The sequence below is a fragment of the Vigna umbellata genome, chromosome 4, assembly GCF_029865625.1.
Source record: "Vigna umbellata cultivar VRB3 chromosome 4, Vumbellata_1.0, whole genome shotgun sequence".
Taxonomy (NCBI): domain Eukaryota; kingdom Viridiplantae; phylum Streptophyta; class Magnoliopsida; order Fabales; family Fabaceae; genus Vigna; species Vigna umbellata.
The window spans coordinates 31,306,673-31,367,620 of record NC_142168.1 but is presented as its reverse complement, the minus strand read 5'-3'; the positions used below and the strand labels follow the sequence as shown (position 1 = coordinate 31,367,620).

The 60,948-nt window shown below is 31.6% G+C and overlaps 8 protein-coding genes across 12 annotated transcripts in view; 4 read left to right on the top strand and 4 right to left on the bottom strand.

The window, feature by feature from the left end:
- The first annotated feature begins 10,396 nt into the window (after positions 1-10,396).
- On the top strand, positions 10,397-16,892 carry LOC124829633 (uncharacterized). Its single transcript, XM_088114390.1, has 11 exons — positions 10,397-10,554; positions 10,644-10,712; positions 10,890-11,044; positions 11,850-12,137; positions 12,537-12,666; positions 13,363-13,470; positions 13,582-13,684; positions 13,770-13,895; positions 15,645-15,832; positions 15,950-16,077; positions 16,626-16,892. Exons 2-10 carry the CDS (start codon positions 10,660-10,662, stop codon positions 16,044-16,046), a joined length of 1,248 nt encoding a protein of 415 aa, XP_087970516.1. The 5' UTR covers positions 10,397-10,554; positions 10,644-10,659; the 3' UTR covers positions 16,047-16,077; positions 16,626-16,892.
- A 784-nt stretch (positions 16,893-17,676) lies between these two features.
- SYP81 (syntaxin of plants 81) lies at positions 17,677-20,776 on the bottom strand. Its single transcript, XM_047303175.2, has 7 exons — positions 20,421-20,776; positions 20,159-20,242; positions 19,935-20,039; positions 19,074-19,217; positions 18,650-18,892; positions 18,406-18,537; positions 17,677-17,843 (listed from the first exon to the last, which is right to left on the bottom strand). The coding sequence occupies exons 1-7, from the start codon at positions 20,496-20,498 to the stop codon at positions 17,700-17,702; spliced, it is 930 nt and encodes a 309-aa protein (XP_047159131.2). The 5' UTR covers positions 20,499-20,776; the 3' UTR covers positions 17,677-17,699.
- A 4,466-nt stretch (positions 20,777-25,242) lies between these two features.
- LOC124829632 (uncharacterized) lies at positions 25,243-27,349 on the top strand. Its single transcript, XM_047303179.2, has 2 exons — positions 25,243-25,609; positions 25,721-27,349. Exon 2 carries the CDS (start codon positions 26,010-26,012, stop codon positions 26,940-26,942), a length of 933 nt encoding a protein of 310 aa, XP_047159135.1. The 5' UTR covers positions 25,243-25,609; positions 25,721-26,009; the 3' UTR covers positions 26,943-27,349.
- A 592-nt stretch (positions 27,350-27,941) lies between these two features.
- Positions 27,942-34,541, bottom strand: LOC124829626 (DNAse I-like superfamily protein). 5 transcript variants are annotated; one of them, XR_015786132.1, is made up of 15 exons: positions 34,326-34,540; positions 32,937-33,100; positions 31,844-31,909; positions 31,696-31,748; positions 31,388-31,469; positions 31,127-31,173; positions 30,688-30,775; positions 30,410-30,502; positions 30,276-30,308; positions 29,683-29,777; positions 29,027-29,159; positions 28,751-28,836; positions 28,578-28,662; positions 28,336-28,419; positions 27,942-28,262 (listed from the first exon to the last, which is right to left on the bottom strand). XR_015786132.1 is itself a non-coding variant. In XM_088113855.1 (15 exons), exons 1-15 carry the CDS (start codon positions 34,474-34,476, stop codon positions 28,386-28,388), a joined length of 1,416 nt encoding a protein of 471 aa, XP_087969981.1. In that variant the 5' UTR covers positions 34,477-34,541; the 3' UTR covers positions 27,942-28,385. The 5 variants fall into 5 exon arrangements, 3 of the variants coding, with proteins under 3 accessions (XP_087969981.1, XP_087969980.1, XP_047159128.1); XR_015786131.1 differs by having other exon boundaries at positions 28,336-28,466; positions 34,326-34,538; XM_088113855.1 differs by adding an exon at positions 33,654-33,812 and having other exon boundaries at positions 27,942-28,466; positions 34,326-34,541.
- A 4,607-nt stretch (positions 34,542-39,148) lies between these two features.
- BBX16 (B-box type zinc finger protein with CCT domain-containing protein) lies at positions 39,149-42,048 on the top strand. Its single transcript, XM_047303174.2, has 2 exons — positions 39,149-40,390; positions 41,494-42,048. The coding sequence occupies exons 1-2, from the start codon at positions 39,383-39,385 to the stop codon at positions 41,716-41,718; spliced, it is 1,233 nt and encodes a 410-aa protein (XP_047159130.1). The 5' UTR covers positions 39,149-39,382; the 3' UTR covers positions 41,719-42,048.
- A 2,299-nt stretch (positions 42,049-44,347) lies between these two features.
- Positions 44,348-46,498, bottom strand: LOC124829625 (NADH dehydrogenase ubiquinone 1 beta subcomplex subunit 10-B-like protein (Complex I subunit NDUFS6)). The gene is made up of 3 exons (XM_047303171.2): positions 46,145-46,498; positions 45,869-45,922; positions 44,348-44,646 (listed from the first exon to the last, which is right to left on the bottom strand). Exons 1-2 carry the CDS (start codon positions 46,431-46,433, stop codon positions 45,891-45,893), a joined length of 321 nt encoding a protein of 106 aa, XP_047159127.1. The 5' UTR covers positions 46,434-46,498; the 3' UTR covers positions 44,348-44,646; positions 45,869-45,890.
- A 476-nt stretch (positions 46,499-46,974) lies between these two features.
- LOC124829624 (LOB domain-containing protein 41-like) lies at positions 46,975-48,352 on the bottom strand. The gene is made up of 2 exons (XM_047303170.2): positions 47,943-48,352; positions 46,975-47,737 (listed from the first exon to the last, which is right to left on the bottom strand). Exons 1-2 carry the CDS (start codon positions 48,130-48,132, stop codon positions 47,181-47,183), a joined length of 747 nt encoding a protein of 248 aa, XP_047159126.1. The 5' UTR covers positions 48,133-48,352; the 3' UTR covers positions 46,975-47,180.
- Positions 48,353-57,146: 8,794 nt separating this feature from the next.
- The window catches only part of LOC124829631 (P-loop containing nucleoside triphosphate hydrolases superfamily protein), a 5,850-nt gene continuing 2,048 nt past the window's right edge, over positions 57,147-60,948 (top strand). The window contains exons 1-10 of the mRNA XM_088112794.1: positions 57,147-57,294; positions 57,457-57,587; positions 57,670-57,768; positions 58,061-58,138; positions 58,231-58,323; positions 58,597-59,048; positions 59,196-60,390; positions 60,475-60,556; positions 60,639-60,734; positions 60,816-60,948. The exon at positions 60,816-60,948 is cut by the window's right edge and continues 44 nt beyond it. Of these exons, the coding sequence (XP_087968920.1) occupies positions 57,147-57,294; positions 57,457-57,587; positions 57,670-57,768; positions 58,061-58,138; positions 58,231-58,323; positions 58,597-59,048; positions 59,196-60,390; positions 60,475-60,556; positions 60,639-60,734; positions 60,816-60,948 (2,507 nt within the window). The remainder of the gene's footprint in view (positions 57,295-57,456; positions 57,588-57,669; positions 57,769-58,060; positions 58,139-58,230; positions 58,324-58,596; positions 59,049-59,195; positions 60,391-60,474; positions 60,557-60,638; positions 60,735-60,815) is intronic.

Genomic DNA, 60,948 nt, shown 5'->3' with positions numbered 1-60,948 from the left:
TTCTAATGCAAAACAATTCGTTTAGTTAATTTATGGTAAAAAATAAAATTAAAAATGTGGTGAGTTATCTTAGAAGTATTAAAAAATTAATTAAATTTAAATTAAAAATAAATTCTCTTACACTTTTCTAATAAATAAGTTGAATTACTTTAAACTATCACCCTATTGTGATAGTTCAATTATTACAGCATCAGTTGTTACAGATAGAGTAATAATTCTCTCAAAATAAGTTAACTTCCCGTCAATATCAGCCTGCTGCATCAATTATTGCATCACCAATTTATTGCATTTGCCAGACTTTGACTAAGAATACGAATGCATATATTTTTTTCTTATTATATAATAAGTTCTGAAAGGTAAATAGAGAGTAAATTTTTTTGTTAAATGTAAGATTGAGACTAAAAAGCAACACAATTTTACCATCTTTAGAAAGTACATCGCTTTATAACACGTGTTACCGTTTTGTTAGAATTTCTTTAGTAGATCATTTATAAAAATATGGTATGTACAAAATTTTTGAATGTTATCATTGAAAATAATAATATTGTTCAGGAGTTGGTTTACTTTTATTTATTCCATGATTAAATGATTAATGAAATTTCAAAAGTCTCGATAATTTAGATTTTTTTAATTAAATTTTTATTATTTTTTAAAAATAATATTTGTATTTTTAATATTTAATTTTTGTAATTATATAACATGTATTATTTTGGTTTATTGTTTTTTTTAACCGCTTTTATATATATATATATATATATATATATATATATATATATATATATATATATATATATATATATATATATATATATTAAGAAATATATATTAAGAAATATATATTAAGAAATTTAAGATTATTTTGACTAATATAAATTGTATTTATAACATCCCAAAAATACTGTATAAAACTATATAATAGAATAATCACATGTTAATAATACTACATATCAATCTTACAAAATATAGGACGTACGCTTATGGCCGAACAGTCTTACAGAATAACGAGAAAGTTAAAACTGTACGAATAAGCAATCTAGACCGAACGGTTTACAAAAGGCCTATACCGAACGGTCATACAAAAGAAAAAGTTAAAAGATGATCGAACGGTCATCGTACAATTAAACTGACTACTGACCGAACGGTTCTACTATTCAGTCTTAACTTCTACCTCGACCAAACTTTCTTCTTCTAGCGCTTCTTCCAGCAGCTATTCTGCTTCTGCTCACATCCACACGGATGATCATTGCGACAGGACAATAACCGAACGTACAAAACGGACAAGACATGAAAATAGGGTAAGCTTATGTAATTTAATTCATGTATCAGCATATATTTCACACAATCAACTAAACAAGATAAATCATTAACTCCTTCATGCAAAGCCTAATACTAGACTCTTACTGTCCGGACTGTATCAATTCTGTGTAGCTACGACTTTCGTGCACCCGGGTGATGTAGTAACTGGGATACCCTCAACAGTTATCACCCGAGGTTAGTCCTATCTGTCCAAATTAACCATAAGGACTAGGACCTCCTGTCATTCCCACACATGACTTACCCTTCTCTATGTGAGAACAAGTAATCATGGAATATCAGGATGATCCGCTAGCTTAGAGTGCCCACATTCATACTTTACCAATTCCAATATACATTCATGAGATATTCCTCCCCGGAATACTCTTTCATAATCAAAGTCATTTCATCCATATCATATTCCATCGTCTTTCATCATTAAAACTTCAACTTAACCAATTTGAATAAAGATCCTGTAGGATACCAAATACCGAACATTAGTTTTTAATCCAGAACAAGACCGAACACTTGGAGTGAGGCCGAGATGTCTCCAACTCAAACATAATCAAATTGAGAGAGTTACTCACTAGTTGTGAAAAGGACCGAATATAATAATACTTCTCGGAGACTAATATAATCGAATGTTGTTTACCAAGTGAGCCAATTTAATGAACTGAATCTTGAGAGTTCAAACCGAACACCGTAAAGCCTAGGCCGAGTACTAAGACTCTAGGCCGAAACCAATTAAGACAGATATTGTAGGACATCAAATAATAGCACTTGACGGAATCATATGAAGAAACCGAACGCCAATAAATACTTAGCTTCTTAATGAGTTAAACATCAAGGAAACCGAATGCCAGTCGAAAACCGGGCACTGTAAAGAGCGAACACTATTGAATTTGGACGAACGCTCTTATTATAAAGATAGATTACGGAAATGAGAACTAGCGTCTGGTGTAAGACCGAGCACTTACTCAGTACGAGCGCTTGGTGTAATACCGAGCACTACTCAGTACGAGCGCTTGGTGTAAGACCGAGCACTACTTAGTACGAGCGCTTGGTGTAAGACCGATCACTACTAAACTTATAGAAGAAAGGCTTGATAAATATAATAGATACCATTTAAATAGTGTTTACGAACGAACGAAATATACAAATACATATAGATATACTTAAGTTTATCATTAAACACCAAGGAACGAATATCCTTGGTTGAACCCTTATATACAGATATTACTGAATGAAGACGCTCGGTCCTCAACTGGAATTCTTTCCAAATGAAAGAATCTAGTTCTAATCGAGTCTACAGGAAAACCCAACGGTTAAAGATCTTCAGTGACGAACATCAATTTTCACATAAAACTCTAGACTTAGAATTCATAATCTTATGAATACATTTCTCAACATCTATCTTCATACATTCATACATCCAAATCATAGTAAATATTCACACTTCATACAATCAAAAACATATCAACAATCATACTTCATATTCGTTCAGAAATCAACGAACGTACATTCATTCAAAACAAGAATCTTAATCAAATTATATAAGCTTCCCTTACCTCTAAGCGTGATCGAACGTTCACCGAGGCAGAATACAGGTTCACCACTATGGTTTCTTCTACCCTTAAAGCTCACCGATTTCAAAACTATACCAGAGTAAAGGACCAACACACTATCAGAATTAAATATGGAAAGGTGATCAATTCAAGCAACCAAAACTAGGCTTGCATGCACATAAAAACCACTTGACTGAGAGAGATGAACTTACTAGTCCATAATCCGAAACTGATCGATTCAAACGGACGCCTTCGATGTCGGGAAAGTAGAAATGGTGCCTGAGTGGTGATCAGAGGAAAGAAAAATGAGAATTTCTTAGAGAGAAGTAAGATCTTTTTAGAGAGAATGAGGAAAAAATGGTTTCAGAAATTTGGAAAAGAAGGTAAGCATGAAGAAGTGGCGTGAACTTTTGAAAACCCATAATTTTACTCCTACCGCCATTAGCGAACGCCCACTCCACTGCTCACACCTGTCTTCCACTTTCTGTTTTCCAGTTCTCCTTCCTCGACACTTGTCTTCCACTCACCTGAGTTTAAGGTAGATTTTTAATGGGTCTGACAGTATTAGAGTTAATATATAATAATTTTTATTATTTTAATTAACAAAATGTTAAAAATATTTTTATTAAAAATCAAAGTTTAAGATAGTTTAAATATTATTTTTTGTTTTTACTTTTTGAGACATATTTTAAAAACAAAATAATAACAAAATTTTATACTTCAAAACCAATAATATATATATATATATATATATATATATATATATATATATATATATATATATATATATATATATATATATATATATATATATATATTTAGTGATTAATTCTCACAATATCACTAAATAACTCAAATCTTAAGATAATTTAAATATTTTTTATTCTTTTCATTATCTGAGTCATCTTTTAAATAAAACCATAACAAAATTTCATGTTCCAAAATAAATAATACCTTTGATATATGCTTATTAATTTTAATAATACCTCTCGATATACTATTTCACGAACTTGAAATAAAACAATATAACATGTTTTATTTTTTTCTAATTGTTTATATATATTAATAAATTTGAGATTATTTTTACTCATCATATATATATTATTAGAGTTAATTTATAACAGTTTTTATCATTATAATTAAAAGTATATAAGATGTTAACCTTTTATAAAAACGTTGTCTTATTTTTATTAATTTTTTAATCCATTAAGAAATTATCACAAATAACAATCACAACCGACACCTCTTTTTATATAACATATTTTTAATGAAAATAACAAAATTATTTATATTAATCATAATTTCATTTGATAAAAAATATAAAATTTTATATCTTTTAATACATAAAAATAATTAATAAAAATGTTTAAACAATGTAACAATTACTTTATACGAAAAAGTAAATAAAATAATTTGATTAAAAATAATTTTTTTAAAAATACTCAATAAATAAAAGAAAGTAATAAAACACTTCTAAAAATATTGAAATTCATAAAATAAAAAACTTATATAACTTAATTTAAAATCTAAAACGGGTGGTGGCGCGTGAATATGGTGGTTGAAGAGAAAGTTGAAAACTGTTGCGTTGGATGCTTATTCAATGATTCCAAAGTGGACCCATTAACATAATTTTCAACACATTAATAGTATAAGGAATTCTCTGATCCAAAAAATCTGATTTTTTTTAACATTAAAAGAAAAACTTGTGAACTGTATTTAATGTAATTAGTTGAATGATGCGTCTGTATATACATATTTTTACCACAGAGATCTAACAATACAAAAATCTCAAAATTTGAAATAAGACAAAAATAAAAATCACATTATAATTTAAAAATAAAAATTATAAATAATCCTTAATTAAATCACATCCACGTTCTATAAATACTGTTTTATGACATTAAAAAATTATTTTAACCTTTTTAAAATTTTATAATTTTTCAAATTTTGAAAAAGAATTTGAAAAGGTGAAATAATATGAAAGATTATGCCGTTAGGTGTGGAAAGTATTGTTTACAGATATAGAGAAGAAGAAGAAGAATAAGAAGAAAGATAGTGAGAAGAAGGTGGAAAAAAATCTAGTTGATGTGGTTGGCTGAAAATTTCCACAGAGAAACAGAACAGGAAGAAACACATGAGCCACGAAAGTGGACTTAAATACATGGCCATCCTCGACGTTGATTTGACCAAAAGATGTCGCAAACATTTTTCCACGTTGGGACAATTCCAACACATCACTGAAAAGAAAAACATATATTCAAACACCAACACCAAATAAAGTAATTAAGTTTTCATTACTACACCACTTTAAACTTTTTTTTAAAGCAATTAAGTTTGTTTTTATATGCATGTCAGTTTTTAATTTACTTCGAACTAATCAATTTTGGAAAGGAAAACCTAATCAACAAAAAAATACGACATAGTCTTGACCATATTGCAAGAATTGCAATAATAACAAATAGAGAAAACAAGAATGAGATGTTGATTTTTTGTATCATATATATATATATTATTTAAATGTATTAAGATAATTATTTATTAATTAAAATTATAAATTGATATGTTAATATTAAATTTACAATTAAGGAGATAATTGTTATGAAAGATAATTATTCCATTAGCTAAAATTACAAAGTAATATAATATTAAGTTTACGATTAAAAACATAATTATTATGTAAAGATGTGTGAATACCATAACATAATATTCTAATTTGAGGAAAAGTTGAATTAAAATTATTAAAATTTAAAATATGATTGAAAATAGTTATAAAATGGATCATGGTCTTTATTTATAAATAAGATAACATTAAGATTTTGGTTTGTCTTCATATATCAAAATTGATGTTTAAGATCTTCTATAATTGAAATATTACATACATGCGGTTAATTTTATTAATCCACGTTATTTTTAATGAAAAACTCGTATATTGTATAGTATAATCATCTAGTTATCCTTATATTGGACGGTTAAAACAGTCAACCACTCCATAAATATGACTACGATGACTATTTTGAGACCGAACGGTTGTAACCTCCTGATCAAATGGTCACCCTTCAAAATAATTAAACTTGATATTGATTAACTTATAACGAAACATGATTAGTACCAATTGGACCATTGAAGTTCATTCCAAAAACCTATAAATACAAGTTTGAGGTAAAGAGAAATGTGAAGATAATTAATAGACATTTATTATTAGAACTCTTGAACTTTTACTGACTTTGACATCAAACTACTTTCTATAGTTGATCAAACAAGATTTTAGAACAAACGATGACAAAAACAAATATTTGAATCTTTAAGACACACGTGACTTGGTAACCAATTAATTTTGATTACATAACCAAAACATATATAATTCTGTATATTTTTTCCATTGTGAATTAAATTATAAGTTCATTAAAAAATAAGATACGGTTCTCCTATGCATTTTGTATTTATATGGATAAAAAAAGTGTGTTTAGATACAGATATTATTAGCCAAAAAAATATCATGAGAAAGAATATATTTTTGTTATTATTAAAAAACATTTTTATTTATTTAAATTCACAACAATAACGTATTATTGGTAATGTTTTTCTAGTCAAATTTTTATTTTTGTTACTTGTTTCTTAAAAGTGATATATAAATTCATTCACTACTAGTATTTTTAATTTTGATGTGATAAATTTTATTTAGAAAATATAAACACTGAATTAATTCAAAATAGTAAAAATTTGTTGATTTAATTTTTATGGATTGCACCAACCTCGGAAAATTCTTTATATTTTTACATCTAATTCAACTTATCCACTTTTTTAACACATTATACATAGAATTTTTTGAATGATAATTTCATCCAAATAAATTCATTTATGAAATGATTGAAAAATTTATAAACATTTATTTAAATCTATATTTCACTTAAAATTTTAAAAACATAATTAACATTTATAAGTCTTTAATATAATTAAAGCACTAATAAAAAGAAATGGAGAAGCAGATAAAGAAAATTACATGGAAGAGTGTATTATATTGTTAAGTTGTTCGTTAATGTTTAAGTTAGGTGGCTTATTAAGACAATTGCTTTTTTCACTCCATAGTTTCTTTCTGCACCACTGTGGAGGTGTTAAAAATGTTTAAAATGTCAATACTTTGATTTTCTAGATTGCAAAATTTATAAACATGTCTGTAATTGCATTATCTAAAATATATTTTAAATTCAGATATGTATTACAAATTATACAATTTATAAATGTTTTTAAATTGTTTAAATATATTTTAGGTTGTACCATTTAAAACAGATTTATTTATAATAATTTAAAATGTGTTTCTAAATACCACATCCCAAATTATAGTTTTAATACTATATAAAAGAAAGTATCATGCCTTTAATAATCAAAAACATTTAACTAGTACATATAAAATATGATTACAGTTCAAAACTATAATTATAATTCAAACTTTATATACAAAATATTATATATTATTAATAATATTTTCAAATTAACTAGAAGTTAAAAAAAAACATCAACAATAAACTTAAATACTCTATATAAACATCAAATCCTTCCTCACCAAGTAGATGCTCCACTGAAATATCTTCCTATATTCACGTCAATCAGAGTATCATTGTCAAAGAGAAAAAAATCAACAAACAAACACAAGCAACATAACAAACAAACACAAGCAACATAGTAAGCTAATTTTAAAAGAATCAAACACACAATTCATTCAAATTATAAACATAATAATTTCAATATCAAGTCCATAAAAAACCAAGTACAAATTTATATACATACATATGTGTGTGTGTGTGTGTGTGTGTGTGTGTGTGTGTGTATATATATATATATATATATATATATATATATATATATATATATATATATATATATAGAGAGAGAGAGAGAGAGAGAGAGAGAGAGAGAGAGAGAGAGAGAGAGAGAGAGAGAGAGAGAGAGAGAGAGAGAGAGAGAGAGAGAGAGAGAGAGAGAGAGAGACTTGACTAGTCGGATACATGTATCAGTGTCAAACTATTAGGGACCTGCGCATGTGTACCTGCGCATGTGTAGTGAAACAACATATCACCTAAACTACAACACAAGATTAGTTCGTCAAACACCTATGGTCAAACTGACTCGAGACTAAGGACCTTATGTTACTCTTCACTAAATAACCTTCCCTCTTTACTTGAGGTTGGATAGTTATTGAAGTAAAAAAATTCCCTTCATTTCAAATCTTCTACAACCATACATAACACAAGCACAACACAAGGATATTCCCCATGGAACCCCCTTCCCCACATATTTAAATTGAATACACTTTCATCATTTTCATTCACAAGAACTTCATAACTCTATCACAAAAATCTATATAGTTTTTTTAACATACATACATTAAAAGTGTATCTAAACCCTTTACAACAAGCTTAAGTTTCAAACAATAGCGACACACCCTTGCAAGTGAGCGCCATTCTTCGCGCAAAATTGGCGCTTGGACGCCCCCTTGGTTAGCTGAGCGCCAAAGCTCTTGGCTTTTTGGCAATTTGGCGCTTGAGCACCGTTGAATGCCACACGAGAAGTTTAGAAACTTCAAAATTTGGTCTAGATGCATCCAAGACCCATTCAAACTATCCAACTTGTATCTTTGACACTAAAATTGATTTGAAAACATGTTTATCCTTCAAATTCGATACCAATCAGTTCTTTTGGGTGGTGACTTGGTTCATTATATCCAAAAACATATACTTCAGATGTGACATGATACCAACTAGATTGTAGTGAACTAATTAGCTAAACAGGTCTTAAATGTCCTAACAACAGACCCTAAGCATTAGGTTTACCCATCAAATCATTTCTTTAAAGTTTACCTATCCAATAATGTCCCAACTAGATTGTTAGGTTTATTAAGGGAGGAGTTCATTGGAAAAACAAATGAGATCTAAGTCCAACTATATAAAGGATTGTACTGATATAGAAATGACTCACCATTGAGAGAAAGATTGTTGAGAATTCAAGTATGAGTCTGAGTCCCATAGTAGATAAAAATGAAAAAAATGAAATACTATATAAGGGATAAGACCCTTTAACCTATTGTCTTGAGGTTTTTAATTGAGTGTGATATGAATTCCTTATATGATTAGTGTTGTGACCCTCATTAATAATCACACACATATATATATATATATATATATATATATATATATATATATTAACACATTTCAAAATTTTAGTTTCTTATTGTTTTTTATTCAATAACTTATTACTAATGAATTATTAAATTTTTGAAACAACTTTTATCATGTAAAATTAATATTATATGTAAAAAAATTATAACAAAAAAATTGAAAACCATTACACATAATATCGTACTCATATATTTAAGTACTAATTACTAATGCAGTTTACAAAAAAATTAACATAACAAATTCTAATTAAATTTTAATGATAATTAAAATGTTAATTCTCAAGTAAGCCGTCAAAAATTAATTTAATTTATTTTTTTTAAATTATTCATTTTTCAAATTAAATTTCTTTGATTTCCTCGTTAACATGGCATTTTCTCAAAACTTCCTCTTTTCTTTAGATTTTTTTTTTCATAATGTCACTTCAATATTACCAAATTAACTCAATAAATATAATTTTTTTGATTTAAATTATTTTACGTTATTGCAAAATATTTAATACCACTCACAAATTTATTGTTTTAAAACACGTTCTAAAATTTACTTTATTAATTTTTTCTTTATTTTATGCTTTTAATAAAAAATTATTAAATTAATTTTTATCATTTAAAATTAATATGATACTTAAATAATTATTAAAAAAATAAGAAACATCAACACATAATTTATTAATAAAACACACTGTGTTAACTACATTTCAAATCTCACTTTCATGTTCTAAATAATTTCATCCATAATTTCAAATAATTACTCTCTCTCTACTTAATGTGGGTTCCTAAAACATCACCCACTACACAACTTTCTTTTTCTTTTTACACACTGTATGACCAAAACAAAAGTAATAGCGTGTTTCTAATATTGTAAATAGATAGAGTATTATCATATAGAAGGTAGAAAAAAGAAGAAGAATGCAAGTGAAAGAAGATTTAATACAAGATGGAAAACAAATTAAATTAAAGAAAAATGATAGAAGTGAAACTTATTGAAAAGATAAAACTGATAGTTTTAAAATGGTACACTTAACTTCAATTTCTACATGGTGCTATTTGAGTTTTTGAAATGGAAGATGAATTTGAAAGTAAATCGTAATGATGGGTATTAAACGTAATTAAAACATAATTAAAACATAATTAAAACATAATTAAAACCATTACATTTTTATAATTAAACCATTACATTTTTATGATGGGTATTTGGATCCGGACCTGGACTATTGGATTCAACTAATGAAATGAAAAAGCCCAAGAGAAACTGGGTTCACTACATCTTATTCTGAACTACACCCTTGACTGAAGATCAACGGTTATGATTTCGGATGCATATTAGAAGTGTGATTTATGTTATACACTTGTGATCCGTGGATTTTTATCCAACTGTTACAATTAACTTACTTGTGAATTCGACTGCAGAGAATCTGGGTTCGGCGGACACTGCTCGGAATCAAATTCAATACTCTTTTTCTTTCAGTCTCTAATATTTTGTCGCAAAAATCCCTGTTCCAATTTCAATTCAAAACCCTTGACATTGTAATTGTACTTTAGGTTACCCTTTTATCTGTATTTCATAAAGTAAAACCCTTTCATCCTTTTCTTATTATCAGTATTGTTATTTTCAGGTCGAGTTTGCCCAAAATGCCGGACGTTCAGACCCTTGTCAATGATTTTGTGAACAAGCTCAAGAAACGGTAATCGCTTACTCCTCTCATACTTTTTGAGTTCAATGAATGGTGCATTAGGAGCCATCATGTGACTTTTGATGATTATGAGCTGTTTTTGTGATTTTCTGTATGCGAGTTTGATTTATTATTTATATATTGTTTATTTGTGATTTCTTATTTATTTATTTTGCTGAGTGATGCTAGTAAAATTGAAGGTTCACAGGCCACAGCAAAGCTCACAGCAGAGTTGCTCCGGTCTGTGATATCACAGCAGCGGGTGCCACACACAAACCAGGCCACAGCTCTGATTCATGCAGTAAGGGCTATTGGGGAGCAGCTTATTGCTGCCAATCCTGTTGGTATGTTAAGATTATTGTTTTTTATAATGTTTTTATAACTATAAATATGCATGTTAGAGATGTAATATATATAAGTGAGAACAACCTTGTTCCATAAACCAGCCTTTTAGTTGAATTAGTCTCAAATCCGAATACTAAGGTTGGATTGAAACCTATCCTAAATGGTTGTAGTTTGACCGACCGATATTAGGCCGCTCGCAGATGTCCAATTCTGCAAAATTGACATTTGATATGTCTAGTCATTGGTGTGAGAGGAGTATTTGGAGATCCTACATTCACCAGTCATACCGATAAGTAGTGTAAGTGCGAGGTAACACTCATTCCATAAACTAGCTTTTGAGATTGAGTCGGATCCTAACCCAAATTCTATGGATGCACTTTGTATTGATGGTGCATACTCATTAGGTGCATGACTAGGCCGAATAGAAGATCAAGGAAGCAAAACCACCTGAAGGATTTGGATTGACGGTGCATGACTCATTAGGTGTCAGTAGAGAAGTTTGTTACAGCTGTCAATTACCTTTTATTCCATTTTGCATGTTGCAGATACCTTTTCCTGTTGTTACCATGGTGGAGAGCCAATGACTGGCCATTGTAATTAGTTTAAATGCCACCATCATGAATGGAAGAAGGTGGCCAAAAATCAAATTTGTTTTTTATTTAGTCAGAGGAGGTCCTTGTTCTCAAAGTCAAGGAAATATATTTGTGCCCCTATCAGTCACTTGCAGAAGTCTATTGTGATTTGGCAAATATTAAGATTGATCTATTGTTTGCCTTTCATGACATGTACTGTATGTGATTGCAGAGCTAGCCGTGGGAAATATTGTGAGGCGTGTTCTGCACATTATAAGGGAAGAGGATCTTTCCCTTGCAACAGCTGCTATGGCTGGTTTGGGGGTATCAGCTGCAAGTGACGAAGAAGATGATGAGGAGCGAGACGAAAACCCTGTATTATCTGCTGCTGCTGTAGCAGCTGCTGCTAGAAGTACATTACGTCCGCCGTCATTACAAACTCTTCTAGAGGATACGTCTGATTCAGTTGCCGCTCCCCACACATCTTCCTCTGGGGGTGAATCTGACGGGAGAAGTAGATGTGAGGATGACACTTGACTATTGAGATTTTTATAACTTCTGTAATATTTTCAAGATATTTTTCTTTTGCTTCTTAATAAAAAAAGGGTTTTGGTTAGTCATGGTTAAATGCAATAAAGTAGTCAATTTTGTTTTTATTTCTTCCTTTTGAATGCAAAAGTCCATGCTAGACTAATGATTTTGTTATTTTTTATGCTTTTGGCTGATGCGTAAAATATTCTCATTTTCTCAAATTTTTTAAGATATTAGAATACTTGATTGATTTTTTACTGTTTGTTTATTTGTTAATCGCTGTGAATAATTTATAATACCGTTTCCTTCTTGTGTGACATTTGATGATGAAATATTTGTTTTTGTTTTGGTGTTTAATTGCATGTCTTTTTGTTTTCCTTTTCTGCAGCTATTGAGAAAGGTTCAAGAGTTAGGAAGTTGAAACATGATGTCATTGAAGCAGTTAATGAACTAATTCAAGACATATCTACTTGCTATGAACAAATAGCTGAGCAGGCAGTGGAGCACATTCACCACAAGTTTGTTTCCCATGAAAATAATCTAAATATATATTATTTATGTTTAGATACTTTAAATTACTTGTCTGAAAACATATTATACATGCTTTACAAAATCCGAATTGTTCTGTGACTCCGAATAACTTGCATCGAAACTTTTATATATTTACAGACCATATTTTGAGTGGACAATGCTCCAGTAGTCTTGCTATTTTATTCGGGAGCAATCCCAAGACTTGTTCTGGTGTAAATGGGTATTTGTATAAAGGGTTCCGATATCCAAGAGTTATTCTCTTAATGGAGCATTGAAAGATTTTATTTCCTTAGTCGACTATTCTTAATTAAAGCCTTAACAGCAAAAAGTACATTATAACTATTTCTAGATGTTCTGATGAATAATTACAAACTAAGGCGTTAGTTGTTATTTATAACCATTGTATTACAGGCAATGCATACATTACTGGTTAAAATAACCAGTAATCTACACTACTGGTTAAAATAACCCCTTCTTAATCTACACTACTGGTCCATACATTTTCCTTATATATTTTTATTTTTTTCTGATATTCTTGGTATCTTAAAATAACCAAGGCAATGGTTCTTCTTTTGATTTTAGCTATCATGTCTTGATATTAGGATTTTTTTTCTTGTTTAGACAGAGTCAAGTCTTGTATTGTTTTTTCTTATCTCTTCCACTGATATTTGCATGTTTTTCAGTGAGGTAATTTTAACGTTAGGCAGCTCAAAAACAGTTTTGGAATTTCTTTATGCTGCGAAGGAAAAGCAAAGATCATTTAAGGTCTTTGTTGCTGAAGGTGCCCCAAGGTTTGTAGTACTGGCTATCCAACATTTGCATTGAATGATCGTGATTTACTATTAATAAAGTTGTTTAAATATTCCATTAGACCATTTAATGTCGACTGTGTGTGCAATCAGATACCAAGGACATATCCTTGCAAAAGAATTGGCTGCCAGAGGCTTACAGACCACAGTAATTTCTGATTCTGCCGTTTTTGCATTGATTTCCCGAGTGAACATGGTATCTAAAAATCCTGGCATACATTTTGGAATCAATTAAGACTCCTGTACTGACGTTAAGTTGATTTGAACGTGCCATTTTATAGGTCATAGTTGGAGCTCATGCTGTCATGGCTAATGGTGGAGTTATTGCCCCAGTTGGGTTAAATATGGTTGCACTTGCAGCTCAAAGGCATGCTGTTCCATTTGTTGTACTTGCTGGGAGTCACAAGGTCAGTTCTTAACATGTAATAACTTTGTGCCCTCACATCTGGCATGTTCTTAGGAAACAGGAATGCTTTTGACTTCTGATGTTTCTATAATTTACTTCCTTTCCTGTTCTGTTTAACTTGGAAAGAGGATGACAGGTTATTGTGAAATTCTTGGGTGAGGCAGAGAATACGAATTATTTTTTGCACATATGGACTCGAGAATTAGTTGTTGATAGCAATCAGTACAAAGTAGAAGAGATAAAAGAAATTCGTGTATTTTTGCTCACTCTGTCCAAACATTATAGAGGGGAAGAACCACTCACTAATCGTGATACAATGACCAAAGTCCCAAATTCCACCTTTTGTCCTCCCTCCAACACGTGCTCACCTCCCCTCTATATTCTCCCCTTCTCTCTCTTCAAAACAAAAAAATATTCGTCACCTGATCCCACCTCCAGCTCACCTGCCACTCAGCAATTCTGCTAAGATCCCAATCATTGGGTGTGTGCTGGTGGACCCCACAAGATAGGTTTCCACTTCTTCCGTTCACACACCTTACTGAACTCCCACTTTGCCCTTTTTCCTTTAAACTTATACTTGTATCAGTTGTTAATGGATTGGATAATACATACAGCCTATACATTTATAAATTGGAATATCATAATAAAAAGAATACATAGTCAATGTAGTATTTTGAATGGAAAATGTTTTTTTAATAACTTTTTTTGACAACTTTTTTACAACCGCTTATGTGGTAGTTCGTGATTGGTTTGTTTCAAATATACAGACCAATAAAATAGTGACACATAGTCTATTGTCAAAAAGTTGTTATAGTATCATGGTCCATTTTGAATTTGTTTCACCGAAGTTTCAAAATGAATAGCCAAACAATTCTTGTGAACCAAATATCAGGCAAAAGAAGTATAATGAGTTTAAGTAAAAAATTATATGGATCCATGACACTAGTTTTAACTTCTGCATCTTTTTGTTCTTTAACCCAAAATGGATGATAGAAATAGTTTACAAGCTATGAACGGTCAATCCATAATGTTCAAATACATGTTAGTCCCTGTTTTGGCTATTTAGACAACTTATTCATCAGAAGGGTATTGAGGAAGAGATGAATACAAAATCTTTGGATGACTTGGGATTTGGTAATGTATTTGTATAAATACAAAACCTTTGAAATATACATCTAAACTAAATAGCTTGTAATTTTTTTAGCCATTAGTTTAAAATGATGTTACTGAATTTTTTATTCTGATGTGGTCTAATTTCTAATGTATAATATGGACCGTAATTATTCCATATCTACTAGTTTTGGAGAAGTTCTCTCTTAAAAAAATTTGCATTATCTGAAAATGAAGGTACTGAGCGTCAATCAATTTTTAGAAGATCTTTAATTATACTTCTGTTGACTGCACAGTGTATTTATCCCTAATGAGAGAATTTGTAATTCTGAAAATTTGAAAATAATTTGTTTGATGATAATGAAATAGTTTTCTCCATTAATATTAGTAATAATGTACTATACCCCGATGCTTTCCATTAATTGCTTTTATTAAGGAAACTTTGATAATATTACTGATATTAAGTTCAAAGTCCAAGTTGTGATAATATTACTAATAATGTACTATACCCCCATGCTTTCCATTAATTGCTTTTAAGGAAACTTTGATGCCATTTAAAAAATAGTTTATGATCTCCCTCACCATCTCAGTTTCCAACACTTTTTGGCATTTGCTGAAAATTGCTATATTTTGTTGACAGTTGTGTCCTTTGTATCCACACAATCCTGAAGTCCTTCTTAATGAACTGAGATCCCCGTCTGAGCTACTTGACTTTGGGGAATTCTCAGATTGCATGGACTCTGCAAGCGGTGCTGGTTCTCTTCATGTTGTCAATCCAACCTTTGATTATGTGCCGCCAAAATTTGTTAGTCTATTTATTACTGACACGTAAGTTAGACTCAAATTGATCGGAAAAACTTCCTTTTTTTTGTCATTGACCACAGAAAATTAGTGTCCTAATCGGTTTCCTTTTCTGCACTCACCTGACTGGAAATTACTTCTCAGGGGAGGGCACAACCCGTCATATATGTACCGGCTCATAGCTGATTACTATTCAGCTGATGATTTGGTGGTGAAACGAAGACCTATTACAGGGAGTTGAGTTCAGTTACCCCAAATTTTGTCCTATAAGTGTAAGTAAGCAATTAAATATTTATGTATGTACTTCTGTTTATTATTATTTGTGTCTCTGTCACTGTTGTATTTGGTTGAGATTTCTTGTGAAACAACTGTGTAATTTCTGAATTTTTTTATTTATTTATTATGTATAGAAGTTGAATTTAGATTTTCTACTGAGTTTATAGTATTATTCTTTTGCTGTGTTTTCAAAATATACTTATTTGATATTTTAAAATATATTAAAAATATTTTTAATAAATATTAAAATCAATGTATTTTAAAGACACAATAGAAGAACATTGCAAACAACCCAGTTAAGGATTTAGACTCGTAGAGGTTGGTATTTGTGCAACAGTCAATATTATGATAGACTAATATACTATCAGGCTTATAGAGATGGTAGACATTAATTGTTATCTTTCGTTTATTTTTATTAAATTTAAAAATACCCGTATAATGAACATTATGAAACCATAAAAGATTTTTGAAGCAACATTTGTAATAGTTTTTTCTGTTTTAAAGGAAACTTCTATTCAATGACATTTGGGTGGTTCATTTTCAGGTTGTAGGTGCTCTGTGTGATGAACCATGAGTTAGAGACCATGCTCACATTTGTGCAGTTGAAAATGAACCTAGCTTAATTCTGAGAATTGAGTTGGAAAAATTGTACGCCATGGAAATGATATGGAAAATACCGAGTGAAATTAAGTTTTTGTGGTTGTTGACTTCGTCAATAAAAAAAAAAAAACTTGATTTAAGTTTCCAGTACAACAATATCTTGTACATTTTGTTTCCTCCTAAAGAAATGATAATTGTATTTTTGGCCTCATATTCAACATATACTTTGTTATTTGAAAATATGGTTATGATGGTGACATCTAGTTTTCATATCGAAAAAAAAGTTTTTTTTATGTTCATTGTTGTGAAGTGGAATAATCTCTCAACTATTTAACATAATACTGGTGATTTTTTTCATGGTCAATTTATTTTACATATTGAGCTTTTTTAATATCAAATTAAATTATCATTTGTTTTTCTTTTTGTTAATTGGTCCTAGAAGAAATTGTAGATTCTTCAATTAATAGTAACACTTTTAATTAACATTATCTTTAAGGAAACAGTTATAAATTAACAATCCTTCCATTTTATTAGGAAGTATATGGAGAATAACAAATGATAGTCACTATATTTACGTAGTTTCTACAGTAGTATGGACATTAATTCAATTCATATCTTTTCATGTGTCAAGCAACGATACCTTCAGTTTTAAACATTTTGAACAGTTATATAACAGGTTCAGTTAAGAATTCTTTAAGATGTCCGGCAGATTGATTGATTTAAACGAAAAGAAACAATAATTTTTTATCCCTCACTTTCCTTTTATCTCTCCAAATTTACAAACCAAATAAAATATTCATCATTCTCTCTCTTCCTACAAAACAGTAGGGAGGTCTCCTTTTGTAATTCCCTTCATAAATTGATCACTAAAATTATTTCTCCAATAACCAAATACATCGCATCTAGAAAAAGATGCCTTCCTTGGGGTAAAAACAGATATTGACAGCAATAGGGAAAAGCGAGAGAGGGCAGAGTTTCTATAAGAAGATTCACTGTGCTAGCAGAAAACCAAATGCATTTAACTATACCAATCAAGAAAGAGGATTGAAAAAGTAAGCACAAATAGAAACAGTAAAAGAAATGTCCTGCTGCTGCTATTCCGCTGAATGGCCTGTGAGAGTTCTTTGTTACCGAGCTCAACATTCTTAGTGGCTTCAATAGCCTGTAAAAGCCAGCAGAAGCACGATTATATTTCTTAGAAATTGGAAATGCAACTATTTTTAAGCAGAATAAAACAAATTACAAGCACTGTGGTGCACTACCTGTGAAAAATATTATACCTTAACGATTTTAATTAAAACACAAAATGTGGATATCAGCATTATTAGGTGTATAAAATATTGACTATTCATTGTAATTACGGAAATTTTAGTTTTCTTGGAGTTCTTGCCTATTGGGGGTTATTTTTGATAAATTTGTTTCAAGATTTTAGTCACTTATTATTATAGGGACAACAAGTTTTGCATACTATTAAGATAGCTGATTACTAAGATTTGCAGATTTAGCCTTGAATTTGAGATGAATCAATATACCAAATCCTATTTTTATATACGTGACCTATTTCCATTCCTGTTCTACACTAATTCCAGTTTCACATTACTTGGCTATACTTGGAAGGTGGGTTAATGACGGGGGGTGGGCAGTATAGACATGATAGATGGCAGCCTTCATGTGTTCCCAAAAAACAAGAAAACAGGGGGGAAAAATATGATATGTTATCTAACCTGCTCATAAAGATGCTCAATTTGCTGAGCTTGCTGCAAAACATGAGTAGACATGAGGTGATTTAGTGCAGACATTTCCACCATCTTAGTTTCGGTTTCTTGAACTGTATCGAGAAGATTAGTCAATTCCACCTACAGGAAAAGAAACAATGGCAAAGGGTTAGTCACAAGAATCTAAAATCTTCAATTAAACAAACGACAGAATAAGACCTACAGAAATTCATAAAGAATTTGATTTTTACACCTGCAGGGCACGTGTTTCATCGTCCAAGAGTTGTTGCTGAACTCGTAGAGGCTCAGCACGTAACTCTTCAGGTTCTCTGAGGTCCATGCCATCTGGTTTTGAGGTTTCTGCAGAATCTTTTCTGGTTACACGGTTAAGTTTTCTCCGTGGTATTGCTTTATTAATAGCATCCTGGAAGCGTACAGCTCTTAGCTGATCAAACTGTGCAGTGACTGTATGGAGTCTCTCACTTAAAATTAGAACCTAAAATTGGCCCCAAGTAAACGTTAGCATACAAAAAAGTAAATAGCCATCTCAATTCATGAACTTGTTAGTATTCAGATAACATTATCAAGCATACATTCTGGCATAAGGGATCATACAACTGCTCAACCCACATACGTAACTAATAACTGAAAAATCAACAAGCACAAGATGTCCTCACCACCCCATGTTTGTGGGCAATCACGTCGGCATTAGATTTTGTAGTCGCAATGCCAAGCCAACCTTTGGAAGTTTCCTCTTCTTGATTTATACTATTCTTAAGAATATCAATTTGTTCCTGGCATGTTTTAATAAAAGTACTAACCTGCACCAAATTAATTACAATATTATAGTAAGTGATAAGCAAAACTGATGCTATACGATTGAGATATCATTCTTTGACTCAAAAACACAGAAAAGGCTAATAAAAATTATATACGCAGGTAAAGACCAAATTGCTTGGCAGGCTTAAAATAAGTTCTATCTATATATTGTTTTGAGCTGTGAACTTTGAAAGAATGGTGTGAACAGCAAATACAAAAAAAAAAAAACAGCCTTTGAAAATTCAACTATGCACTGATGTGTGAGAACCCCTACGGAAGGAAATAAAAATGAGAGAACCAATGTGATTAAATAATGATAGTGCTAGCAATGAAAAATAAAATTAATACCAGCCTAAGAGGGAACCATAAACGAATAACACGTTAGTCCCAAACATATATATCCTAATCTATTCTATCACTCGCTTCTTCATCAGTTTCTTGCTATTGGTAATTTCTCTTTCTATTGGATGTTTCTTCCCTTAGACAACATGTATAAAGGAACAGACTTCACCGACCAAATCGCAAGGCTGCTCAAGTAAACTAACTCATGTCTTATCATGTACAGCACAGTGGTGAGAAAGCTCTAAATCATCAATGCCAGCCAACAACAAGTATGAAATCAAGCCTAAGGAGAAACACCACACTATTGCCAATAAGTACTATTTTCCAATCATCAAACATGACACCAGAATACTCTTAAAACCAGAATCCCAGCTTACTTCATGCTCGATGCTATCTCTTTCCTTTTCTGTGGTGCGATGCAGATCCGTGTAGTCCTTTCTGTGCTTCAACAAAAACTGATCGAGCTCTCCAATACTCTCCAGCTAAAAACAAAGACCAAGAAAAAAAGTTAACATCACATAAAATTAGCACAGCACATAACTACAACCATGAATAAATTAATCTAGCTCACTGAAAAGAACAATTTGAAAGCCGAGTTTACCGTCTTCAATGCGGCTTTGGAAAACGGAGACCTTTGCGGCGGTTTATGGATGATGAAAGATGCCATAATAGACGCTACTTTAGCCTGCCAAGCGAATTCCATCACAGTGAGATTAGAAACCATTCAATGCTCAAATCAATAACCAATTACAATCAACACGTGTTCATAAACCCTATTTACCCAAACCCAAATGTAGCATTTTCACACACTAGAAAAATTAACGATTTGAATAATAAAGATCGCAAAATTGTGAATGGCGAACCTCGTCATAGCCCAAAGAGTGAGCGGTGCGGCGCACGGTATCTTTGAAATCCTCGGTTCTGTCCCTCGCTTTTACCATCTCTCAATTACGATCGATCAATGGGAATTCAGAAAGAAGCAAAGGAACCGAGATATCGTGCGACGCGATATGATGATAGGATACAATACGATACGATACGATTCAACGAGTTCCAATTTCAAACTTGAAAGGACTGTATGGTGTAGTTGTGCTTGAAAGAGTGAAATACAGGTAAATGGGTCGGAGAAGGACGCTGAAGGAAGCTCTGCGAAACCTAAACAAAAGGAAGAAGAAGAAGAAAAGAAGACGAAGACGATGCTTTTGTGAGATCTAAACGACTCGTTTCACTCCATGGAAAATGTTTTTCCTCTTATTTTCAATATTTTTATTCAATATTTTTTTTTGCAGATATAGTCAATTTAACTAGCTTGTTTAAACTTAAAATAAATATTTTTAAAACTGATAGTTTTTTCAAAAATAATTTATTTGAAAAATAAATATAATTTTTAATTAAATAAGAAGATTATTTGTCTTTAGCAAATATAAATTTTTATTTGTCTTTAATACAAATTCATTAAATATTTGAGTGTTCATATTTTTTTAGGGACATGACCTTATTTATTCTTACGATATTTTAGTGACATCAATTATAAAATAAAGAAATTAATGACACTATTTAGTTATCTGAGTAACTTTTATTATCTCTTATTGTTTAAAAATCAGATCAATGCAATGAATTTGAGCTAATAATAAAAAGTTTATCAGACTATACATTTTCTAACTATTTCTTAAATTTTAGACATTTAATATGAACATTACCTTATAATAGTAGTAGTTAAACCGAATTAAAGTAGGAAGAATTCCCAAATTCGTTGATGTTGTTATCTTGAACCAAAAATTAATTATTACTTTTAAATAGTTTTCAGTAAACTAATTAATATTTTATTATTGTTATTTTTAGTTTATGTAAAAAAATTACTTTCTAGGAAATCTATGATGATAAACTATAATAATTATAAAAATGATGTAGTAGAAATTAAGTTTCATATTACCTTCCCTGAGTAAAATTAATTTTTTTTTCTTATTTAGTAAATTTAAGATTAACTAAACTGAAACGAACCCTTCTCCCTATACCTCCTAATTCGCTCTCATAATTACATGAATACTCTTCCGCTTGCACCGTTTTTGCGAGAATTAATAATAGTTAATGATGCATTAATCATTGTTTCCTTTTTCACCTATCAATATAATAAATTCATTATACATTCCCCTCATTTTCAAAACACACTCAACATACTTTTTTCTTCTTTGTTCTTGTTTGTTTTTGTTTTTACTTGTATTCATTCTGGTAGTGGTCCCTATGCTCGTTGGTGGCCCCAGTGGTGGTGTGGTGTCCCAGTGTGTTGTGCTGGAGCTTAAAAGACTTCGTTCGAAGCGAGTTTTAAGTTAAAAATCTTTAACTGAACTTCAAAGTTTGGTTAAGGCTTCATTGGCGTTAGTTGAGGTTTTATCACAATTTGAAGCATGACGTGAGTTTAACTTACATTCGAACGCCGGTTAAGGCCTTGTCGTTTTTAAAAATGCGACCGAGACCTTAACTAGTTTTCAAACACTGACGAGACCTTAATCGTGAAGTTCGATTAAGGTATCTAAGCCTCCATTCACGCCAATCAAACTGGAATTTCACATAAATCCAAACAAATGACATGCATACGCTTTACATATAATTCAATCATACAATTCAATCCAATTTCTACTTCAATCCATATATACATGCACTAAAATTCAATGCAAACGACAATACATGCAACAACATTCAATGGAAACGAGAATGGAAACAAGCATAGAAAGAAAGACCAACATTTAGTGCATGCAGAGACGAGATCCAAACACCACCACACCACCAGCACAAACGCGATTTACAAAGGATGAGAAAGAACAACACCGCGACAAACGACAAACAGCCTGCCAAAGATGAGCGCAACATAGAGATGGCGAGGGATGACTTCGAAATGTAGCGAGAAAGAGTCACAATGGAGGCACGAGATTGATATGAGATGAAAGAGGGAGTTGCGCAAGATGAGATGCACGAAGGGAGGAAGGAATCACATAGTGAAGGAGGGTTTGGGGAGGAAGGCGCGAGAGAGGATTTTAGTCGAGAGAAGTGGCTCTTAGGAGGTGTAGGGTTTTGGTTTTAAATTTTGGAACATAATCTTGGTAAAAGATTCTTTCTGTTTTTATGTAATGTGTATAGCTGCAGATTTTGAGAAGGTTATTATGGATATTTTGGAGGTAAGAAGTGTGAACTAAATCGGGAGGTTTATTTAATATAATTGTTGTAAAAGTATTATAATTTTGGCTTAATACCTCTTTTGGTCCCTCAAAAGAGAGATTTATTGACCGTGATTGACCGTGATTGACATTTATTGACCATCCTTACTGTATCGATAACATTTCTTATGGCCTTGTTAATTATATAATTAATTCACAATACATATATGGTAGAAAATAAAGTCACATTCGTGGTTCATTAGAAGTAGTCTTTGAGGAGCGCAGAAAATAGGAAAATGTGTGCTTGGGTAAGTCATCCAAAGTTTTGTTTAGAGTTTTCTGGAATTTGGTTTTCGGAGGTTTTAGGTGGCTATGGATGAGGCTCGATTTGTGCTTTTTAGGTCTCTGCGGTTTCTTGCAGGTTTAGAAGGAGGAGATTTGGGTTTCTTTAGGTCTATGTGATTTGGGTTTCTTTAGGTCTCTGCGATTTGGGTTTCTTTAGGTCTCTGCGATTTGGTTTTCTTTAGGTCTCTACGATTTGGGTTTCGCCATTTTGTTTTTTGAGTTTTTTTGAAAGTCTGGTGGAAAAGATGATGGTGGTTTTTTGGTTTGGTTGGAGTGACACATGGAGGAGGAAAATGTGATCTGGTTGTTGGGAAGAAATTGGTAGCCTTAGCGGTGGTCTGAGGTGTTGACGAGGGCGATTTGTGGCTCTAACATTTTTGGAGGTAGAAGATAAAGCTGATGTGACAAGCAATTTGTTTTTTTTAAATTCAAAATTGATACGTTATATTGCCTCAGTGTGCCACGTATGAGAAAAAGAGGACAACTCATTAAGTTTTGGCTAAGGAGGCAACTGCACCCTTAAAATTTTGATACCGTAACAAAAAAGAATTAACTTAACTCGGTTTTTTAGAAGTTGGGACCACTTCGAACTTTTTAACAATAAGTCACTATTACTATTTTATTAAATTTATTGATCCGTTTAAATTTATTTAAAAAAATATTTAAAACGCACATGTAAGTTCACGAGCTTGTAAAAAAGTTATTAAAAAAAATTGTTAAAATAAATATTTTTCAATCTTTAATATTTAAAATAGTTTTAGCCAAAATAGCCTAGGGAATAATTTAAAAAACAATAATATATAAATAAAAATATTAAATAAATTTGACCATCCATCTTAATGAATATAAAAATGATTAACTTTAGCACCTCGAAATCACACCAAACACAACAGATCCTAATTAATGGAAAACATAGACATGATAAAATATTTAATGTTTTTAGACCAAATTTTAACATGAATTAAATTAAAGTTTGATAAACGGATTTCAGTTACAGTTCTGCAAATGTAACCTTCCTTTTCGCAAATCTTAAAGCTGAGTCGTCAACAAAAGAAAAACAGAGAAAACCAGAAAAACAGAGAAAACCAGAAAGAGAAAAGAAGAAAGAAGGAATTTGTATTGACTGGACCCACCAATTTGTTTTCCTTTTTCTCATTTTCTATGATTTCATCTAAAAGGTTAGAAAATAAATACATACTTTGTTTTCTACTCACTAACGTTACAAAGTAGCTGAAGTTTCAATCTTCAACAAAACCAAATTAATTAACACTCACAGTTTTTAATAAAATATTAATGACTTTTTAATTTATTTCAAAATGAATTACATTGATGCTTATATTTACACTAATAACTTTTTTTTAAATCAATTTATTTCTTAAGAAAAAAGAAAACTTAGCATTTAATATAAACTATAAAAAATGTCTTAGTGACATGTGTTGGAAATTGATTTGCTTTGATTTTGTTGAAAATTTTCTATTTAAAACAAAACCTTAAAAATTCTAATGAACTATGTCAATGTAAAAGAAATAATTAATTTTATATAAGGGTTAAACAGTCTTATTAAGAATTGAAATGACAATAATATTTTAATAACTTTCCATAACAACTTAAAAAATAATATGTAATTATTTTATTGACCCATTTAAATTTATTTTGAAAAGATATTTTAAACAAATCAATTAAAAGCCATATGTGAAAATTGTAAAAAAAATTACAAAAAAGAAATTGTTAAAAAACATTTTCTAAGTTGAAATTAGTTTTTCTTTAAAATTTTGATTTAATTTAGTTATTTGTTTTTAGAATTGTGTGAATTATTTTAATTAAATTTGTTAAATTTATTTTAAGTTTAACGAGTTTTTTAATTAACATTAAAGAAAAATTGTGTTAAACAATATAAATAACTCAAATATTATTATAAAATATTAAATAAACTTAATAAAATTTAGTTAAAAAAACTAAATTAAAATATTTCTGAAATAAAAAAATTAAATTATATTAAAATTTTAAAAATACACTAATTCTATTTTTCACTCAAGAATAAAAACATATTTAATTTTTTTTACATAATTTTGTTATATGTTTCAATCATTTGAAAAGATGTAAGTTGAAGTGAACGGTGAAAAGGCGAAGAGAGAGCGTTGGGTGAGAGAAAGAGAAACAAGATTTTGAGCATCATTGTGGAGTCAAATTCAACATCAGTTACTTTCCAGCATGTCATCAGAAGCTGCTTCTTTGGTTTCCTTGTTGTATCCACAACAAACAAAATTCACAACTTCCAAACAAAAATATAATATAGACTCATTGGTATGTTACTTTTTGGTTACCTTAGACTTTCAAACGCTGCTTATTTATTACAACATTTGTTTCTACGTCCCCTTCACTTCCCCCTCCACACTCTATAGTAAATGCTTTCTGCACAAAACGGCATGAATCTCAATATCTGCTTTGAACCAGTTTCTCTGTGCTCTGTGCTTCCTTGAGTTTTCGCCTTTGCATGCAGCTCTGCTCACTCCATCAGTGATAACTTTTTTACCTGAGATTAAAAGATCAAAAGGGTATGTGAGTTCACCTTGGTATCTGTAATTTGGTGTCTGACAGGTTTTACGTTTTTTTTTTCGTATCATTTTTCACTCAGAAATGTTCATTTCTTTACCCCTTTAATGCAGGACTTATGTTTTTGGGTTTCAATGCTTTGGGGCTCTTATAGTTGATACAAGTAAGAGTTATTCATAGTTATTGTGCCACTTTTGGCTTCTGTACTACAAATTCTTGGTCATTCTGTTGTTTTATGTTTTATTTACTTTTTGTGTTTTGCTTCTTTTTGGTTCTGGTTTAGAATACTGCTAATAGTGATTTTACTATACTTGAATAGTATTATTACCTTTGGTGAAGTTTCGGTGAAGGATATTTGTTAAAAAAATATCAGGCATTCCAAGAGAAATTCGACAAAAAGGAATGGAATGTAAGAGAGGAAAAGAGAAGGTTCCAGCCAAAGCAAAAAACGTAAAAACATCAAGGAAAATTAGAATTGTGTACACTGACCCTGATGCTACAGATTACTCAAGTCAAGAAGAAGAAGAAGAAGAAGAAGATGATGATAAGTTGTTGAGAAATGGCTATGAGGTAAGTGGTTGCTCCAAGCGGGTTGTGAAGGAAATCTTGCTTCCATGCATGCAAAGCAAGTTACAAGAAGAGAATTCATCACAAGATGTAAACAGTGAAAAGATGAAAGCAAGTCCAATCGATTTTTCAAGTGGGAGGATGAGGAAACCATCAAGCGTGTACAAAGGTGTTCAACGTAGGAAATGGGGGAAGTATGTAGCAGAAATCAGAGACCCTATTCAAGGGGTGAGAGTGTGGCTTGGTACATTTGATACCGAACAAGAGGCTGCCATGGCTTATGAGAGAAAGAAGAATGAGTTTGAAAGGTCGAGAAAAAGGGATGCAGTGGCTTTTGACAGTTCCAAAGAAGTGTTGTTTCATGCATCTCCATCGTCAGTGCTTGATGTCTGCACTACAAAAGCTTCACTAGATGTTAGTGATCTGAATGATTCAGTCAAAGAAAATTTCAATGTGGAAAAGGTTGGTGAAGGAGGAGGCACTGATGTGGAAGTGGAACCAGTCAACAGTGAAGATAATTCAACACAACTTTTGCTGGAGGAGCCAGTTATGGCATCATTGTTTGGATATGATGGTTTCTATTTGGATGAAGCAGAGAAAAGGGGAATTCTGCTTGATAATGAGTTTCATAATTTCTTGGACAATGACTTCAAAGGTGGTTTTATGTGGAATGTGGAACATGGGGAAGCCACTGTCCTTCCCCCTGTGGACAGTTCTTTTGATGAGTTAGCTTGGATTGATGAAACTCTAGATTGGGAAAGCTCGTGAAATTTTTTATTCACTTGTTTGGACCAGTTTTTGCATTAGTTTTTCTGAAACAATTTTTTTTTCATGAGTCAAAATTATTATGTATAACTTACAATTAAAAGTTTAGATAGGTGAACTTCTATAAATTACTTTATTCATAAGTTGATTTTGATTTAAGAAAAAAACTATGGTTTTTACTTTTCTTTTATAGAAGAAGTTTATGCAGAAACTCGTTTAAACAGGTTACTGGGTGCAGTTATTATGGAGTATATAGGTTAACAAAACGAGTTTTAGCATATTGCATTTTAACTGTTGAGACTTGAGGCTTTGTTTCCATTGTGAAGAGCTCTTGAGAATTTTGCTGCAGATTGGAGAAACCGTTTTGTAGTTTTTCAATTTTGTTAAGAAACTAAATCTGTTTCATATTTTCTTCAGTGTGTCCTAATGTCTTTGATCTATTTCCTTCTTGCTTATTATATCCACTTTGAAAAGACATTGCTCCTGAGTGTGTACTTTATTTGGTTTTGGCTACTGTTATTGCATGGAAAATCAAAACAAAAAGAGAATGCCAAAGTAAAGTTAAAAGCAAAAGCATTACAATTGCAAAGAATAAATGTTCCCCGCATGAAAAATTTAGCTACTATTTTCCCCCAACACATAAGCACAAAAAATTAATTAAGCACGGATCATTTGAAAATATCCTTGTTTATTCCTGTTCTGCTCGTGGGGTGTCTGTCTGACAACGAGAATAAAGGAGAAAAAAAAAATCCAACTTCAAAAATATTAGAAAAAATATATAAAATTTTCAATTATGTATAAACTAATTTTTCTTTTTTAGAAAAACTTATGGAATAGTTCATCCAAAAAGACCCAATCTACAGAAAGACGCTGATTCTCATAAAATCTCGTGCAATAGATAAAAATTCCTTTCACATTTTCTTCAACAAGTTTAAGTGTAATAACTCAACGGAAAAACAAGAACAACCCAAACTTGTGTTAACAAAGAGGAGAGAAACGAGGGACGTAAAAGGCAATTACTCATAAATTGATAAATATTTCACTATTACATTTGGAGAATTGGAGTTTCAATTTTGAAGATGCTGCATAAAACTCTACAAAAGAGTAGTGAAAATAGCAGCAAATTTGTCTTTGAATATCAAAATATCTTAGGTATACTAACTGCTCTCTGAACATCGTAACACATCAAGTTCTTGATGAATTTTAAAGCACTTTCAAGTTCCACGCAACATCAGAGCTAGAAAGGAGGAATTTGCAGATCAATTGCAAGACGATGCTTATCAAGTGAAGTTCACAGCAAGATCTCATGATGCTCCTTCACGGCTAAAGGAATTAGAAGAGTATGAAATCTTGAAAGGGAAAGAGGACATAATGTTAACCATTCAATGAGAATTACCACGGCGGTGACAATGCTTTGACTCTCAATCTCCATATTTGTTAATCAGCTTAAGGTTCAGACCTCAGACATTGTTGTTGTTTCCTAAAAGCCAACTCACATACAACAGCTAGGTGATCACTTCCCCATTTCTACAAGGCATAATAATCATAAAGATACTAATAATCCAAATCCAAAATGGAACAAGATACATCAGCGCAGTACAGAGTATGGTTTCAAAGAACTAACTTTAAGTAGATTACCTCACTGGGGAGTCCTCCAGATCTTCTAAGAATATCAATTGGCAAGGTTTCAAGAACTCTAAGTGGAACAAGATCATCGGAATGCCTGATTACCAATGACATCGGTCATAACTAACAAACAAACAATCTGTAAATGCATATAATTTTTGGCGTTTGTTAAACAATATAATTACCAGATATAATCAACAGTTCCCATGAACTTGGAGTGGTATGATGTTGCCAAGGGCTCCCCAATATCATCTCTTGTTCTATGGTCTCCCTGCAGCCATAAGTACATGAGATTTATGAAGATGAAGTGGGAAGTATCAAGATTGTTTGAATATCCAACTAAAATCTTTAAGGAGTTTCCCATATTAATATTAGATGCACAATCTTTATATCACAATCACAAAGAAGTTGCAGAAATAATCGATTGTAACAATTTTAGCTGACAGATTAAAACAGCATACAGGAACACCACTATAAGCACTGCGGAGTTTGAGCTGGTGCTGAAGTTGAGTGATTCCTTTTGCTCCTGTTGCAATTCTTAGTTCTTCCACACTCCATCTATATAGCAATTGCCTTGAAAGAGTCATCGAAATGCTGCACCAGATACCCAAATAATTATTACAGAACGCCCAAATATCTAAAGTTTGCCATAAACAATGATGATAACCCTTCCCTCTAAAATTGGACAAATAATAACAATACTTGAAACAGAGGCAAGAAACTGGATAAGTGAACATCTTGGTTTAGAGGAGAGTTCTCAGCTCAATCAATTATATTGAATCTCGTAATTAGGGAAAGAAGATTACAAAGTCAATTAGATGTTCTATAGCCTAATTAGGTGCAGCAAATAAAAAGGATATAATACAACAGTTTACAGCATAAACAAGGATATAATCAACAACAACAGTAAAGGCAATAACATTATTACATCATTAAGAACAACAAACGACCACATTATCCATATCAACAAATAATCTACAGTCTCGACAAATAAGTGGTCCTTAATCTGTTCCAGATTTGATAATTGTGTTGTTCTTTTTCTATATGAGAGAGTGGGGAGGGGAAGTTATGGCAGATAATAATCAAAACATGAAGATAGGAAAGACATAAAAACTACCTAGCATCATCACGAATCTGTGATCTGAAGAGTCTGTTGGACTGGATTTCAAGCTGTCCTGACATATTTCGGCGATCATGTAGTTGGATGTCTAACTGCAATAAAATAACCACTGAAAACTCATTCATGGTCCCCTCTCCTCAAAGAACAAGTCACACCTCTAACTGTATTTGGATTTTTCCATTAACTGAAAGGAATGGGACAAGTAAGGATGAACTCAACATGGAGGGGAATTAATGACACAAAGCTAGCTTTTCTTTTGTTCATAAAATTAACAAGGGAAAGGAACCTTTGGGTTCCTCTCATTCCAATCAATTTCCAAGGGAACAAAAATTGATTCTTTGAAAGAAACAAACAGCAAATAGTTCCTCTTGTATTCTTTTACCATCCTATCTGTTTACAAACTCCCAAACAAGGGAATATGTTCCCCTTTTCCTCATACCCTTTCTGTGCCCCCATCATCTGTAATGTAATCCCGATTAATTATTTACTGATGGTTTGAGACACTACATATAGTCAAATTTCTCAGATACCTCACACAAATAAGCTAAACGGCTAGAGAATATACCATGACAAGGAGATGACAAACTCACCTTTGACGAAGACAGAAACTTGTATATGGCACTCTGAAGCATCAGATGATACGAAACAAAAACAATGAAATAACAGCACATTAGATAACTAATCTGAAATAGATAAACTACTAAGTATAAAGCAGTATCATTACCTGTGGAACACTATTCAAATCCCCAGCAATAATAACAGGGATGTTGCCCCATTCTTGTGACAACTTGTAAGCTTTATCAAGTAAAAGTCTGACCTGTCCGTTGTCATGTAGTAGTTTTCCGTAATAAGAAAAATATTAGACAACTTAATTAACTATAGACAATTAAATGCATTTATTATATAATATTAAAAAGTTTAAAAATTGAATCACATGCATAAACACAAATGGCTATACATGTGAAAAATAAGTATAATGATACTCATCTAGTTAAGAAGTACCTGGCCCAGTTTGATGTCACCACGATTTGGGTTGAATAGCACATGTATGTTTCCCACAACAAATCTTCTTTTTCCTGTGGATGGTTCCCTATAGATGACGATCATATTAGTTGCTAAGTGAAAAACTTAAAAAATCACTGGCCGTGAAATAGACACCATGTGTGTGTGAGAGAACATATGTGAATAAATGAGTGCACATATCAATCTTTCCAAAATTTTCAATTTTAAACGTGCTAAAAATTAGCGATGCAATAAAGTTTCAAGAGAAGGAAATAACAGAAACAAGTCACTGGTTGGTATGCAATAATTTAGTATACAAAAGTAAATACAGTCATTCAAGAATACTGAAATAGAAGCACAGCCAAGTGCTATGCAAAAACCATGTTAAAGACTGCAAATGATTGTGTTCATGTTACCCATCTTAGACATCAAAACTTACATTGTGGTTAGGTTACATGCGTTGGATTCTTTTTTATCATGGTTTCCCTGTAAATTGATAATAAAACAGAGTAATAAGATATAAAAACGTTTGGTTTCATTGCAGCAAGAACACGTACATGTATACAATAGAATATAAGATGGGGTGGGGGGAACTAAAAATTTTGTATAACAGATCATAAATCCTTCTAGTGAAAGACAGCAGAGCAAATACAAAACACAGGATGGAAACAACTTAAAGATAAAACTAAACCCAAAATACCTCCAAAATACACAGCTGGGCAACATTGTTACGCATGCCAAATCTTTGGAACTCTATATCTTCTTGATGCAAAAGATTGAATCTGCATTCACATTACAAAATATAATTAGGTCAAATTAGGGATTCGATATTTTCTCAATTGATAAGTTCTATATTAGCACATTTTTTAACTGTTGATTTTCTGTTGCATCAAGAAATACTTACGCACTCATTTAATTATTGTCAAAGGACAACAATGTAAATAAATTGATTAATATAGGGTACAAAAACTCAATTACGTAAATGATTTATGGGTTAGGTAAACCTACAACTCGTCTTTCCAAAATACAGCACATCCATCTTTTGCTTCCCCAGTGCGAGCCTGTGACAAATGAAAACAATGATCCACATAGGTACTTGATTAAATATTAGGAGTTTTAAAACTAACATGATAGTTTAAATGTGTATGTAATATACCTTATAAGTACCTTTAAAGCCACTGTTCTTGAAAAGATTGTCTAGATCATTAAAATGATCAACCTCCTTCAGACACAAGATTTATGAGAAAGCAATTCTTCAAATACAATTCTATAATGCAGAAAATTAGCTTACAATTTCAAGCAGAGAATAAATACTAAATCGGGTACTGTTTGATTGTGCCAACTGGAATTAACATCAGTGTAACTTGTGTCTTTAAAGTTGTATGTTACATATGTAATTAAAAATTTTCATCATATGTATTTGTTCATACAACTATTAAACTAATTTATGAATGATTACATATAATGGTAGTTATTAGTTAAATCCAAGATGCTACTGACAAGATTCTATAAGATTTCGAACCAAATCTTCTATCTAAATCAAGTTATTAATTACATATAATTAATGAGTGCAAAAATTTTCGAACTTATTTTTAAGCTCTTATGATATTTAAAAACATACTTTAAAGCTCACATTCAATCTTGTGAGTATTCACATTTTAAATGGTGAATTGATATAAAGATGAATAATAAAACAGTCAAAGTGAACCATAAAATATGTGAAAGGATGGTAAAAATATGAGAAATAATATGGCGATGTCTTGGCTAATAATTTATGTGCAAGGTAGGATTTAATTGAAAATTTGAAAGTACTTTCAAGAATCAAAATGACAAGCAGTGGTTAAGTGTAAGAACCACATTGAAAATGACATGATAACATGTCATAATTCTTGAAAAAGTAAGATTTTTTTTTGAATAAATTTGGACAGTCTAATGTCAACCACAACTACAACTTCAATTGCCACGTAGTCAACCAGCGTGCCATGTTGACATAGGCACTACCTTTCGCATAGCTCTATTAATAGAAGGATAAAATTGAGTAATCTTCTTTACATTCAAGGAAACTTTAATAATTATGTTGCCTTCATAGACTAAAATGACAATGTCAAGCACTTTCATGGACATTTTTGATCAATCACCAGTTGTTCTTTTCTAGCTTTCAAAGCTTAATAGAGATGCATAAATCCTAATGATAAAAAATGATCGAAAGTTGTAACCAGTATTCAATTTATAACAGCTGGAAGGACTACCTGGAAACACAGTATGCTGGCATTATAGTTGTTAATCTCTTCAAGTATGAGCCTTTTCCGCTTGTCCCACTCCAAGAACCTATGTGGAATATTAGAATACAGATCCGGATGATTTGATGCATTTTCAACACCAAGTATATTGTATGAAACAACCACAATCTTATCTGCAAGGGAAGGAACAATTTAGATTAGTAAATATGAGATAAACACTGTCTAATGTGAAGTCTAAATGACACAATTAACAAGAGCACCCAAATGTAAAGTATTAGCTATCTTCATCATGGACTGTGGACTGTTGGTTATTCGGGGGTGGGGTTACACATGAGCAAACAAATCCCATCTGTACATTCACACCTTTATTTTTTTAAAATTTATTTTGTTGCCCTCTCCTTAGACAACTGAAATTTTCGGATAAGGCACCAAGCAAAATGTATATGAATATGTAGATTGTAGAATGGAATCTGGTAATTAAATTCTTTATTATTTATATTTGGTGACAAATTGACAATCTCGACCACAGAAACGTAACATTAAAATGCTTACTTTTTCCTAAAAAGAAAAATAACTATAGCAAACAGAAGTCACTTTTCTACACAAAAACATACCCATGCTCGGAAATGTGCCCACACGGGTGATGAATTTGTATGACATTTGAATACATAATTTCATAGTGAAATAGAATTCAAACTAATTATTATTTCCCTAGAAGCAGATAACCTCGTAATTCTGAGTTCTTCTGGCCCATGCAATTAGAACAATCTTTAGAAGAGAAAACCCATCTCCTGGCAAAACAGGGAGATTCCAGCAGAGGTGTTTTCTGCTTTGACGAATAACAAGTGCTTAAATTTTCTGGAGGAGGGCTTCCTCGATCGTGGCTTGCCATACCACCCTCCAGGATAGACGGCAACAGCACATGAAATCAACTAGGTTTAGAATTTTGTATTCACTCAAGAAGATTACTTATTGGGGACACACAGTAAGGTGTCATTGATATGCGCCTATTTTACATCCCCTTTCCATATCATCATGAATGTAGGATACACAGGAACAATCACGCAGAAGCAACACACAACTAACAAATAACAAACCGTTTAGGCGTTTACCAATTGTCACACTCACACACATTAATTAATAAAAACGCCTCTTCATTTTACCTAAAAGGCAATCAAATGAATACATTCCCCAATTTTCAAAAATAATATTGAAAGCCATCAATTGGAAGCTATCCTAATCAATTGTACATGCCATTTTCAATATTCCAAAAGACTACGAATCCTCTCTCTGTTCTTATCTCTTCAAATTCACACACAGTATTAGAAAAACGGAAGACAATTGGAAGTGAATGCAGATTCAAAGTGAAACAGAATTCGAATTAAGGATTATTCTGACCCGTGCAATTGGAAGAGTCTTTGGAAGAGATAATCCATCTCCTACTCCGACATTCAGACTGAGAACGTCTTCTTCGTTTTGACGGAGAATTTTCCGGTGAATGCCTCCAACGCTTGCGCCGAACCATGTTTGCACCGCTTCTACTGTTCATGACCTCTGTTGATAGTGTTCAACAGATTCTCTTTTGCTAAATTATCGTTTATCTTCAAGTTTAGATTAAGTTTGATTCCTTATGTTTAAAAAATGCAATTTAATCTTTAACGATTTAAAAATGAATTAAATGTTTTCTTTTCTTTTTAAAATTAATCCTAGCCTTAAATTTAATACAATAACTTTTAAAATAGTAATAATTAACATTTTTTATAAATATGTTTATATTATAATGATATTACTATTTCATTAAGAGACAATATGTAATTTGTATCAATATTTATATTTAAAACAATAATTTATCTTTTATTTATTTACATGAGTATCAAATTTATTTTTAAATAAAAGGACTATATATAGAGTGTAAAATTATTTTGTTTTACCAACTAAGAGTATAAATTATTATTTTAGATTACAAGTTTTATCTTTTATAAACTATTTCATTAAATCGATGTTTTTGCTAGAGATAATAATTTTATAGAGAAATTTTATTGAATATAAATGGGATTTATAATTGTGTTTAAAACTTCTTTTTTAAAGATATCGTTATTGATAAATAAATAATTTTTATATATATAATTTATATATGAACGTATTCATTATTTTTTTATAGTATTGATAATTTTCACATTCATACACTAGATTGAATAAATTAATTATCTTCCATTATTTGTTAAACAACTTATTCATTTTTGTGGTAATATTAAATCATATAGACATATTTCATTCGGTCTACAAACATTAAATCTAGAGGGTAGAGTGATTTCATTACACAAATAACTCTACCATGAAGTTATGTTCTAATGATGTCAAACTCTCTTTCTATTATTTATAACTTGATGTGTTAATTTACATGATTTAAAATATTACTGAAAGTAGAATATTTCTTTCTACAAATAATGTTGTGTTTAATATTTCAAATAACAATTTGGATAAACATATCAAATCACGTCTGTTTAAACAAAATCATCAATAACATCTCATTATTTATATTCAAATAATATAAATAAATATTTAAAATCACTTCAGCTTTGAGAGAGGATGAAGTATGGACAAATTATGCATAATTAACAATTATGCAAAATTTTTCCAAAACTAAGTTCAATTTTAAATTATAAAATTACTTATAAAAAAGCAGACTTCATATTATAACTAATATTTCTCAATTTAAATATGTCAAACCTAAAAGGAAGAGTGCTAAATCAATAACAATATAAATATAAGTCATATCAAATCAAATATTTCTAAACAAATAGTCAACAATAATATTGACTAAATCAAATCAAACTTCAAAATAACATTCTTACATTACATTTCAAGGATGTGTTCCAAAATTTTTAGAAGTCTTAACTACTTTGAGAAAGCTTATTTCACCAACATAGCATATCTATATGAACTTAAACTTGTTGATATACATATATCATGATTAGACACATTATTGGGTTCCCTAAAAATACAAGATTTCAATGTGAATAAAATAGATGTTTAGATAACTAATTTCAATGCAGAACATAAATGTAATTTGATAGAACTTATACTCATGATAAATCATCCACAAAATGAAGAAATGAACTAATTTAGTCACCAATGAAGAGTCCATCACATAGGCCTTGTTCACTTGAAGGGATTAGAGGGAGAGTAATTGAGGGAATTTGAGAAGATTTGAAAATAATTTTTGTTGTTATTTATTTGAATGAATTTGGAGGTAAGTGAGAATGAATTTGGAAGTAAAGTTTGTAAGATTTATTATAAGATTTGACTAACGTGACACATTAAAAAATTTAATTTCAAATTCACCCTCATTTACCTCCAAATTCACTCAAATAAACAACAAAAAAATTTATCTTCAAATCCTTTCAAATCCCCTCAATTACTCTCTCCCAAATCCATTCAAGTGAACAAGGCCATAGAGAGAAGTTGTACTTATAGGTTTTCGAGAAGGAAGAAGATGTTTTCGAGAATGAAGTGAGGAGAAAAATGTATGCAACTTTTTAAAAATTCATTTACTTCAGACTCCTTGTGATTAAAGGAAAAAAAAATTACTCTTATTTACAAAAATACCATAACACTTTTTTAACTTATGATCATTAACCAATTTTATATTAGTGTATGATTTACAAAATTAAAAAATAATTAATTTAAACAATATATATCTACTACGATATTCTAGACACTATACTTGTTTTACATACAAGGATTCTTAAATCTTAATTATTAAAATCACCTTTCTATGAACTTCATACCAACAAAGTTACAATCATATCATCACATGTGAATGCATTATTATTCACTTCACGTGTCACCCAATCCATACCATTTTCATCCTTGTCTTCTTGAACTAGTTGGCCTTCAAAAGTATAGAAACTTGTTTATTTATATATATATATATATATATATATATATATATATATATATTCCTTAATCTTAATTTTAAGTAATTAGCTCAGAAATTTCAGAAGATATTGTTAGCTACTATATGCTCATATGAAATTGACAAACAAAACATCATGAAAAATACTATAGTAAAATGAAATTTTAGTAGATATTATTAGATACTATATTGCATATTTTAAGAAAAACTTTACGGATTATGTATTGTAGTCTTATCCACTTGGAATTGGAACGTCTCATGAAAAAATATCTGTTATCAAATCCTGTTTCTTCTTCTTATTATCTAAATAAAATAAAGCAAAATTTTGTCACCTAGTTAAGTAATATAAAATATATGAATTGAAAGCATGGGAGTTTTCTATTATTTTATCATTTTTATTCCTTATTTTATTTTAAAATCCTTATTTCAAATTAAAATTTATAATTTTAGTTACAATATTGATAATATAAATATTTTTTACGTTAGTATCTAACCACAAATTGATATATGTAACATAAGATTATTGTTTTTTTGAAGAAATATAGAACTATAAAAATCATATCTAAGATGATATTCATAAATTTATTAACAATGGTCAATTTTTGCTCAAAATTAAATTTATTACAATAAATAAATAAACAAACAAACATTTTCATCAATTGCATCACTTTGATAGCTATGAAATATCTCAGACTTTATCAGTTACAGATCGTGGCATGCATATTCTGAGATTCTGCTATACGAAAGAAAAATATCTGAATAATGTTACGTTCATATCTCATTACACACATACATGTGTCATAAGCTAGCTTGCTCCTATGGTTCCATCAAACTTGAAGATTTTATAACATCAATGTCGAATTGATATTAACATTGTACTAAGATTCTCTCTACACTGCCCCGAGTTACTGCATAGAAGATAGATAGCAAAGAATTTGTTCCCTCTGTGCCTGTCCATGTCCCCTTTTTTCCTCTATTTGTTTGCAAATTTACGCCAAAGGATAAGATCGTAGGAGCACCCATGATGGAGAATTTAATGAAAGGAAAGTTGTAGAAGGGTGCCAAGGAAGAGGCTCGTCACTGTTCATAACATTGCAGAACCAAAACAGTCTCAAAAATCAACCTTTTTGGCTGCATCTATGTGTGTCAATATATGGTGCAATTTGTGGTTTTCATTATTAGTAGAAAATATATGGGCCCTGATAAAATGCAGGAAATTTTATGGTAAACTATTCTTTGGACACATTCCTAGAATGTCAACATTTGTGGCAAATTTGTTACAATATCACTGTCTGATTAATTGCTCTTATGTTATCTCTAAGTTTTCACATCATAATTGCCTCCCATGAATGGAAATTTGAGCTAACAAAGCTAAAAATATGAAGATGTATGAACACAACCATTTCACTGTCTTGGTTGGCTTATATGCACCAATCAAATAAACAGGTCATTGTTTATACTAGAAAGTGAGTTTTTAAGCTTAATTCATTCCCATAAAACTGGTCCCTTCACGCCGAGGTATAGACATCTCGTGATAGTAGAAATTGCGTGGTCCAATAGCGACGCCCACAAAACCTGCTTATAAGGTAAGGTTTGCACCTAATTATCTAGTCGATGTGAGACTTCCAACAGTTTACAAAAATCCTCAAATCAGAAAATCATGTGATTGGCCAATAATGGTTCTCTTGGTGGACTTTTTTGCTCAGAAATTTGAGCCACCATCGTAAGATAAAAAAAAGGAAACAAGGTGAAATCCCAAACTTACCAAATTTAACCAAGTTTGGGCACACTCAAGTGGAAGAAAACACAAGGCATATAGATTTATCTGTGGTTCAAAATTCTCTGAAGCTTAACTCCACCAGATTAGTCAAGCTGAACCATATGTTATTCAAACGTAGGGCTGCATCTACTGGTGCAAAATGCATCATTGCAAAGGTGAATGGTTGAGAAGTTGAAGACAAACCATAGGGGAAGTGAAAGCAACGTGAAGTTAGGACCGCAAAAAGGAATTATTGAATTACAGTTGCAACACAACAAAAAAGGTCTTACTCCAGCACACACCAACAACACTGACACTGGTAGTCACTCACAAATAACCTGCATTGGATCCACCAGAAATCCCATAAAAGGAAAGCTAACCAATAAGAATTCAGAGAATAAGATGAACATCAAATCTCCAGCCAATGAGCATTGCGATAAGACCAAATTGTGGGTCCTAACACCTTCACTCAATGTCTTGTAGCAATCTTATACATGACCAAACCATAATACTAATTACATAGTATAATACTTTCTACTTAAACTAAAGAAGAAACCAAGTAAGAACAAACTATAAGACCCCACTGTACTTCTTTCTCTTCACATTCTCAAACCCATCATAACCAATAATTGAATTTGAATAATCTGGGGGCTCTCTAGATCTATGCAGTTATACTCCCTCAACATTGTTATGATCCTTTGTTGGTAATAACCAGTTAACTGTTCAGTGCAGTTCTCTTTTGCAGCCAAAAATCAGTTCCTAACTTTGACCAACAAAATGAAAGAAGCAAGTGCATTAGGAGCTAGAACTGCTCGAGCATGCGAGAGCTGTCTAAAAGTAAGAGCACGGTGGTTTTGTGCTGCTGATGATGCTTTCCTTTGCCATGGCTGTGACAACATGGTTCACTCGGCAAACCAATTAGCACGCAGGCACGAAAGGGTTAAGCTTCAAACTGCATCCTCTAAGGTCAACTACTCAGTGACCCTTAATCAGAACAATAAGGTAGCATGGCACAGTGGATTCACACGCAAGGCAAGAACACCGCGCCACAACAGCAAGCACGTAACGGTGCAGCTACAAGAACAACAGAAGAAAATAGTACACGAAGAAGAAGTGTTTTTCAACAACACCATTAGTCTTCCCCTTGTGCCAGAGCTTGGAAGTGAAGAAGCACTGCATAATTATGAGAGTGAGGAGCAGCTATTGTGTCGCGTGCCCGTGTTTGATGCTGAGCTTTGTAGTGTATACAATGAAGTGAAGGAAGAGGTTTTAGCTGGTGAAGAAGTCTTTGACTTAGACAATTTTTCTTCCGAGCTTCTGCCATCAGATATGGATCTTGCTGAGTTTGCTGCTGATGTGGAAAGCTTACTTGGAAACGGAGCTGACGAGGATTCATCTGAGCACGTGAAAGGATCAGAACTGCTGCTTGATTGCAAAGAAGAAGATGAAGAAATGGATGCATGTGTTGATGCAGTTGGAGCCAAAGAAACAATGGTGAAGGTCAAAGATGAAGAAGAACTTGATTCTGATACACCTTGCCATTTGGATTCGATTATTCTTGACATGAACAGCGAGGCCTTTAATTGGAATGATATTGTTGGGTCAGAATCACTTGCTCAGGAACAGGAAGAGGAGGCAAGTACAGTGGGAACCGACAAGAAGGACATGTTTTTGAGGCTAAACTATGAAGATGTTATTAGTGCTTGGGCCAGTCAAGGTTGTTCTCCATGGACAACAGGAACCCCACCAAACTTCAACTCAGATGATTGCTGGCCAGATTTCTTGGTAACTTCTTCTCCCAACCTTCTTCTTTGCTTATGTGACAATGTTAACTGATGCCTTTTTTGTACAACTTATTTCATGATAATAACTTTTCAGCTTCTGAGAGGACTTAACAAAAGTTCTATAATGTCATAGTTGTTCTCATATCTGACTACACGATGAGGAGGATTGTGTTATGCCTTCAATAATCAATACAAAATTCGTCGATATACCTAAATTAGAGGATTTTTTTGTTATGTCGTCGGTAACCAAATGTCAAATTCGTCGATATACCTAACATGCAAATTTGTAGGTAACCAATGATAGCTCGAGAGACTTCAATTGGTAACTTCTTCTCTCAACCATCTTTGCTTGTGCAGTGATGCTAGTTGTATTTAGTTTAACTTATTCTATAGTTCATCTACCTATAATACACTATGGCTAAAGGGAATTGTGTTATACTTTCGGTAATCAATGCAAAGATTTGTCCATACCTACTGTAAATCATCCATAAAGGGTTTGCTCTATATTTTTGGTAAGTTAACCAATGCTGGTCAGACTTATTGGTAATTTCTTCTCATCAACCTGCTTTTCCTATGCAAAAATTTCAACTGTGTTTGGTTTAACAATAAATTTTTCAGTTTTCTGAGAGAACTTTAAAAGAGTTCTGCGTATAAATATCACAGTTGATCTCATATATTTGGCTATAGAAAGAAGATTGTGCTATATCTTCTTCAATAATTAGTCAATGAAAAATTCGTCGATATACCTTACATGAAAACTTATAGCTGGTAAGGTAATGAATAATTTCTTGGTAGACTTCTTGGTAAGTTGTTCTCTGAACCCTCTTTGCTTATGTAACAATATCAGTTGTCTGTTTCGTTTACTTCATTTTATGAGAATAACTTTACAGTCTTCTGAGAGAACTTCAAAAAAGTTCTACCCATAATGTAATTGTCGATCTCACATCAGGTTAAAGAAGAAGAATTGTGTTACATCTTCAGCAATGAATACAAAATTCGTCGATATACCTAATATTGGAACGAACTTTAACATTCTTCTGAAGCTCAAATTTGATAAAGGTGACTGTTTGTATAGTGATATGCAAGTTTTTTGTTGTTGTTAAGGGTTCGAATGGAGGGGATGTTCAGTGCTGTTATGGGGAAATGAAAAGTTTAAGAGGGCATGCAGATGGTGGAAGAGAAGCAAGAGTGTCAAGATACCGAGAGAAGAGAAGAACTCGTTTATTTGCAAAGAAGATAAGGTATGAAGTGAGGAAATTGAATGCTGAGAAAAGACCTAGAATGAAAGGTCGATTTGTGAAGAGAACATCCATTGCTTTGCCAGCATAGTTATCATCATCAATCACCACTGACACCAACAAAGTAATCAAATTAATGGTTAACTTTTCCAAAGTTTGATTTTGTGGAAAGGTTAATTAGGTTAATTGATTATCATTAGATACTTGGTTTTGCCATGCACGTGCAATGCCGTCACTAGGTCAGGTTTCTCTTTCTTGGGATATTTATTGATTTCTCTAGCAGGTCCTAGTAGCTAGCTAGTACTAATGGAAATGGTAGCTCCTCTCAGCATTTTCATGGCTTTGGTATTCAATTTCAGAAGCCCTTTTTCAATATTGGTTATATATAAGAAAATGTAATGTATGCTGATGTTATTTTGTATATGTCTGTTTTCCTTAATTAACTCTTTGAGGTTACTGATTAACAGTGTTTAACAGATATCAGGTACTTAAATATCTACAAGTTTTACATCTGCTCCTCCTTAGCAATATTCTGAATAGTGTGCTTTGCATAGGAAGAAGAAGGAAAGCGACAGGTGAAATGGACTAAGATTAACATGTCTGAACAAATTCACTCTCAATCTTCTAAGAACTGATGAATGGGAAATCTGAAGTTTATTCAATGGTGGACACAGATAATATATAGACTTGTAGAGACTAATTAACAAGCACATAAAAGAAAATAACGTTAATAATGAGGGTTGCATAGGTTTAGAGATTTGTAGAATAACTTAAACTTAGTGAAATATGTTGTTATATATAAAGCAGCTTGATGTTATCTTCTTCACATGCAAGTTTGGTTTTCTCTTTGTTTCTATGTGAATATGATGACGAGGTTGATGCAGATAAACTTCAAAAAAGTCAATGTAACAGTTGGGCAGAACCTCAAAATGGCAAGTGGGCCTTTACATAAATTCATACCACATTAACCTTTGTGGAGACCACCTTCCTATACTTTACTTTACAAAAGATTCTCCACACACACAAAATTACATAAAAGTTATAAATTTAGTAAGAAAAAATTTCAAATATTAATATATTTTTTTCTAATTTTTTTCAAATAAATAAAGCAAATCAAAGAAAAAATAAATAGATAAAAGAAATATATTTAAATATTTTCAAAGTGAGTACAAAGAAACCCATGTATATACTAACATTGAATTGTATTAAAAAACACGAATTATTTTGAAAAAGTACACTAAGGCCTAAATTATTTTATTAATTTAGTTTTAAAAAATTAAATGGCTGCTAAACAGAATTGTTTGAACTAAATTCAACTATATCTTATCATATTGAATTTTTTTTCTTAAAAATAGAATGTTCATTATTGAAAATTCAAACAAATCAGAGTAGTTTAATTTAGTTTAGTTTATTCAAACTATGATTTAATTTATTTAAACCATTGTACAATTGTATTAAACTCTTTTAAATTATTTGTGTTTAATTCAATTTTAGAATAGTTTAATTAAATTAATGCATTTTCTCTATTCTTAGTATTCATGCTCACAATAGGGTTCTTCTCTTTTTGTTGAGTTTCTCACCCCATATGATGGTTAACCTTATTTTTTATTACTATTCAGTGCACAGATACATTTCATTTATAACATATTAACAGAAAATTGGGGTTTGAAAAGTTTCTGTCTTCTAATTCAAATGAGAGGGTTATTGCCTAGTTTATGGTGACAACAATTAAATTATGATCCTTACAAAAAAGCTGTTAATTAACTTAATATAGCCAATTTTATCTTGCCCGAAATAAAGGTGAAACGGTAGTTTTCTAATTCATAAGCTTTTAAGTTTTTAACATACTTCTTTGTTATGCGATCAACAAAACACTTATATATTCTATATTTTGAAATCTCTGTGAGTCATGCTTAATCAAGAGCTATTACTATTTTCAAATAATATACTTTGAAATCTCTGTGAGTCATGCTTAATCAAGAGCTATTACTATTTTCAAATAATATACTTTGAAATCTCTGTGAGTCATGCTTAATCAAGTGTCATTTTATGATTGATCCAAAATTACTCCACAATCAATAATAATAATCATAAACACCCACACAGACCAATCACATAATGACACGTAAATGATACTAAAATGTTATCAAAAAAATATTGTCAAAGTATCATTATCTTTTTCAAATACATACGAAGCTAGACTAAGCATGTATCCCATCTCTTATTTCTTTTTTTGCATCAAATCGAAAATGCAACATTTTCAGATGTTCTACTCATGCTTCTTCATCTAGCCATAACCTTTTAAGAGAAATCCAACTAAATGCCAAGTCAATCTCATGATGCATATGAAAGGTCATATAACAGCATCTGTGATTTCCCTTTCATTGGTAATCGTTATATCAAACATTCTCTGCAGTTATTTCTCACTACATGTGTTCCAATTAGTTTTGTTCACCTCTGATTATCGCTTAAATGTTCCTCCACCATATCCAACATGTCTCCCTGCATTTACCTCTGTTCATTCACACGAAAGAATCAAACCACAAACATCATAATACAAAGGCATTTTTTTTCACCCTTCCAACAAGTGGCTGGGTTAGGGTGAGGAATATTCTTGTCACCCCTCACAAATCCAACACAACAATGAAATCTCGAGCTTAACATAACAAGTCGTTGGATGGCATTTGAGTTTCAAAACATCTTACTTTGAATACGAGGAATGCACTAAATGTACAATTTTATTACTAATGAAACACTCGTCATAACAGGGAACAAAAATAAACTTATTTCATAATCTGATTCTGATGCATTTTGACCATAGCCTTTCCATCCATACTTGTTTACTTCTAAATGGTAACAAGCCAAGCAAAAATAGCCGATGCCAAGTAAAAATACAGTTGCAGTTTGCAGGAAGTTCGACTAAACAAAAAGAACATAAACAAAATAACTGCAGCATAGGCACTCCTTCACCCATTATATCTCATATGGCAGTATAATGAGTTGGATAGTCAATCTTTCCCTGCAAGAGAAACAAAACTTACTTTCATTGATAGACAAAATGATTGCATCAATGAAAACTATTTTAAAATAAAGAAATATTACAACAAAAATAGTGTACGTGACATTTCGAATTAAGATTCAGATGTTATCAATAACTCACCCAAAGATATTGAACTTATCAAATTAACCAAACAAATGTTCCTCCGACCAAATACATCAAATAACTCCAATGATTAGTTCTTACAAATTTAATAGCAATGCAAATGAGCCATCAATCATCACTTAGTGGAACAAAAGTTGGGTAAGATGGGGGAGAGGGAAGACCAGCTATATCTCATGCAAATAGAACTTTTAACCATTTCAACAACTCGATTTAAGCATTCATCACTTTCTTGAATTTATTAGAGAAATTCGCTTTATTACTGTGTCGCCAGTCATCTACATCGGCGTCATTATAACCAGAAATGAGAGGGATCTCTACCAAGAAGTTCATGGTGACAACATCAACGTTGACAGCAATTCTTCTCTGAAAAGCTGTCAAATGTCACTTAATTTAGGCCCTAGTATCGATCGTCAAAAGAGTTAATGCTGATTTATTACCCTCAGCAAAGTTCAGAATGCTCAACAACAACTTGTCGGATATCCAACTTTTGACATGGAGCTCAAATTCGTTAGACACGATAAGCATGAAGAGTCAGCAGAAAAATAAATACTTCACTTGTTTCACTAGTCACCAAGTACTTATTTCACTTGTAAGTCCATTTTTTTTCCGGTGGGATTCACTTAAGAACTAACTCCACCAATGATCTCATTGTCGTTCCAAATTCATGGTTGCATTAGGCCATCAAAAGGCAATATAGAAACCATGAACATAAATCACTCAAGAGGTCTAACTAAAAATGAATTAAAATTGAAAAGAAAATAAGAAACAAAAAGGAAATAAATTCCCTCGTAAACTAAATCAGCTACTGGATGAGTTCAAAAACAATTTACGCACAAGCTAAGTTTAATTTACGAAAGAGCTTACTCATTGTTCATTCTAGTTTTCTTTAGCAAACGTGCTTCCAGAAAGGTTTATTCAAATAAATCCTAGGCAAAGATGAGGTTTGCATTACACCATCTCCATTCAACCAAAAATAGCCAAAACCCAAAAGATGAATAGCTCATTTGACGATTGATTCATTTAACAATAACAATTCATATAAAACAAGAAAAATGACAGAAATAATGTTCGAAAGTACCTTTTATTTATCCACAAGATAGTCATTCAGACTCAACCGGCTCAACCTTAGGAGCTGTATCATAAAATTAAACAATGAATAAGGAATCACAAAAAAATCATGACAATGAACCACGATTACAAACATCGTTAATGAAAATCACCAAAAGGATCACACCTCTGTAGTTGAAAACAACAAAATACGTAACGGAGTTTCCACATTGCCCAATAATTCCCAAAAATAAAAACCCTAGAACATTCAATTTGAAAAAATGGTTTCAGAAATTAAGTGACTGACCATGGAGAGAGGGATGGCGACCGTCCTTGCCCCAACCGATACCACGTGTAGATTCGAGGTACTGGTTGACGAGATGGCGGCACTTCTGAAGGTGGTTGATGCCTTCGATGCGGTAGCACCAGCGTAGCTTCTCTCTGATGATCTTGGCCTTCTCGATTTGAATCCACTTCTCTCTAACGATGTACTCCCTCATCTCCAGCATCGCCACCGGGTCCTTGTACGGATTCGCCGGATCGAAATCGTCCGGCGGCGATTCGTCGAACTCCACATACCCCTTCTTCCTTCCCATTCTCACCAACGAGTTCTCTCTCCTGTCTCAACTCAACACAACTCAGCTCAACTCGGATGCTTCCGAATTCTGATTCTATACCTGCACTTACCTTCGGATTGGGCTTATTGCAGTCAAAGGCCCGTTATTATCGGCCCAATATATATAATTTTGCTAACTTTAGTGCTGAAGAGCTAGCATGCCTTGTGTATTGATGTAATTGTCATTATCAACTTACTTTTCTTTTGTATATATTTTCTTTAAAATATAATTTTTTAAAAAGTAATAAAACATATTAAAATTTCAACATTTTCTGAAAAAATATTTTTAAAATTTAATATATTCCGAAAATCAGAAAATAAATTTGATATACATTGATATGCATATGCTCACTTTGTAATCTTTTTAAGAAAATCAGAAAATAAATTATATTTTTTTGGAATAAAGCTAAAGAATATGAATATTATAAATATAATCACACTTTAATTACAAACTTTCTGAGAAAGATAATCATTTAATTGTTTTTTTTTACTTTACTGTTTGGACATAATGCAATGTGAAGTGGTCATAAACTTGTATTATTGTAATTTATAAGAATAGTATAAAAAATCTCCCATAAAGAACGTACGTCTGAAAAATCTAAAACATAAGTAAAAGGGGTGAGAATAGAAAAAAGCTTCACACCACCTATCTAAATCCAACAATCCAAAAACAACACCAACTCAACTAAACTAAACTATTCGTTTTGTTTTGGAGGAAAGGACCGAACTAGCCAGAAAGATCGAGCCCTACACGTGGCAATACAGCAGTTATTGATTTTTCCAATGGTCCCCACCCCAAAGTCAACCGAAGCTCAATTTCTTCATCATTGGCTCGAGCCGGCGGCACCACGACATTCTCGCTGCAGCTACTATCGGCTTCCCCACCAATGATTTTGTTCTCACTCGTCCGAGTCAACCCAGACGCCGAATCCTGACTCAGAGAACCCTGTCCAAATAACTCGCTTTCACCCAACTCAGCAACGGTTGAGTCCACTTTTGGCTTCGCAGCGCGGCGCTTGAACTTGCTGGTCCGTGACTTTACTACTTTGAGTGCACCAGGGCCGTACGATTTGTGACTCTTTGCCACGTGGCGAATATCGCAAGCCTTGAAATCGAGGCTCTCCACTCCATCAAGAAGAGCCTGTTGAATCGGCGCGCCACTGAGAACGGCTTTGGCAGCAGCTTCACAGAGGTGCCAATTTCCGGTCGAGAGTAACCCGGTCGAGCCGAAAATCGGATTCACCATCCTACCGCAAGCTTCGTAAAGCAAAGATTTGAATACCGCTGAAAAAAGAACAGAATAATAATAAAAAAGACGAAATATCAAAAAATAGATGATAATTTTAATGAAATTAAAAATATTAAAATTACTAATTAGAAAAAAATATATAGTAATTCGTTTAAAATTGTAATTTAAATATTTTATTTTTCACGTACATTTTAATAAAATTAAACTATTTATTTTTAGGTTTTTAAATGGGTGTACTACCTGGTTGGAGATGGGAGGGAGCGTTGATGAGGAGGTTGAGGAGGCCTTGACGGCCATAGAACTTAGCGAGAAAGAGGGTGGCGTTGGACTGAGAGTGAGGGCAACTTATCCATTCGAGGGACCTTCGAATGGGGCAGTCCGCCGTGCAGCCACGGCGGAGGACGCGGCAACCATTGCAGCTGAACCGCATGCTGAGTTTGAATAGGGTGAGGAGGAGAAGAAGAAGGAGGATGAGATGTGGTTTTATAGTGAGGATGAGAGAAGTGAGTGGGTTTAGAATAGAGCGCAGCTGTTTTGGGTTTCCAAGAATATGGCAGTTTTGTTTTGGGAATGGAGAGTGTGGTTTTGTTTGGTAGAACAACTGAGAAATGAGGGTCCCATGTTGCGTTACCCAACAATGAATTTCGTTAATCAATCTATCTATGTATCATCATGGCCAAATTCCCACGACATAGTTTCCCGGTTTTCTGGGAACTCCGTACACCGGTTTTTCATTATTCTACTTCCACTAAATTTCTTAATATTCAAAAGATCTATTTCTCAATGTATATATTTTGACTTTATAATAACTCTTTCGGTTAGTGGGTTGAGGTTGATAATTTTTCAAATTTCGTTACTTCAATTCTTTATACTGATCATGATTTGTCTTTCAATTTATTCGGTTTTGGAAGATATTTTAACGTGAAAATTAAAAATACATTTGATAGTTTTAATAATTGTTTCGATTGTTTTGGGGTTAAGTTACCAAAGGCCTCACAACGTCCTCTTGCTTGTCTTGTCGTTCGATCTCGCTTCCAACTTCTTTGTCCACTCGTACGGTTCGGGGGAACCTGTCAAAGATTATCCGATGTCAAAGTCAGTAAGAAAACTGTTAGCGATTTTGACGAAACAGTAATAAATGTGCAGTTAATACAAAAACCTAGCTACCACTCACCTTTGACCTGTATTTATAGTTTTTGCTATGGGCTTGGGATTAGTGAAAGTTAATCACGGCCCAACTCCAGCTCAATAGCTCTAATCCTGATTTACCTTAATCCTTTACCTTAACCATTTGGCTTACAGGTCATTCGGTCCTGAACGTTCGGTCACAGGATAGCATGTGAAGTGAATTTCTATGCCACCGTTGGAAAGGGAGCTGAGTGAAATGTTGTTTGAATGGTATGCCGACCGGTCCATACCCATCGTTCTAAATAACATTGCCGGTTGAATAGGCGTTGCAAGCCGACAAAGTTTTCGATGGAATTGAGGGGGAGAGAATTGAACCACTCCAACGCCTCCCCTTCCAGTGACAACGAAAATGCCTGGCACCAGATGGCGTCATTACCTGTCCGGAACGCCATCGCGTTCGAGAAAGTTTTGATGTGGGCTTCTGGGTTTGTGGTCCCGTCGTATATCTTGAATTGGGGTGGAACGAACTGCTCCGATATTTGGACGTCCATGATCGCTTGCACGAAGGGGAGTAATAGCGTTGACGAGGACTCGGTCTTTACTATTAACTACTTGTATCTCGCCCCACTTTTCGCGTGTATGGATTTTGCCTTACTTCCCTCGACTTCTGTGTCCGTGGGTTTCCACGTTTTATCCGGCCCACTGCTATGTTCGGTCTGTTCCTCCATGGCGGCCTTTCCCTTCTCCTTTGTCCTCTCCTGCTCTCCTCTCTCTCCTGCGCCTTCCCGGGAAAGACGCGCCGAACATTCACTCCTGACGGCTAGGAGCTCCTCCTCATGACGCTGTTGCATTTCGTCCATCTTGTGCTGCAGTATACGAAGCATCTCCACTGGGTCGTCCGTGGTCATGTTTCTCGTGGTCACCATTGGGTCTTGCAAGTAACTCGGCCCCACGGTGGGTATGGACCGGTCGGCATACCATATAGACCGGTCGGCATACGATTCAAACAACGTTTCACTCAGCTCCCCTTCCAACATGGGAGGGTCGCCGCTCGCGTAGAAATTCACTTCACATGTTATCCTATGACCGACTGTTCAAGACCGGACGACCTGTAAGCCAGATGGTTAAGGTAAGAGATTAAGGTAAATCAGGATTAGAACTATTGGGCTGGAGTTGGACCGTGATTAACTTTCATTAATCCCAAACCCATAGCAAAAACTATAAATACATATCAGAGGTGAGTGGTAGCGAGGTTTTTACATTCACTGCACATTTATTACTGTTTCGTCAAAATCACCAACAGTTTCCGTACTGACTTTGGCATCGGAGAATCTTTGACAGGTTCTTCCCGGGTGGTACGAATGGACAGAGGAGTTGAAAGCGAGACCAGACAACAAGGCAGGCGAGAAGACATTGTGGAGGCCTTTGGTAACTTAGTCGCAAAACAACCAAAACAATAATAAATGTGTATTAAATGTTATCAACTTACCATTATATCTTAAATTTATTTATAAATTTTGAAATAAATTTTAGATTAGTGTCAGACTAATTACAACTTAATTAATAATATCATATTTTAATTTAAATTAATTATTATTAATTTTAATTATTGTTTAAGATTGATCTTTTTACTAAATGTTTATGACTGGTGGAACCTTAATCCTAGACTGACTCCAGAGTCATTTTATAATCACTATTATAATTTCTTTTAATAATAATACATATATTCCAAATTCAAATGCATATTCTTTTATAAACTCTAAATGACTTCCAATTTTCCATAGTAAAATACTAATATATAATTAAAAGAAACTTACAAATATATGAAATTAAGGCTTTTGTAAATTAAAAATGGTGTTTTAAGAATTTATTAATCATTAAAATGACAATGAGTTAGGTAAAATACTTTATCTATAATAGAAAATTTGTTTCCACTATTTATCGAATACCAATTTAAAATAAAATTATAAAAAATATAAATAAAATTAAATATTTAGTTTTAATTAAATTTAACATAATAAAATAAAAATTAAATTTTAATTTTAATTTTTTATAAATAATAGATATTCACAAATATGATTAATATCTAAAGAATATTAAATTATCTATTATTTATTATCTACATATACCATTTATACTATTCACTCACCCCATATTATATTGACAAATATACATGATTATATTTTTGTCATCTATTCAACTTATTATAACGGAATCTATTGTATGTCTTCTTATAAACTTTTCATACACCTATACAGTATGGATAATAATACTTTGACAATATTCTTTTGACAATATTTTAATATTATCTATGTGTCATTTAGTGTTTGATTCAAAATTATTTCACAATCAATAATAATAATAATAATCATAAACACCAACCTAGACTAATTATAGAATGACATGTAGATGGTGTTAAAATATTGTAAAAAAAATGTTGTGAAAATATCATTATTCATTAAGTATTAATCACATCATATATTTTTTTTATTAAATGTGTTGGGTTAGGAAAATATAAAGGCATTGATATAATATAAATACTTGCATATTTTTAAGGAGAAAAGTGGTATTATATTTTTAGGTTAATATTTTGATGTTAGAAGGCGTAAGGTGGTATTTGTGATTGAAAAGACGAGGAGGGAATGACTGTGGGCGTAGTGGTGAAGGGAGCCAATGGTTTTGAATGTGAGTGGGGCCCACTCCTATAAACGCGGAGACTACATTGTATTTGGAACAAACGACATCTAACAATACAACACATCACTTTTATCTTCTTTTGTAGTCTCCCTTCCCAACCTTCTTTCACACGCACTTTTCTCCATTTATATCATCCGCCAATTTATAATATTATCAATTTTTTTTAGGGCTAAATATGTTTTTAGTCCCTAAATTATTGATCGTTTTTTGTTTTCGTCCATGTTTTAAAGTAAGTACAATTTGGTTCTCATTTTTTTCAAAACTTTCGTTTTAGTCCTCGAAAACTAAACACTGTTTAAAAATTTGGTCCTCATTTAGCAACAAATGAGGACTAAAACCAAAATTCCGAGGACTAAAACGAACGTTTCGAAAAGAACGAGGACCAAATTGTACCTTTGAAAGAGGGACGAAAACCAAATACGACCAATAGTTTAGGGACTAAAAACATATTTAACTCTTTCTTTTAACAACAATGACAAACATCAATTAAAAATAAAGTTAATTTAAAATATATTTTTTAATATAATATTAAAATCATATAATCTATAATGATATTTGTTGTTCACTAAATTTAAAATCTACTTTTTAAAAATATATAATATCAAATAAATATAAAAAATTATATTTTTATTTTTTTAATTTTATTTCTGTAGTCGTCGGCTTCTTTCTGTCAAGCGATAAACTAATACACGTTCGAATAGAACAGATAAGGAAAATTACTTCATGATTACAACTTAACCGAAGAATTATGAAACTGTTTTAGCAAAAAGAAAAGTCTTCAAATACTTAAAAATTGAACAATTGAATTTATGTACACCCTCAAAACTTTAGAATATTAAAAAATTGAACACTAATATAATTGAATGTATTAATGTATAGTTTTATTTTCTCTAGCTAGTGCATCTCTCTAATTTGAACTTCGCTTCATGCCTCTTTCCTAGAACATTATTATAATTTACGTACACCCTCAAAACTTTAGAGTATTAAAAAATTCAGCCATTGAATATAAGCAACCATAGTTTAATAATTCTTAAATTTCTTGAGGTAAGCAGAATCCAATTTAATTATTTATTAATTTAATAATACTTACAATAATTTAACCAAGTAATCATACAGATTAAAATTATTGAAGCATTATTAGAATAATAATTTACCCTAGCTAGCTAACCTTTCTCAACATCTGTTCTTCTTGCATGCATTAGTATTGACTTTTTCATTGTTACCTAACAAAAAAAATATTATTGTATTATTACCTTAAAAAATCAAGTTATATTTAAAAAAAAAATAGTTATACATTCATATCCTTTAACTTAAAATGTTTGAATTTGTTTTCTATTTTAAAATTTCATATATTTTGATCTTTTTAACTTATAGAAAAATGAATATATAATATTTTTAATTCTACAACATCCAATTTTTTATGTGTTAAACTATATTTTAAACTGATATTTATCTATAATATTTAAATTGAAATGATGCAAACTACTCAAATATTAGCTTGAAAGATCATTTATATGTCAATTTTTTTTTTACAAAATTGAGTTAGAATAATTACAAAAATAAAAATAATTTGATTAGATAGGATAATTTACAATATCCAAAATCTAAATAATGAATATTTTTTTGACTACAATTTCTCTGATCATGGCCTCAGTGAGTTTTCCATAAAATTTAACTAGGATTGGTTATTTAGTGTGAAGCTTATCATCAAATTTAATGAAGTTATTTTTTTTTAATTCACAAAAGGTGAGAGAAATTGATACACGTATAATTTATAAGTAATTAATCTTAATTGCTTAGTGTTGTGATGATTAACAACTAAAAAGGTTGTATTAGTTAATCCTGGACACTCCAACAAGCAAATAATTATTAACCATATATTAATAATTTATTGAAAAGCAAAACTATTTCATTTCAAATTAAAAGAAAGCTCACCAACTGTTCTATCTTATTTACACGATTTCCACCTTTGGGGATTAAAGCGTATATAAAGTGTTGAAAATATAAATTTATTTATTTGATCCCAAACTACACGTAATAAAAATAAATTATGTTTATATTTAAAATATAAATATTTCAGTGTTTTTTTTTCGAGAACATTAACTCCCAAAAATTTTACCCCTATATATAACTTTTAACTTAATTTCTTCTTAATATACGACAACAAATTAAAACAAAATTTTCAAAAGAAAGCCATGTCTGACACGACATCTAGTTCATCATAATTTTGTAATTATTGAGAACCAAGTTACAATATTATTAATTTATTGTTATAAATATAGTTCATATAGTTTATGGTAAGAAAATATATTCTGGTCATGTACTTAATGCAGTATATTAAAGATATTACTTTATGCTCAAAATGCCTCTATTTTCTTTCATTCATTTTATCACTAAGAATTACTAAAACTTGTCATTACAAGTTATATAAAATTAAGTTACAATAAATAGAGAAAATGTATTTTAAATTATCATGCACTAATACAACACGACAATATGATCATTCTAAATATATATTGTATGCTTAAGAAGAATATGTCTAGATATATGTATCAAAAATCATAAAACATACATAACTGTGACACTGCAGATTTAAGAACATATGTTTTTTTATATCATTAAAAAAGTATATCAATTGTAGTAAATTACTTCCTATAATATGAACAAATAAGAACAATTTCCATTTTTGGTCATAAAGGGATATCACTTGTATGCTTTCTGAATTACTATTGCTTATATATGTCTCATGCATTGAATTGGAATGAAAAATTTGAAAGATTTGGATATTTGACTTATTTGTCATCATAAATAAATGTCCTAGAATATTGATATTATATATATATATATATATATATATGGGGTTTGCTAACGCGCGTACGCCTGTTTTTCAGTTGGTACATTTTAGCAATGTGTACCGGGTTTTAGTAGACAAAAATATCCTTATATATCATGGATTCTAAGTTTTAAGGTTAAGGGTATTTTAATAATTTTCATTCTCAAAACTTAAAAAAAAAAAAGAAACCCCCCAAACCCTTGCTCACCTCTCTCATTCCTCTCAATCCTTTCTCTTTCATCTCTCTCACTCTAATCTTTTTTCTGTCATCCCTACTGTAGTTCCAATTGAAAAAATCAGAAACACCCTATTGTCTCTGTCATCCCTACTGGAGTCTCAATTGAAAAAATCAGAAACACCCTACTTTAGTCCCAATTGAAAAAATCAGAAACACTTGCCGTTAAACAATCTTACAAAAAAATGATTTTATAATGAGTTTTGATCTTATAATTTTTGTCTCATCTAATTTTATCCAATTTTCACAAGCATAAAGGAATTGGTAATTGACCTGGAAAAAATCAGAAATACTTGTTAAACAATTTCTTACAAAAAATGATTTTATAATGAGTTTTTATTTTATAATTTTTGTCTTATCTAATTTTATTTAATTTTCACAAGCATAATGACATCAGAGGAATTGGTAATTGGCCTGGAAAAAATCAGAAACGCTCGTTGTTAAACAATCTCTTACAAAAAATGACTTTATAATGAGTTTTCATTTTATAATTTTTGTCGTATATAATTTTATCTAATTTTCACAAGCATAATTGACATCCGAAAGAATTGGTAATTGGCCTGGAGGGTTTTTTTTAGAGATGATGATTCAACATATGCAGATGATGAAATTAGAGAAATTAGTGAAGATGATGAAAGTGAAGAGATCTTGAATGAACCTTTGCCTGAAGGTGAATATGTCAATGACTCAACTCTTTACAAAGGCAAATTGTTTAAAGGCAAGTGTTTCTGATATTTTCAATTGGGACTACAGTAGGGATGACAGAGAAAAGGTTGGAGTGAGAGAGATGAAAGAGAAAGGATTGAGAGGAATGAGAGAGGTGAGCAAGGGTTTGGAGGTTTCTTTTTTTTTTTTTAAGTTTTGAGAATGAAAATTATTAAAATACCCTTAACCTTAAAACTTAGAATCCATGATATATAAGGATATTTTTGTCTACTAAAACCCGGTACACATTGCTAAAATGTACCAACTGAAAAACAGGCGTACGCGCGTTAGCAAACCCCTATATATATATATATATATATATATATATATATATATATATATATATATATATATATATATATATATATATATATATATATATATATATATATATATATATATATATATAATAAACTAAATTTCGTGGCTTTATATATAGCTTTCAAGTCCTTTAAGATAGTCAAAGTTCGATGATGAATTTTATATGCTGAAATAGAGCTACATGCCCGAATGAAGATACTGGGTATTACTATATGTTCTTGTGTTATCATACTTTAAGAAATACACGTTCTTGTTAGAATATTTTGATTAATTCTTATAAACAACATGTCTCTATATTCTAACCTTTTTTTTTTAAGATCAGAAGAAACATTTTTGAAATTCTTCTTAAGTTTAATAATTTATATGGAAGAAGAAATTAGTTAGGTATGAAAAAAATATCCTTTAAATTGAAAATAAAAATTGTTAGACGGAAATGAAAAAGTTTGACATTTTTATAATAAAATTTTAGGTTTGAAATGATATTATTCACTTTGAGTATGACTCGTATGTTTGACTATCAATAATAAATATGTATCTCCAATTACATCAATAATCATTTATTAATTGTTAGGATTTCCCTTGACTTATAATAGAGTTGTGATTTTTTTTTCTTCAACACTTTAAGATATTGAGATTATTTTTTTCACCTTTTATTTGTGGATATTTTAAAATTGTTTTAATTGTGAGTTATTTTATTTTGGTGGAAATGATAAGAAATGAAGAATGTGTAGTAAATGAACAAGATAAAATTATATACTATTTACTTTTGTTTGAGATTTTGGTTTATAATTTTAAAATAGATCAATTTAAACCATGAAATAATAAATACATAAATAACTCTATTCTCTAAAGTGAGAAGAAACACTTTAAAGGATCCAAATTCTTTTTGGAGAGACATTCATGCAATGGTGTTCTTTCACTACAATGATTGTGACGCAAATCATTCATGCAATGGTGTTCATGCAATTGCTCTCCTATTTTTGAGGAACCCCTTTTTCTTTCTCTCTCACAAATCCAAACCAAAATTTCCCTTACCTGATAAATTATTATTTTTATCATATCTAACTATATTCACGCAGAAAAATCCAATTGATATTCATCTGGTTTTGACTCAACTCTCGCCGCAGCAAGAACATTTCATCAATGTTAACATTTTCAAGGTTGGATTCTCTGGTTTTGATGCTTTACACAATATCCATGTTAGTAGCTTTGATATTCATGGTGAGATGAAGCTTGATTAAATTCAAAATGTGTTGTCTGCAACTGATACTGCAAATTGTTTAAGGATGATGTAATATTATTTGAGCATAACTGTTGAAAAGTTGAGCATTTACGACAACATATTGTATAATTTAATCCTTAGTACCAGTACCATGATTTTTACTATTGCTTTAATGGAGGTAATTTTGACATGATTTACGTTTTGAATAGTTTATGGGGTGATATGAAACAATGGACGACGTTATTGTGATGCATCTACGCATTAATGTATGAAGTGTTGTTTCAACAAAATTCAACTATAGTGATGAATCCACCATCAAATAACCACAATATAGAACCAAGAGACCTGGGAAATTCAGGTTCAAATATCAATAATGGAGTTAACTCACCCCAGAGGAAGGTTTTGTCAGGAACAAAGCTGCAACGTGTTTTACACAGTCCACTTATGGCAGGTACGATGAAATTTTTACCTTTTCCAGCATGTTTCGATGCTTATAAACATGGTGAGATGAAGATGAAATACCAAATTTTTAAGCATTTTTCATATGGCTATGTTTTGTGATTCTGAAAACCAAATATTAGTGTTTATGATACTTATTTCGCATCTTATGCAGAGCCATCACCAACGTTAATAAACCAAGTAGGTTCTAACAAGTTTCCTGAGGTGTTTCGAGTAAAACAAGGAAGCTATGCTGATCATCCTTCAGCCAAAATTTCAGAACTGATGAAATCAACTAGCTTGGATGTAAGCTCTCCTGTTCTTTTCTCTCACCCCCTTCAAAGATTTGCACAATTCACATTTTTTCTACATCACTGATTTGTTTTAGCATTTGTTGTTGCAGAATGCTCCTACTCAGTCGCTTTTGAGTGTGGTGAATGGTATTTTGGAAGAAAGTGTTGAAAGAAGAAATGGCGAAATACCCCAAGTAATAAATAAATAACAAATGCATTCATGAAAAAGAACAAGTCTATATTATTTGGATAAATGTACTCATAAGCACTTCTGAGAGAAGAAAATAAGGAAAAACTTATCTATCTACCTTAACCTTCAGAGAAGTTAAACAAGAAGAACTTTTTACATACTCAATTCATTTGGGTTTTATCTTCATCAAATATTAATGGAGAAGTTTATCCTAATAATAAGATATCAGTGCATGCAAAATTTTCTACACATGTAATTTAAAGTGTATTGTGTAACAATGATGTTTTATATCTCAGCGTGTGGCTTGCTTATTGAGAAAGGTTGTGCAAGAGATTGAGCGACGTATATCAACTCAAGCAGAACATTTAAAAACTGTACGTTAAAGTTGCATGATTTTCAAAAGCTGGTTAGTCTTTGTTTTTCTCAGTTGTTTTTTTCACTGTGCTATGTTCCTTTTTACCTTCAGCAAAACAATATTTTTAAGGCCCGTGAAGAAAAATATCACTCAAGAATCAGAGTCCTTGAAGCTCTTGCATCTGGAACTGAGGAAGAAAGAGAGGTATACTGAATAGCTTTGGATATCATTCTGCATGTGAATTAATACAAAGTACATATATCAGTACAAAATACAAGCTTTTCTACTTATCATAGGAACCTTTTTCTGACAGATTGTTAGCATAAACCAACTTCAACATTTGAAGGTAATGTTTCTTGCTTACAAGTAACATATGTATGCACTTCTAGACATAAAATATGAGAGAATCCTATTAAATTTTTGTGTTTTGTAGCTAACAAAAAAAAATGAATCATGTTCTTTGGCCTTTTCATGTAGACTGAGAGGATTGAAAAAGAAGAAAAGAAGGTAGATGAATTAAAACAAACTAGGATGACTAAAATGCAAGAAGAAAAGGAAAATGATGTGAACCTAATTGAGAACACTAAAAGGGAAGAAAAGAGGGAATGCGACAAAGAGGTTATGAGATATATTAAAGAGTTGAAGGATAAAACTAAGGAAATTTCAACATTGAAACAAAAGCTAGAAACGATGAAAAAAACATACGAAGTACAATGTTCACAGATGGAACGAAAAACTAAGGAGGAAAATAGAGCAGATGGCAAAGAGATTAATAGATATATTAACGAGTTAGAGGACAAAACTATGGAAATTTCAGCATTAAATCAGAAACTAGAAACAATGAAAAAAACGTGTGAAGAGCAACGCTTAGAATTAGAAGCAAAAGCCGAGGAGGGAAAGATGACAGATGAGAAAGATGTAATGAAAATGTTAGAGGACAAAAACATTGAAATTTCAACGTTGAGGAAAAATCTAGAAACACTAGAAACAATATCAAAAACATATGAAGTACAGTGTTCACAGTTGAAAGCAAAAGTTGAGGAGAAGAACATGACAGATGGAACAGATTCTATCAGATATGTTAAAGAATTAGAGGACAAAAACATGGAAATTTCAACGTTGAAGCAAAAACTAGACAAAGTAGAAACGATGGCAAAAACATATGAAGTAGAGTGTTCACAGTTGAAAGCAAAAGTTGAGGAGAAGAACGTGACAGATGGAAAAGATTCTATCAGATATATTAAAGAATTGGAGGACAAAAATATGGAAATTTCAATACTAATCAAAAAGCTAGAGACAATGAAAAAAGAATATGAAGTACAATGCTCACGGTTGGAAGCAAAAGCTGAGGAGCAAAAGAGCGAAGAGGGTAAAGAGGTTAGTAGATATATTAAAGAGCTAGAGGACAAAGATATGGAAATTTCAACACTGAGGCAAAGACTAGAAACAGTGACAAAAACATACGAAGTACAATGCTCACAACTGAAAGCAAAAGCTGAGGAGGAAAAGATGGAAAATGGAAAAGAGGCTATCAGTTATATTAAAGAGTTGGAGGAAAAAAATAAGGAAATTTCTGCATATAGGCAAGAATTGGAAACAATGAAAAAAACATATGAAGTTCAATGCTCACAGATGAAAGCAAAAACTGAAGAGGAAAAAATAGCAAATGGGAATGAGACTATTAGATATATCAAAGAGCTAGAGGAAAAAAATATGGAAATTTCAGCATTTAAACAGGAGCTAGAAACAATGAAAAAAACACATGAAGTTCAGTGCTCACAACTGAAAGCAAACGCTGAAGAGGAAAAAATGGCGAATGGGAGAGAAATTATTAAATATACCAAAGAGCTAGAGGACAAAAACATGGAAATTTTAGCATTTAAGCAAGAACTAGAAACAACGAAAGAAGCATATGAAGCACAATGCTCAGAACTGAAAGCAAAAGCTCAAGATGAAAAAATGGCGAATGAGAAAGAAATTATGAAATATATGAAAGAGGTAGAGGACAAAAGTATGGAAATTTCATCATTTAAGCAAGAACTAGAAACAACGAAAAGAACACATGAAGTACGATGCTCAGAATGGGAAGCAAAAGTGGAGGCTGGTAAAGAAGAGCTGAAAGAGAAATCACAAGAATACGAAAATTTGTTGGAAAAACTAAGAAATAAGGTTAAAGAGAATGAAACCCTTTACGAGTCAAAATATCAGAAGTGGATGCAGAAAGAGAACCAGATACGAAAAGATGTGAATATTCAGTTCAGTTCCATAAAGGTAACTAAACTTATATACAACGAAATGTCAATCTTATTATAGTGATGTCAACTGTTACAATATTCTATCGAACTTGCAATTCAGACATTGAAATTATCATGGGAATCTATCAAGCAAGATGCTTTGAAAGAGCAAATTATTTACTCTGAGGAATGTAAAAAGTTAGGTATGTTACATTACACTTTATGCTCACCCTCCAAATTTTCTTGTTTTCTTTGACCAGTTAATAACTGTAGTAACTTGTTTAGGTTTAAATCTGAAACCACTAGTAGATGCAGCTGAGAATTATCAAATAGTTCTTGCAGAAAACCGAAAACTGTTCAATGAAGTTCAAGAATTAAAAGGTAGCACTGTTTATGTTTGTCCAACAGTTAATAGATGGAGGTATGTGCTGTGAATTTACATGGGACTTTTCTCTGATATAGGAAATATAAGAGTATATTGTCGACTTAGACCATTTCTTCCTGGTCAAAAGGAAAAACAATCTATTGTGGAACACATTGGTGAAACTGAGTTGGTTGTGGCAAATCCTTCCAAACCAGGAAAGGAAGGCCTTAA

Bases quoted from the DNA above. Each gene is read 5' to 3' on its own strand.
- LOC124829633 (XM_088114390.1), top strand. From the start codon at position 10,660: ATGCCGGACGTTCAGACCCTTGTCAATGATTTTGTGAACAAGCTCAAG. The intron at 12,138-12,536 runs GTGAGGATGACA...CCTTTTCTGCAG, and splicing joins ATCTGACGGGAGAAGTAGAT to CTATTGAGAAAGGTTCAAGA. The intron at 12,667-13,362 runs GTTTGTTTCCCA...CATGTTTTTCAG, and splicing joins GTGGAGCACATTCACCACAA to TGAGGTAATTTTAACGTTAG.
- SYP81 (XM_047303175.2), bottom strand. From the start codon at position 20,498: ATGGTAAAAGCGAGGGACAGAACCGAGGATTTCAAAGATACCGTGCGC. The intron at 19,218-19,934 runs GTAAGCTGGGAT...AATTTGGTGCAG, and splicing joins GAGATAGCATCGAGCATGAA to GTTAGTACTTTTATTAAAAC. The intron at 17,844-18,405 runs GTTAGATAACAT...TGGCTTTTACAG, and splicing joins TTGAGCATCTTTATGAGCAG to GCTATTGAAGCCACTAAGAA.
- LOC124829632 (XM_047303179.2), top strand. From the start codon at position 26,010: ATGGAATGTAAGAGAGGAAAAGAGAAGGTTCCAGCCAAAGCAAAAAAC.
- LOC124829626 (XM_088113855.1), bottom strand. From the start codon at position 34,476: ATGAACAGTAGAAGCGGTGCAAACATGGTTCGGCGCAAGCGTTGGAGG. The intron at 33,101-33,653 runs GTTATCTGCTTC...CTTCCCTTGCAG, and splicing joins GAAGAACTCAGAATTACGAG to ATAAGATTGTGGTTGTTTCA. The intron at 31,749-31,843 runs GTATATTACATA...CATTTGTCACAG, and splicing joins GCTTTAAAGGTACTTATAAG to GCTCGCACTGGGGAAGCAAA.
- BBX16 (XM_047303174.2), top strand. From the start codon at position 39,383: ATGAAAGAAGCAAGTGCATTAGGAGCTAGAACTGCTCGAGCATGCGAG. The intron at 40,391-41,493 runs GTAACTTCTTCT...GTTGTTGTTAAG, and splicing joins ATTGCTGGCCAGATTTCTTG to GGTTCGAATGGAGGGGATGT.
- LOC124829625 (XM_047303171.2), bottom strand. From the start codon at position 46,433: ATGGGAAGGAAGAAGGGGTATGTGGAGTTCGACGAATCGCCGCCGGAC. The intron at 45,923-46,144 runs GTCAGTCACTTA...TTTATGATACAG, and splicing joins TCGCCATCCCTCTCTCCATG to CTCCTAAGGTTGAGCCGGTT.
- LOC124829624 (XM_047303170.2), bottom strand. From the start codon at position 48,132: ATGCGGTTCAGCTGCAATGGTTGCCGCGTCCTCCGCCGTGGCTGCACG. The intron at 47,738-47,942 runs GTAGTACACCCA...TTCTTTTTTCAG, and splicing joins TCCCTCCCATCTCCAACCAG to CGGTATTCAAATCTTTGCTT.